General features: G+C 40.3%; 4 protein-coding genes across 4 annotated transcripts; all 4 read right to left on the bottom strand.

Moving 5' to 3' along the window:
- Positions 1-39,030: 39,030 nt before the first annotated feature.
- LOC109141423 (sterile alpha motif domain-containing protein 3) lies at positions 39,031-44,377 on the bottom strand. Its single transcript, XM_027288263.1, has 5 exons — positions 43,366-44,377; positions 42,204-43,147; positions 41,564-41,716; positions 41,179-41,268; positions 39,031-40,686 (listed from the first exon to the last, which is right to left on the bottom strand). The coding sequence occupies exons 2-5, from the start codon at positions 43,134-43,136 to the stop codon at positions 40,381-40,383; spliced, it is 1,482 nt and encodes a 493-aa protein (XP_027144064.1). The 5' UTR covers positions 43,137-43,147; positions 43,366-44,377; the 3' UTR covers positions 39,031-40,380.
- Positions 44,280-47,527, bottom strand: LOC113747730 (uncharacterized). The gene is made up of 3 exons (XM_027288566.1): positions 47,382-47,527; positions 44,613-46,479; positions 44,280-44,318 (listed from the first exon to the last, which is right to left on the bottom strand). The coding sequence occupies exons 2-3, from the start codon at positions 46,182-46,184 to the stop codon at positions 44,280-44,282; spliced, it is 1,611 nt and encodes a 536-aa protein (XP_027144367.1). The 5' UTR covers positions 46,185-46,479; positions 47,382-47,527.
- Positions 47,528-49,268: 1,741 nt separating this feature from the next.
- Positions 49,269-50,615, bottom strand: LOC104939600 (C-X-C motif chemokine 9). The gene is made up of 4 exons (XM_010756155.3): positions 50,453-50,615; positions 49,867-49,996; positions 49,692-49,772; positions 49,269-49,557 (listed from the first exon to the last, which is right to left on the bottom strand). The coding sequence occupies exons 1-4, from the start codon at positions 50,505-50,507 to the stop codon at positions 49,455-49,457; spliced, it is 369 nt and encodes a 122-aa protein (XP_010754457.1). The 5' UTR covers positions 50,508-50,615; the 3' UTR covers positions 49,269-49,454.
- Positions 50,616-62,026: 11,411 nt separating this feature from the next.
- LOC113747690 (C-X-C motif chemokine 9-like) lies at positions 62,027-63,363 on the bottom strand. Its single transcript, XM_027288297.1, has 4 exons — positions 63,209-63,363; positions 62,623-62,752; positions 62,448-62,528; positions 62,027-62,313 (listed from the first exon to the last, which is right to left on the bottom strand). The coding sequence occupies exons 1-4, from the start codon at positions 63,261-63,263 to the stop codon at positions 62,211-62,213; spliced, it is 369 nt and encodes a 122-aa protein (XP_027144098.1). The 5' UTR covers positions 63,264-63,363; the 3' UTR covers positions 62,027-62,210.
- Between the last annotated feature and the right edge of the window lie 7,081 nt (positions 63,364-70,444).

The raw sequence follows: 70,444 nt of genomic DNA, 5'->3' as shown, positions 1-70,444 counted from the left end.
TTAGCAGCTAGCTGCTGCCGCGCAACGCAATTGACATTAGCGTGTATGACATATTACCAGTCTTCTTAACTTTTTATTGGCTAAGTGTTTAATTAATATGTTAGCATTTGCCATTCCTTTAGCATGGCCGCTAATGTTACCAGTTAGCATGTCTTTACCAGCACCGTAATCGAGCTAGCTGCTCTGCTGTCTTGAAGTGCTAGCAAATAACCTGTATTCTTACTGACGAACATGAGGGCTGCATTTACGTGTAGCAGTTAATCATTTAGCCTGCTCGCACTTAGCATTTTATCAATGAGCATGTTATTTTTAACTCTCTAGTTGGTTTACATAGTAATCAATAATGCCATTAGCAAGGTTATCAGAGATTCTTCCAGTTCGGTCTTCGCGCTCTACCTCTAGGTTCTCAGATTGGCTACCTTTATTGCCATGTTAACCTTAGCATGTTCACATTCGCATTTGAATTAATACTTACTGGCAATGTTAAACGTTAAACATGCTAGCTGCTCTGCTGTCATTGTCTGTCATTTTAGACAGGACAACGCGTATCCTTTATCATTCGCCAGGTTAGGCTTTAGGGCATGTTAACGATGAGCATGTACTTAATCTCCTAGTGGCTACTGTTTAAATTAACATAACATGTTAGCAAGGATCAAGTATTTAATTCTTTTGAGCTAATGCTCATGCTAGCGAGAGGCTAACCAATTCCCCTATTAAACATGGTATATATTACATTATTAATTCCTTTGTGGCTCGTGCTAATTAAACATTAGCCATGTTCGCCTTAGCATATTAGCAAGTAAGAATTTATTTGGTATTCGTGTCTAAGGGTAATTTGCTTACCGCTGCCGTGCTAGCACGTAGCTTAGCATGTTAGCAGTTGTCATGTAATAAATTCTTAGGGGTAATGCTAATTGCTATGTTGAGCGCCTAGCAATACCATTGCAGTAATTTTAGCTTTGGTTGCTAATGTAGACAGTTTGGTTGTTAGCATGTCTTTCACAGCTAGTGCAAACGCGCTAGCTGCTCTGCTGTCTTTGGCGGCACTACACAATTAATTACCATATAACTTAGCATGTATTCTTAGTGACTAAAAATTAGGGCTAAAGCACTGACGTGGCTAGCCAACTTAACATTACATGTCTTTGTAGTGACTGAAACGTGGGCTAGCACTAACGGTGGCTAGCAATTACCATTAGCAGTTAGCATTAACATTAGCATGATCATGTATTTGAATTCTTAGTGGCTAATGTTAATTAACTTTAGCAGGTTAACCATTCAACATGTTAGCAATGATCAGTATTTCATTCGGTAGTGGCCTAATGCGAATTAGCTGTTAGCTAGCGTTACATTACTGTATAACAATATCATGATTTAATTTTAGTGGCTAATGCTAATTAATAACATAGCATGTTAACAATTAACATGTTAGAAAATTGATCCATTATTTAATTCTTGTGGGAAATGCTAATGAACATTAGCATGTTACCAATAACATGTTCAGCAATGACCATGCTATAATTTCCTCGTGGCAATGTTATTAACTTAGCATGTTAACCTAAACAGTAGCCATGATCATGTCTTTAATTCTCCTGGTCTATGCTTCATTGCTAGCGCAGAGGCTAAACAAGTTAACATTAACAGTTAGAATTAGCATGTGTTTATTCATGTTATTTGGTGCGAGTGTAATTGAACTTTAGCAGGTTAGCATTAGCATATTAGCAAGTAGCATGTAGTTGGTTATTCGTGGCTAATGCTAATTGCTAGGTGCGCGCTAGCATTACCATTTGCGTAATTTTTAGCATTGGCCGACTAATGTTAACTAGTTAGCAGTGCATTTACAGCTAGTTGCCTAACGCGCTAGGCTCTCTGCTGTCTTGGCGCCACTAAACAATTAATATTACCATATTGACACATTCAGCATGTATTTTCTTTAGTGACTAAAAAATATGGGCTATGCATCTGACGTGCTAGCACTTAAACATAAGGCCATTGTTAACATGTCAGCATGTATTCTTTATGAATCTGAAATGAGTGGCTAGCACTAACGTGCTAGCCAATTTACTTAGAATGTGCATCAACTGTTCGCAATGATCAAGTATTTAATTCTTAGTGGCCTAATGTTTAATGTAACTTAGCAGGTTCACTTAACAGTTAGCCAATGAAAAAATCATGATGTTTCATTCTTAGTGGCGTAATGCTAATTAGCTTTACAGGTTAACATTAACATGTTAACAATGATTATGTATTAATTCTTACTGGCAAATGCTATTAACATTAGCATGTTAACAATAACATGTTAGCCAATGATCATGTACTTAATTCCTAGTGGCTAATTTTAATTACATTACACATGTTAACATTAACATGTTAGCAAAATCATGTATTTAATGTCTTTCGTGGCTAATGCTCATGCTAGCGCGGACGGCTAACAATTAACATTACATGGTGAGATATTAGATTTATTTAATTATTGTGGCTAGTGCTAAATTAACATGCAGTAGACAGTTAGCTATGAGCAAGGCATGTTTTGGTTCATCGCGGCAAGGCTCTAATGCTAGCGCTGCAGTGCTAGCAAGTAGCTTGCATGTTAGCCAGTTGTCATGTATAAATTCTTAGTGGCCTATGCTAATTGCTAGTGTTGACGCACTAGCAATTACCATTTGCAGTAATTTTAGCTTTGGCTGCATAATGTCAACGTTAGCTGTCTTTACAGCTAGTGCTAACGGCTAGCTGCCTCTGCTGTCTTTGGCGCACTAAACAATTAATATTACCATATTAACATTAGCATGTATTCTTAGTGACTAAAAATTATGGATTAGCATGTATTCTTTTATTTTTTTTTCAGTTTTTTGTATGTGATTAAATTGTTAGTGGATTTTTTTAGAATATATCTTGTGCTTAGCTTATTAACCTTAGCATGTTTGCATTAACATGTTAGCAATGATCATTGATTTCATTCTTAGTGGCTAATGTTAATTAACTTTAGCAGGTAAACATTAAATGTTAGCAATGATCCATGTATTTCATTCTTAGTGGCTATGCACTAGCTTTAGCAGGTTAACATTAACATGTTACACAATGATATGTATTTATATCTTAGTGGCTAATGCTAATTAACATTAGCATGTTAACCAATAACATGTTAGGCAATGTATGGTACTTAATTCCTAGTGCTAATGTTAATTAACATTCAGCACTGTTAACATTACATGTTAGTCAATGATCATGTATTTAATTCTTCCTGGCTAATGCTCATGCTAGCGCAGACGGCTACAATTAACATTAACATTTTAGAATTAGCATGTATTTAATCTTTGTGGCTCGTGCTAATTAACATTAGCATGTTAGCCATTAGCTATTAGCAAAGTAGCATGTATTTGGTTATTCGTGGGCTCATGTTAATGTAGTGTTGACGCGCCTGCAATTACCATTTGCAGTAATTTTGCTTTGGCCGCTAATGTTAGCAGTTAGCATGTCTTTACAGTAGTGCTAACGCGCTAGCTGCTCTGCTGTCTTTGGCGCGCTAACAATAATATTACCATATTAACATTAGCATGTATTCTTAGTGACTAAAAATTATGGGCTAGCACTGACGTGCTTAGACCAGCCCTCGAAGAGGAGGGCTCTATGGCCAAACCGTATTTCCAATCATTGAACCGACATAACTGGGGGCATCGCATGCCCTTCCTGATCGTTTTACATAGTTATTTTGTGTCGATAAATGAAGAAACGTGCCCTCAGCAGAAGAGAGAGAACGTTACTTCTGCCTTCCTTAAGAAAATTTCCCTCCTTTTTTAACATGGGAGTGAATTAGCTGAGGATGGGTACTCGATCAGTTGGCCTGTATGGAGCCAAAAACTATAAAAGAGACAGCTTCAACAGTGTATATCACTGCGCTCACCTCGAATTTTCTACATTTGAGGGGATAATCATGTCTGTAGTGGGGCATTTGAGGCCACGGTAGTCGAATCGTTTTATTTTTTCACTGATTTTCTCCCTGCTCCTCACTCAAGCTGATGATGTCTCCACTCTAGCTCAAACATTCCGCCACATACACACCCATTATAAACCCAGAAATTTGACTAAAAAACCTGCTCACTTTGAGCCTTGATAGTTTAAAAACGGTAACAGCTGTGATGAGTGTCGTGAATCCCTGAAGATAAGGGAAGCATACCTCCGTTTTAAAGTTCAAATGCAGTCTCTCGGTTAAAGTAGGCCAGAGCAGTTCATTGTTGAAAATGTCTGTTGAATGTACTTTTTTTCAGGCCTCCCCGTCATTCCCTATGGGAAATTTTTCGCAGTTTTTCCAGAATAAATTCGCCGAAAAACACGCGAATCTCTTAGAAAAGTAATAGCACTCGATTCGGGATCAAGACGCACGTTTGATATATAATTGTTGGGGTCCTCTCACCGCTGCGGGCCGCATTCATGTTCGAAAAAGGGCGGAAATGCTAATAATAATTTTAATGCCATGAAACACGCAGAAGAACAATAGTTGACGAGTGTCCGTAGGCACTCGTCACTAATAAGCGCGGTGGATACATATAGTGTGCGCTTGCCGCACACTCACATTATACATTAGCCACTAGAATTAAATACATGTTGATTGCTAACACAGTAATGCTAACATGCTATGCTAATTAACATTAGCCCCTAGGAATTAAACTCATGTTAATTCCTAACATGCTAATGCTAACATGTTAATGCTAACACTGTTAATGTTAATTACATTAGCCAGTAAGAATTAAATACATTAAATGCATCTAATATATTCATGGCTAATGTTAACATGCTAATTGAGTCTGCGTGCAAGCGACACTATATGTTATCCACCGCGCTTATTATTATTGAGTGTGCCTTGAAAGCGCCACATATATGTTATCCACCGCGCGTATTCTTGTATTATTATTATTGGTGTTGCGTGCAAGGCGCACTATATGTTATCACCGCCCGCTTATTGAGTGTGCGTGCAAGGCGCCCACTATATGTTATCCACCGCGCTTATTCTTCTATTGAGTGTGCCTGAAAGAGCCCACTCTTTAAAAACCTCTCGGGCTTATTGAGTGTGTGTGCAAGGCGCACACTATGTTATCCACCGCGCTTTTGAGTGTGCGTGCAAGGCGCACACTGATATGTTATCCACCGCGCTTATTGAGTGTGCCTGGAAGCGCACACTATATGTTATCCACCGCGCTTATTGAGTGTGCCTGAAACGCACACTATATGTTATCCACGCGCTTTTCTTCTTCATCTTATTTTCTTACGCCGTTTTTTTGTCACGCTACTCCTCCCCGATTTTTGTCGCACATACAACAAAACAGGTATCAAAACGACCGGCTCGGCCGGGAATCCTTGCTATGACTTAATAGTTTCGCATGTTTTCGCGAATTTATTGCGAATTTATTGCGAAAAATTTCCCATAAGGATGACTGGGGAGGCCCGAAAAAAAATACATTTCAACAGACATTTTCAACAATGAACTGCTCTGGCCTATTTCACGCGAGAACTTTGTTTGAACTTTAAAACGCAGGTATGCTTCCCTTATCTTCAGGGATTCACTACACTCATCGACAGCTTTTACCGTTTTTAAATATCAAGCTCAAAGTTGAGCAGGTTTTTAGTCAAATTTCGGGTTTATATGGGTGTGTATGTGCGGATGTTTGTGCTGAGTGGATGACATCATCAGCTAGAGTGAGGAGCAGGGAGAAAAATCATGAAAAAATAAACGGATTTTGACTACCGTGGCCTCAAATGGAGCCACTAAAGCACGATTTCTACATAGAAACGTAGCAAAATTTGTTGTATCACTCACATTCGCCTGCCAAAGCTGTCCGACATATAGTTTGGCTCCGTACGCGCTCTATGATCGACTACTCCCGCCAACAGCCTCATAGACTCCAATGTTATAAAAGGGGAGAAATTTCCTGGAGGAAGGCAGAAGTACGTTTCTCTTCTCTTGCTCCTGAGGGCACATTTCTCATTTATCGACACAAACGACTATGTAAAAAGATCAGGAGGTCTCATCGTGCCTCAGGTTAAGCCGGTTCAATGATTGGGAATACGGTTTGGTCCGCAGTCCTTTCCTTTTCGAGCGGAGTTCTCATCATTTCTCTCAGTCTCTAACTGACATTCTAACAGGTTCAAACTGCTCCCCTGATTACAGTTGGTCCTGTTGCTTGGCAACCTCAGGTGCTTGAAGGAAGCGAGGGGGAGGGACCAACAGAAGCCGAGCGGCAGCCCATTTTAGTAGTTTCTTGGCCACTTAATTTGGAACTTGTCTGTCTAAAATGGCAGACGCAAGACAGCAGAGCAGCTAGCTCGTTAACATGTTAATGATATTACCATTAGCCACTAGGAATTAAATACATGCTAATGTTAACATGGTAATGCCCAACATAGGTAATGTTAATGCTAGCCCATCAGCGCTAACTGCAAAGCCTAACCTGCTAATGCTAACATGCTGGTTGTAACCCAGATAAAAAAAAACATGTGCATTAAAAAGTATATTTCATTGTGCATTAAAAACAGACAGACAGAATTAAGCAAAAAAATGTGTTAAAAAAGTGTATTAATTTCATATCTAAAAAAAAAGAGAAATGTGAGTTAAAAGACTGTCAATTCATTAAAAAAGAGTATTTGCGGTTATTCATGTGGAAAAAACTAGGGGAACTTTAATTTGGACGACCACGACCTGCAGGAGTGCAGTTGGAGGATTCGCTCGGGTGAAGAATCGCAGCGGTGAGAGATCGTCCTGCTGTGCTAATGCTAAATGCTAAAACGCTAATGCTACAAGCTAAACGGCTAACTCCGTGAGCTAACCACTAGCCTCAATGCTAATATCGGAGCGCTAGCTCGGGGCTATCAGCACTGCTAGTCACACCCAAGTATTGTGAATAAGCTCTGAGAGTAACAATTTTGTCTAGCTTTTACTTGAGTTATGGTGTGTTATGTGTTTGTGACGTGACCTAATTTGTTTTATTTTAAGCACATTAAGTTATGGTTTTTTCTGTGAACATTACAAGAGTTTACATTTTGGATTTTTGTGATAATTATATGTTAATTGCTATGTAAATAGCATATATATATGTGTATGGTACTGTTAGAAAATAATCATTTGGTATCATAATATACTTATAATATTTACCTTTTGCTACTGAGAAATTGTGATCTTATTTTGCAATACAAGTTTAGTTAAAGCACTTATTCTCTACAGAATATAGAGACAATTTAAAGTGATTCATAGTTTAAGATCTGAGAAATTGAAGAAATATGTTCTGATCCTACTTATTAACATATAACAAGCTTATTAACATTAGCCACTAGGAATTAAATACATGTTAATTGCTAACAAGATAATGCTAACATGCTAATGCTAATTAACATTAGCCACTAGTAATTAAACACAAGTTAATTACTAAAATGCTAATGCTAACATGCTAATGCTAACATGCTAGCGCATCAGCGTTAACATGCTAATGCTAAAATGCCAATGTTAACATGGTAATGCTAACTGCTAGCTCGTCAGTGTTAACATGCTAATGTTAACATGCTAATGTTAACATGCTAATGTTAAATGCTAGCACATCCGCGTTAACATGCTAATGTTAACATGCTAATGTTAACATGCTAATGTTAATTGCTAGCATGTAAGCACTAGCTGCTCCTGTGTCTAAATAAACATGTTAATAATTACTATTTGAGGTGTGCTTTTTGGATACAGACCCCCAGCAACAGCCCACTCGTCACTCTCAAAAATTCTTTTCTAGTACTGAATTTGCTGAGCAGTGTCAGTAATAATGCATGGGGGCGACGGGGCCAGAGTCACGCACACTCAGAATTTCTTTAGAAAATTTTCTAGTTCTAACATGTTCCTGTGTCGAAATAAACATGTTAAAAATGTTTTTTTGAGGTGTGCTTTTTAAATACAGACCCCCAGCCACAGCCCACTCGTCACTCTAAAAATTTCTGCGGAATTTTCTAGTACTATTACTATTACTTTCTACAATTCTACCTTTTCATCTAAATTTCTACAATGTCACACAACATTGTATCACTTCATACTATTCTACTCTTTTCAACTAATTTTAACATTTTTAAGATATATCTTTTGTGGCCTTTTCAAGCTTTATAGTATAGAGACAGCTGAAGAAGAACAGGAATGTCGGGAGAGAGAGAGAGAATGAGAGAGACCGGGCAAAGACATGCAACAGAGGGCGGCAGGTCAGATTCAAACACTGGCCTGCTGGGGCTTCGTACATGGATCGGCGGCAGAGGGCACCCACACCGCACTTTCCGCAGGAAATGCAGTTTCCTAGTTATTATTTAGTGTGCCTGAAGGAGCACACTCTTTAAAACTTCTTGGGCTTATTCTTCTTCCGCTTATTCGTCTTCCGTTTCTTCCGTGTTTTTTTCAGTTCGCTTCTCCTCCCAGAGTTTTTGTCGCACATGCACAAAATGGGTATCAAAACGTGCGGCTCGGCCGGGAATCAATGGCTATGACTTTTTTTTTTTTTTATGAGTTTCGGCAAACTGTTTTGCCAAAAATCACCAAAAACCATGCCAATAAATGAATGGGTGTGTATTGCGAGAACTTTGGAGAGCTAGAGTGAGTGAGTTGCTAGAGTGGAGAGGGAGAGAAAAAGTCATCGAAAAATGCGACTGTGGCTGCAAATGAGAAGCTACAGAAATCATTTATAGCTAGAAACGTAGGAAAATCCGAGACGGTCGCAGTGATGCGGCAGCAACTCCCATCATCAGCCTCATATACTCCCATGTTAAAAAGGCGGGAAATTTTCTGGAGGAAAGCAGAAGTAACGTTTCTCTGAATTGCTCCTAAGGGCACATTTCTTCATTTATCGACACAAAATGACTATGTAGACGATCAGGAAGGGCTCATCCCGCTCTCAGTTATGTCAGTTTAATAATTGGAAATACGGTTTGGCCAGAAATCCTTCCTCTTCGAGGGAAGGTCTCAGCATTTTCTCTCAGTCTCTGTCAGGATTTCTAACTGACATTCTAACAGGTGCAGATTAGCTGCTGCTGATTAGGTCCTGGTTGCTTGGCAACCTCAGCCTGCTTGAAGGAGGAGAGGGGGGAGGGGCCAGCAGGCAGAAGCCTAGCGGCGGCCATTTTAGTAGTTCTTGGCACTTAATTTGAACTTGTCTGTCTAAAATGGCAGACAGAGACAGCGGAGCTGTGAAGACATGCTATTTTCTAACTTTAGCGACCAATGCTTAAATTAGTGCTAATTAACATTAGCCACTAGGAATTAAATACATGTTAATTGCTAACATGATAATGTTAACATGTTAATGCTAATGTTAATTAGCATTAGCCACTAGGAATTAAATACATGCTAATGTTAACATGCTAATGCTAACATGCTAATGTTAATTGCTAGCGCGTAAGTGCTAGCTGCTCCTGTGTCTAAATAAACATGATAAAAATGACTATTTGAAGTGTCCTTTTTGAATACAGACCCCTTGAAAACAGCCCACTTGTCAGCCTCAAAATTTCTGCGGGAATTTTCTAGTACTGAATTTACTAAGCAGTGTCAGTAATAATGTATGGGGGCGACGGGGCCAGAGTCAGGCACACTCAAAATTTCTCTAGAAATTTTTCTAGTTACAAAACAAGTCCGAGCTGAGCATTAATGTAATGCATAGAGTTGTGGATGCAATGTCAATGTGACATGTAGAGGCAGAGGTGGAGTGTGAAGAGAGAAAGAGTGTCTGGGGGGTCTCTGGGCCTTGTTGATAAGAAGGGAGACGGGAACAGCAGATGGCAAGAAACTGTTCTTGTGTCGTGAAGTTCTGGTCCTGATGGAACACAGCCTCCTGCCAGAGGGGAGTGTCTCAAAGAGTTTGTGACTGGGGTGGGAGGGATCAGCCACAATCTTTCCTGCACTCCTCAGAGTCCTGGAGGCGAACAGGTCCTGGAGAGATGGAAGATTGCAGCCAATCACCTTCTCTGCGACCGATAGACACACTGCAGTCTGTCCTTGTCGGTGGCAGCAGCGTACCAGATGGTGATGGAGGATGTGAGGATGGACTCAGTGATGGAGGTGTAGAACTGCACCATCATTGTCTTTGGCAGGTTGAATTTCTTCAGCTGCCGGAGGAAGTACATCCTCTGCTGTGATTTCTTGATGAGGGAGCTGAACATCAGCACTAGAGGTCCTGGGAGATGATAGTTCCCGGGAAGCCGAAAGACTCCACAGTATCAATTGTGGAGTCACAGAGGATGATGGGGGCAGGTGAGGCTGGGTTTTTCCTCCATGGGTTCTCTCCATTTGCAGTCAAAAACTGAATAGATAAACAGATAAAGTAATGGAGGGACAGGAAGAAAAAGATGGGGAAAGGCAGAGGTAGTGGACCAGTCAGGGCCAGGTGAGTGAGGAGAGCGGCTGGGTTGGCAACAATAACAGGTGCAGGAACAGGAGGAGAACAGGAACAGGAGGAGGAGGAGCATTAACCAAGGTATGTATCTATAAACTTATTGTAATTGTCATTATATTCTGACCTGGTCTGCACGATATGACCATTACAATAGAGCACAGAGAGGTATTTACATACAGTTAGTCTGTTGTTTGATGTGTTATCATGGTGTAAAGTATCATTGCCTGGGAAATGTCAGCGATGTTACTGAATGATTATATCAATATCATGCAGTGATATTTTTTACTTTTTTGATGAGCAAACGCTGGTCAGCCTACAAACCCTAATCTGTAGTATAGTATTGCCAACATAATATCAAGCAACTTATAAAGCCTAATATTTTTCCTGTATTTTTTTTCTTCAGAGACTTCTTGAAGAGACAAGCCTGGAGGGGCACAGGGAGCTCATGACGCAGCTGCTGAACAGGCAGCCAGAGCCTCTGATGGTGCATCAGAGCATGGTGCACCTTTTTCCAGGGTGTCATGTGCTAGTGCCAGGAATACCATAGTTTACTTGTGGCAGCTGTAGAGACATGCCTACAGACTGGGAGAGGAAATACTGTGGCCACTACCCTGCTAACTGCGTGAGCCTCTTACCACACTTTTCCCAGTACTGTCTCGATGAAGGTGTCATACACATTTACAGGCAATACTGAGAGAAGATTATGGTGGCAGGAAAATGGACAAGTCATCCCCAGCTTCTGTGTTTGAAGGATCAGGAACAAGTTCCCTGACGCCCAAGGACTGGTTTCACCTGGCGTCTTAGTTTCCTTCCAGAACTTCTGACATGCTCATATAGTACCACAAGTAATCACACACCTGCCTATGGATAGTCAAGGCATCAAATTTTTCATTTAGATTTTTTTTTTACATTTTATTTATTATTCTATAATACACTTAATAGTCATGAATAAAAGATGATCAACAGATATACATGCTGTATTTATTTTTATGATATGCATATAAACATGCACTTTTACAGAACTTTTAGCATGACACAGAGTACTACTTATATCCAATAATTCAGGCTGTAGGCAAACATTGGTGCTGTGCCCAGAGCAATAACTAAGGTATGTATTTATAAACTTATTGTAACATTATTATGTTCTGACCCGGTCTGTGTGATGTGACCAACATCAATACAACACAGTACAAGAGCAGTATTTACGTAGCAGCTCTGTGCTTTCATGTAACAATGTTACGTTAATCTTAGTCTGTAGTTTGATGTGTTGTCGTGCTGTAAAGTGTCAATGCTTGGGAAACATTAGCAGTGTTACTGAATGATTATATACATATCAGACATCATGCAGCAACAGTTTACCTTTTTTTTGGCATGTTGATCAAATGTTCTAACTGACAAACACTAATCAACAATAATGTGTGTGCACAATAGATAAAGCCATGAAAATAAATGCATGCAGATGTTTGTGTGAATTGAAAAAGCAAACAATATTGTTACTTGATGGGCACTGGTAATGGTTTACATTTCATCATTTAGTTAAACTAAATAATCATCAGTCAATGAGTCAACTCTGTGTCTGACTGTATCACTTTATACTTTGATTGAGATAATTTTCAGCAGATCAGCTGATCTCTGTAACATAGTATAATTTCTGTTCTAAGAACAAAGTTAAATTCTTCTAAGTTTTTAATGCAGAATGTTACATGAATCCTACCACAGTTACATCAACACTGACGCAGAAAAGCATTGCTTGTGTTATCAAACAACACTTTCCATTTACATTTGTGACAATGGACTGAATTGCCTATCCAGAAGAAAACAGGAAACTTCTGCATCACTTTGAAAACATTAGTCCCTCATCATATCCTCGTTTTCTGATGTATTCTGTCCTGTTTTGTTTTGCTTCTCCATGTTTTCACTTCTTTGATCAATCAAATATTCCGGCTCTCTTGGCTTTTCTTCTGCTAAATATATGCATAATATGTAGATAAAAAGGCTAATTCTAGGGTAATAAAAACATACAGATTTGTTTAATACCACTGAACACACTTCTGCCAATAAATCACCTTAAACTTTACACACTGAACCTGTTTAAACAGAATCCATTAAATTAGTTATAGAGCCTGTTTGGTAACATTGTCTTCATCTTTGAAGATGGCTGTGACTACACAGCAAAACACAATGAGCTAAATAATTATAATGTATTGTTGTCTGAGCTTCATTACATGATATACTCAGGTGAAGGTGGCAGCAACAAACTAATATGTCTGAATTCATTCATGTCTTGTTTTCTGATCAGGGGGAGACAGGAGGATTGAGTATCGGAAGTGGTACAGACCACTAGTGTGGTTCTGGATCCTGGGTGGTCTGGCCTACTTTGCTGCAGTGCTGAATATGATTGGTGACTGGCTGAGGGTGCTGTCCAAAAAGACAAAAGAAGAGGTAAGAGGTCTCATAAGGTATTATTAATTCTGATATCATGATGTAGATGTTAATACATAAATTATAGACAGTGTACTAATTATTTTGTTTAATTGATTATCCATCCTCTGTCAGAATCTATGACAAGCTATTCTATTTTAATAATAATAATAATACTAATAATAATAATAATTATTATTATTATTATTATTATTATTATTATTATTATTGTTATTATTATAATAATACATTTTATTTAAAAGTGCTTTTCAGGGTACTCAAAGACACTTTACAGAGAAGAACATTAAATCATCAAAACAATAAGATGGTACCACTAAAACACATTAGACATTAAACATTAAAAGCAATTTTAAAAACGTGTGTTTTTGTTAGTGATTTGAAGGTGGGCAGGTCAGTACAGTCACGGATGTGTTTGGGGAGAGAGTTCCAGAGGGATGGGGCAGCTGCAGAGAAGGCTCTGTCACCCCAGGTTCGGTGCTTGGTCCTAGATAGAGGAGTCAGGAGGTTTGCATCCGATGAACGGAGGCTGCGGGATGGATTGTGGCGATGGAGCAAGTCAGTGAGGTAGGAAGGGGCCTGGTTATGGAGAGCTTTGTGTGTGAGGAGGAGGATTTTGAACTGAATACGCTGTGGAACTGGGAGCCAGTGGAGTTTCTGGAGGACTGGAGTGATGTGATCACGGGTGCGGGTGTGGGTGAGCAGACGAGCAGCAGAGTTTTGGATGTACTGTAGTTTTTTTAAAGTTTTGGATGGTGTGCCATAGAGGATGCTGTTGCAGTAGTCAATTCTGGAAGTGATGAAGGCGTGAATGAGGGTTTCAGCAGCGGGGAAGGACAGTGATGGGCGAAGTCGGGCTATGTTCTTGAGATGGAAGAAGGCAGTTCTGGTGATTTGGTTTATGTGATGTTCAAAGGAGAGGTTAGGAGTGGTCAAAGATGACTCCGAGGTTGCGACTGTGGGGGGATGGAGACAGGATGGAGTTGTCGATGTTGAGGTGGAAGCAGTCTGCGGTTTTGGTGAGGGATTTGGGGCCGATGATGATCATGTCTGATTTGTCACAGTTTAGTTTGAGAAAGTTGGTTTGCATCCAGGATTTGATGTCGGCGAGGCAGTTGGAGAGAGTGGAATGAGTGGCGTCGCCGGGGGTGATGGAGTTGGTGGAGATATAAAGCTGGACGTCATCGGCATAACAGTGGAAATGAAGACCATGGTGGCGAATGATGTTGCCAAGAGGGAGTAGGTAGAGTATGAAGAGGAGAGGACCAAGCACCGAACCCTGGGGAACGCCTTGGGACAGAGGAACAGTGGAGGAGGTGCAGTTGTTGATGTGAATGAATTGTTGTCGGTCTGTGAGGTATGATTTGAGCCAGGAAAGTGCAGTGCCAGCGATGCCGAAGGAGGACTCGAGGCGGGAGAGGAGAATGGTGTGGTTTATGGTGTCGAAAGCTGCAGTGAGGTCCAGGAGGATGAGGATGGTGAGGCGGCCGGAGTCTGCGGAGAGGAGGATGTCATTGGTGACTTTGAGGAGGGCTGTTTCGGTGATGTGTTGAGAACGGAAACCAGATTGAAATGGTTCGAGCAGGTCATTTTAATACTTTCCTATAATCTTAAATTAATACACTCACATTTTTGATTGGTGGATTAGTCTGGAAATACTTTTGTGATTAAGATGGAATTAAAAAGATACAGATGAGCCAATTATCTGCAAAATAGAAAAAAAAAATGTTAACCTCACTTTAGGAGACTCTTGAAGGGGAAGCTTGTAATGTGCAAGAATGAAATCACATGACTAAGCACTACTGTTAGCAAGCATTTCGACATTCTCAAGTAATGTTGGTCTACTTTGCAAGGCTGCCAGTAGCCAGTAGATGTTTTTTTAGCTGTCACTATCACAGATGCTCATTGTGCAGATGCATAACACGTTTCACTTTTCGCGGACTCGCTGTTTTGCTGATTTTTTTAGTGTAATTTTGCATGCTTTTTATACAACGTACTGTACAGTATGAACGCGCATTGGGTTCTGCATCCTAAATTGGCTATGGGAGAACCGCACGTGTGTTCTGCGTCCTAATTTACTAAGGGAGTCCTGTACAAAATGCGTGTAAAAAGGTGTATAAAAGTGTGTGGTTAGGGGTTTTACGGCCTTAAAACATGTATAATAATTGTTAAACTTATTTCGTTTATTGCGGGTTATTTTTAGAACGTATCCCCCGCGATAAACGAGGGACCACTGTATTGCTTAAATATGCAGTATGGTTTGAAACGTTATGTTTGGAGGGTGACTTAAAAAGCTTAATTAAAAAGGCTTAATTAGTCAGAACCAACAGTCAAGTGCTTTAACTGTATGTTGCACCCTTAAAATGAACTGCAAAAAACCATGTCCATCTTCGTTTTAGCAACTTTTAATAAAAGAAAAAACTGTCCACGGTTCAACACAAGCACACCGTTTCTGCATATACAACAACGTACTCTCCTTGTCCTCTTAAAGAGACAGTATTATTTCTAAAGGATAAGTACAACCATTTCCAATATCCAAAATATGTTGACATTCAGGTAAATAATATTTTAACCTTGAAATAATAATATGAATTAACTGTAACACATATAAAGTAAATTATTTCCACTGGACACTGATATTCTAGAATTAACAAATATGAAATTATGACATTACTGTTCCAGTGTGCCACATCCTCCCCCACTAAAAAGAATAAAATGTTAGCACTTTAGGTGGACTGTTTCAACATTTGTTTAACCTTCAGGTTGCAATTCCCAACACTATTATGTAAACACTAAACAGTATACAGTTACGCCACTACAACAACATCAGTAACTATACTTCTGGTGACTACATCAGCATGACTACAGGATAGATAGCAACTGTTTATTTTCCTGCTTTTGTTGTGTTGTCCTAATTCATCGGTACATTGGTAGGCCTCCCAAGTCCATTAAGTCACATATGGCAATAGCTACCATTCCAACATACTTAATTTAACTTAACATTATGCATGCTTTGATGTGTAGTCTAATCAATTACAGAATACCTCTTATGTCACACTGTTACATTGCAACACACTTATTTCTGTAAATACTCCTTTATCGGTCTACTTATATGTAGTTTCTCATGTCCTCTTAGACTCAAGAAATGAATTTCTGAAAATGACTAATGAATTACTATAACTGTATTATTAAACACATTAATTTAAAAAAATGACCTTTCCAATTAACATTTTACATTAGCTGCATTACTGATGATGAATTCTAGCTGTTGCCGTATCTCTACTTTCTTAATGATGTAATACTAGGTTTTCCTAATTCATCATATGTAAGGATACATCTTGGTTGACGTGTTCTTGTAGAATGTCTTGCTCTTTCAGCATCATGGTCGTCTTCTGAAGATACTGCATCATCTTGACACACTTGGAGTTCTGGTTCAGGGACTTCCGACTCTGAACGAGTCTGAACTCATCTGTTCCTGAATATCCTCCATGTGTTGTAAGTCCTCTGTTTGACCATAATCAAATCAAATCAAATCAAATCAATTTTATTTGTATAGCCCAAGGTCACAAAGTACATTTGCCTCAGAGGACTTTACAATCTCTACAGGGAGTGACACCCTCTGTCCTTAGACCCTCGGTTCGAGTGAGGAAAAACTTGCCCACAAAAAACCTTTAACAAATTAACACAAACATATTGTACAATTACAATAACTGACAAAATGACAATGAATCACAATAAATGATAAAAATGATTACAGTAACAGATATGGTAGCAATAATGACAGTAATAATGCGTAGTGGACGTCGTGCAGGATTACAGCAGCAGCCACGATCCATGAGCTGGAGGCCAGGGTGATCCCATTTAAAGTAACTAAGTCTCTAGAAAGAGAGTTTCTGAGGTGTTTGGGTCCAATTACAAGAACTTCAGTTTTGTCTGAATTTAACATAAAAAAATTGTAGGTCATCCAACTTTTTATATCCTTAAGGCATGCTTGGAGTTTAGTTAACTGATTGGTTTCATCAGGCTTGATCGATAAATATAATTGGGTGTCGTCAGCATAACAATGAAAATTGATAGAGTGATTCCTAATAATGTTCCCTAAAGGAAGCATATATAAACTGAATAGAAGTGGTCCAAGTACAGAACCTTGTGGGACTCCATGACAAACTTTGGTCTGCATGGAGGATTCATCATTGACGTGAACAAACTGAGATCGATCTAAGAAATACGACTTAAACCAGCTTAGGGCGGTTCCTTTGATGCCAATTCGATGTTCCAGTCTCTGTAAAAGAATTTGATGGTCAATGGTGTCAAATGCAGCACTAAGATCTAACAGGACAAGTACAGAGATGAGTCCTTTGTCTGATGCCATTAGGAGGTCATTTGTAACTTTGACTAATGCGGTCTCTGTGCTATGATGCACTCTAAATCCTGACTGAAAATCCTCAAATAGACTATTGTTATGGAGAAAGTCACACAGCTGATTAGCTACAGCTTTCTCAAGTATCTTAGACAGAAAGGGAAGGTTTGATATCAGTCTGTAGTTGGCTAAGACCTCTGGGTCTAGAGTGGGCTTTTTAAGAAGAGGTTTAATTACAGCTACCTTAAAGGACTGTGGTACATATCCTGATAATAAAGACAGATTAATCATATCCAATAACGAATTACTAACTACAGGTAAAACATCCTTGAGCAACCTGGTTGGGATGGAGTCTAAGAGACAGGTTGACGGCTTAGCTGCAGAAATGATTAAAGTTATTTGATGAAGGTCGATGGGAGAAAAACAGTCTAAATACATAACAGGTTTTACAGCTGTTTCAAAACTTGCTGTATCAGAATGCAGATCAATGCCTGTTGAGGGCAAGAGGTGATGGATTTTGTCTCTAATAGTTATCATGTGTGATACTGTTTCCATCTTGCGGCTGGCTCCTTTCTTCATGAATGAGTTTCTCAGCCTGGTTTCCTCTCCTGGAGTGTGGTCCTTCTGTGGGCTTGAATACAGGGGCATGTGGGTTAAGGTGCGTGTTTTGTCTAGGCATCCACATCGTGTATCCCTCCTCACTTGATCTCTCAGAATCTTGAACCTGAGCCTTTGCTTTTGGCTTTTGTGTGATTTTCCTTTCTCTCTTTCTGTCCTCATTTCGGTGCTTGGTACTCTGTACATCAACAAGGTAATAGAAGATTCCGGTGTAGAGTTCTCTCTCTACCTTCTCCATCCAGAGGTTTCACAACGTACACTGGACCGTTTGTTCCTCTTCTTTCTTTGACTACATGTACTTTGTTTTCCCAGTAAGCATGTATCTTCCCTGGTCCTCCTCTTTCAGATAGGTTCTGAATCAGTACATGGTCTCCAGGTTCAAGAACAGAACTCCATGCTCTCTGGTTGTAGTGTTTTTGTCCTCTCTCACCAGCTTTTCTCATGTTTTCCTGTGCAATGTTATACGCTGCATTGACTCTTGCCATTTCTCAGCGTTCTTTGGGAAACATCACATCAATGGGTAGAGTAGGCTCTCTTCCAAACAGCAGGAAAAAAGGGGAAAACCCTGTTGATTCATGAACAGTGGAGTTGTATGCATGAACCACTTTGTTCAGATAGTCCTTCCAGTTAGGTTTTTGTGTCTCCTCCAGTGTCCGGAGCATACTTAACAGCGTTCTGTTAAAGCGTTCTGCTGGGTTAGACTGGGGATGATAAGGTGTCGTCCTCGAATGCTGTATCCCACTGTAGTTCTGTAGCTTCTTGATCAACTCATTTTCGAACTCCCTTCCCTGGTCGTGATGAATTTTGGCAGGGAAACCGAATCTCAGAATGAAGTTGTCAAAGATCTTACATGCTGCTGTCTTACCAGACTTGTTTGATGTAGCGTAAGCTTGAGCAAACTTTGTAAAGTGGTCTACTATTACCAGAATGTATTCCACTCCACCCTTGCTTCTCTCCAGGTGCAAATAGTCAATCGATATCATTTCAAAAGGTGCTGATGTCGTTATGCTTTGCAGAGGTGTTCTTGTTTTTCTGTTTGGTTTCTTTTGTTTCAAGCAACGGCACACCTTTGTCACATAGTGTTCGATTTCCTCTCTCATTTTTGGCCAAAAGAATCTCTCTCTGACTAGAGATATCATCCTATCAGCTCCCAAATGTCCCATTTCGTCATGGAGTTGTTGATAAATCAGTGACTTGAATGTTTCAGGAACCACAAGTTGGGATCGTGAGGTTGTCTTTCACTGCAGGATTCCATCCTTATCCAAGTAAAGACGTGGCCACTCCCTCAACAGGCATTTCACGGCTGCTGATTCTTTGATCTTTTCTTTGTATCTCAGTCGTTCATTTTGTTGTTTTAGAGTGATAACTCTGCTGATTACTTCATCTTCTCTTTGACCTGCCTGAATACTTTCCACTGGTATTGCTTGAACTGTAGTTTTACATGCAGCACTTAGTTCAGATAGCACATCCACATTACATGTAATGGCCGAGATCCAGTTGGAGTTACCTGTGTTTTGTGCTTGTAGTCCTTCTCCAACTGCTGCAATGTCATCTGGTTTATACTCCTCTGTGCATTCTTTCATCAGTTTGTCCTTTTCTGCTGGTTGGCGGGACAAAAAATCTGCGTCGCGGTTGACAGATCCTGGCCTGTATTTCAGAGTGAAGCGGAAGTCTGCTACCTCTGACACCCAACGATGTCCCACAGCGTTTAGTTTTGCAGTCTTCATTACATATGTCAGAGGTTATTATCGCTATACACTGTGAAGTGTGGGGCATAAAAAAGATGAAGCGGAATGAAGCCTGTAGTTCTTCTCTGCTGGAGTCAAATCAAAATCAAATCAATTTTATTTGTATAGCCCAAAGTCACAAAGTACATTTGCCTCAGAGGGCTTTACAATCTGTACAGGGAGTGACAACCTCTGTCCTTAGACCCTCGGTTCGAGTGAGGAAAAACTTGCCCACAAAAAACCTTTAACAGAGAAAAAAGAACAAACCTCAGGAAGAGCCACAGAGGAGGGATCCCTCTCCCAGGACGGACAGACCTGCAATGGATGTCACGTGTACAGGACAAATCAACACAAACATATTGTACAATTACAATAACTGACAAAATGACAATGAATCACAATCAATGATAAAAATGATTACAGTAACAGATATGGTAGTAATAATGACAGTAATAATATATGTAGTGGACGTCGTGCAGGATCACAGCAGCAGCCACGATCCACGAGAACCTGCTGGACGACAGAGCACAGAAACTCCGGGGAAGTTTGGTTAGTAACATGCATTAATGAGACATGTCCACAGATGGAGAGATGGAGAGAGATAGATAGAGAGAGAGAGAGGGTTTTCGGTAAGGGAGATGTGACTGCATCTTCAACCAATACCGTGCCTGGCTAGGCATAACCCTGGGTGGGGGGTGGAGTCCCCCGGCAGTCTAATCCTATGGCAGCATAACTAAGGGATGACCTGAGCTAGCCCTAACTATAGGCTTTATCAAAAAGGAAAGTCTTATTAGTGGAAAGTCTATTCTTAAAGGTGTTGACCATGTCTGCCTCCCGAACCCAGAAAGGTAGTTTGTTCCACAGGAGCCTGATAGCTGAAAGCTCTGGCTCCCAATCTACTTTTGGAAACTACAATTACAAGAACTTCAGTTTTGTCTGAATTTAACATAAAAAAATTGTAGGTCGTCCAACTTTTTATATCCTTAAGGCATGCTTGGAGTTTAGTTAACTGATTGGTTTCATCAGGCTTGATCGATAAATATAATTGGGTGTCGTCAGCATAACAATGAAAATTGATAGAGTGATTCCTAATGATGTTCCCTAAAGGAAGCATATATAAACTGAATAGAAGTGGTCCAAGTACAGAACCTTGTGGGACTCCATGACAAACTTTGGTCTGCATGGAGGATTCATCATTGACGTGAACAAACTGAGATCGATCTAAAAAGTACGATTTAAACCAGCTTAGGGCGGTTCCTTTGATGCCAATTCGATGTTCCAGTCTCTGTAAAAGAATTTGATGGTCAATGGTGTCAAATGCAGCACTAAGATCTAACAGGACAAGTACAGAGATGAGTCCTTTGTCTGATGCCATTAGGAGGTCATTTGTAACTTTGACTAATGCGGTCTCTGTGCTATGATGCACTCTAAATCCTGACTGAAAATCCTCAAATAGACTATTGTTATGGAGAAAGTCACACAGCTGATTAGCTACAGCTTTCTCAAGTATCTTAGACAGAAAGGGAAGGTTTGATATCGGTCTGTAGTTGGCTAAGACCTCTGGGTCTAGAGTGGGCTTTTTAAGAAGAGGTTTAATTACAGCTACCTTAAAGGACTGTGGTACATATCCTGATAATAAAGACAGATTAATCATATCCAATAACGAATTACTAACTACAGGTAAAACTTCCTTGAGCAACCTGGTTGGGATGGAGTCTAAGAGACAGGATGACGGCTTAGCTGCAGAAATGATTAAAGTTATTTGATGAAGGTCGATGGGGGAAAAACAGTCTAAATACATATCAGGTTTTACAGCTGTTTCAAAACTTGCTGTATCAGAATGCAGATCAATGCCTGTTGAGGGCAAGAGGTGATGGATTTTGTCTCTAATAGTTATAATCTTATCATTAAAGAAGCTCATGAAGTCATTGCTACTTAGACCTAAAGGAATAGATGGTTCAGTAGAGCTGTGATTCTCTGTTAGCCTGGCTACAGTGCTGAAGAGAAACCTGTGGTTGTTCTTATTCTCCTCAATTAAAGAAGAGTAATAGGCTGCTCTGGCATTACGGAGAGCCTTCCTGTATGTTTTGAGATTATCTTGCCAGGCTAGATGAAATTCTTCCAGTTTAGTGGCACGCCATTTGCGTTCAGATTTACGTGCCTCTTGCTTTAATTTACGAGTCTGCTGGCTATACCATGGTGCTAGCCTTCTTTGTTTAATTATCTTCTTTTTCAGAGGTGCAATAGAGTCTAGAGTTGTCCGTAATGAGCCTGTAATACTATCAACAAGATGGTCTATTTGTGGGTGGCTAAAGGAAGTAGACAAGTCCTCTGTTACAGTTAGACATGGCATTGAATTCAATGCTGAAGGAATCACTTCCTTAAATTTGGCTACAGCACTATCAGATAAACATCTGCTGTAGAAGCTTCTACACAAAGGCTTATAGTCCGGTAGTATGAACTCAAAGGTTATTAAAAAATGGTCAGACAGAAGAGGATTCTGTGGGAAGACTATTATATTATCAATTTCAATGCCATATGAAAGAACAAGATCAAGAGTGTGGTTCAGACAATGAGTCGGTTTATTTACACTTTGACAAAAGCCAATTGAGTCTAATAGAGAGATAAACGCAGTACTAAGACTATCATTGTGGTTGTCCACATGAATGTTAAAATCACCTACAATAATTACTTTATCTGTTTTAAGGATCAAGCCTGATGCAAATTCTGCAAATTCAGATAAAAATTCAGAATAAGGACCTGGAGCTCGATATACTGTAACAAATAAAATTGGCTGCAAAGTTTTCCAGGTTGGGTGAGTGAGGCTAAGAACAAGACTTTCAAATGAATTATAATTTAGTTTAGGTTTGGGATTTATTAATATTTTTTGACTTGAGTCAAATATGGCTCCAACTCCACCACCTCGACCAGTACTTCGAGGAACATGAGTATTATAATGACTCGGAGGAGTGGATTCATTTAAGCTAACATATTCATCCTCCTGCAGCCAGGTTTCAGTGAGACAGAACAAATCAATATCATAATCAGATATTAATTCATTGACTAAGACAGCTTTAGATGACAAAGACCTGATATTGGAGTGAGTGTCCTTGATCCATATCCTATCACTCTCAGTGCTCCACCTTGACGCTGATACAAGACAGCCCCAAGACCTTCCTCAGATGCATCAACATGTAGCACAAATGGCTTCTCAAGATCAGGATATGCCATTACCGGGGGGTCGGACAGAGTGTCAACTAGTCTTTCCAATACTTGCTGGTGCAGTGCTGTCCACTCCACTCCACTGGCTGAGATGGAGGCAACTGGGGGGAACGCCCCTTGATCCGTTTCTTTTCAGTCTTTGGGTGGGACAACAACTCATACAGAGGCTTAGCAATCCTTGAAAAGTCAGCAATGAATGATCTGTAGTAGCCTAGGAAGCTAACCAGGGATCTCACTTCTCTGACTGTTTTTGGTTTTGCTTTCTTCAATGACTGAACAGTCTCTGCCTCTTTTGGGTTCATCCGATATCCTTCCTCTGAAATTACACGACCAACATAACACACTTCTCTTTTAAAGAGGTTACATTTTTTTGGTCTGAGTTTGATTCCACAGGTCTTTTGTCTCTGTAGCACCTTCCTCACATTATCCACATGAAGGTCAAAGTCCTTACTGAACACCAAAATGTCATCAAGGTAAGGTACGCAAACCTCATCTCTCAGGTCTCCAAGGCATCCTTCCATGTACAGCAGCCGGAGCATTTGTCAATCCAAAAGGAATCCTGAGCCACTCATACAATCCCCAGGGTGTGATGAAGGCGGTGCATGCTTGGCTCTCTTCACTGACAAAGCCCTGATGGTATGCTTTACCTTGATCAAGCACAGTGAACCATGAATTTCCTCCAAGGTTCTCCAAGATTTCCTTAATTCTTGGGATGGGGTGTCGATCAGGGTATGTCTTTTCATTTAGCTGTCGATAATCTACACAGAGTCGGATGGAAAAGTCTTTCTTTCGCACAATCACTATCGGTGATGAGTAGGAAGAGGTTGACTTCTGGATCCATCCTCTACTAAGTAGATCTTGTATGTGTTTTTTCACTTCCTGATATAGATGATGGGGGATGGTGTTGTATGTCTTTGTAACTGGGATGTCATCCTTAAGACGTATCACCATCTGCAAATCAGGAATACATCCAGTGTCCCAATCATCCCTGACAAAAACATCACACTCTTCCCTCAGCATCTGTCTCACCTTGTCTTGCTGCTGTGATGTTACAGATGTAGCAACTTAAAAGTTCCCGTGTTTCCGTGACGGGACCATGACGGGGCCGTGACTGGTCCTTCATAGGTCCTTGAACGGTCCTTCGCTGGTCCGTGACCGAAATGTAATCCCCCACGATGACGTTGTCAGTGAGGCCCCGACTGGGAACGCCCCTAAGCAGTCTGTGTGAAAACCAGCTGCAATGCCTCATTTGTCCACGGGGAGGAGCAGTAATGTTCCACTCTCACCGTAGACTGTCTAAACTAAGACACATCTGAACAATTACGCTGGGGTGACCCAATCAGCTGATCAGCGGATCAGTTGATGGCAAAAAAGAAATTGCGATAAGATAACACTGAGGCAGCGCTGCAGCCGCTTGTATCTGCAACTCTATGTCACGCACAACAACAACATGCCAACATAAACGTGTTATTAAAGAAAACTCCGCTCATAACGTGGCATAAATGGAAAGAATTACGGGCGAATCAAGTATGAAATAAGTCAAGTATTTTTGGTTTTAATAAAGTTTGCAGTATAAGCTTATGAAACCATCAAACATATATTTAGGCATTCCATGAAAGACTTTATTCGCAAGGAGGCTAAGCCAGTTTTTATTGTTTTTTGGTGTTGGCTCCAGCCCACAGTAGCCTGTGTTCCAGATTAGGAATAAAGTCCAGCAAAACCAGTTGCTTCGTAGCTTCATTGTTCCGGGTCACTACGATATTCTTTCCATTTACGCCATTTAGCCTATGGAATGGACGAAAATGAAAAGGAGTCATTCATTTTCATGAGCACACTCAAATCACAAGGCTATAGTACAGTATACAGTAGTCAAACCAGCTGCATTTTCCACTCTGTGATTTGGGACACTGGGAGACCAAAAAGCCCATCAAGTGCAAACAATGAGAATGCTAATGAGGGGTTTGTATGGTTTACCTGGCTTAAAGCGTGCACTACAGTAAATACCTGCATAACAAAGGGCTTCCAAAACGCTCGTCTCTGCAGCTCTATGTCGCGCACAACAACACCAAGCCCTCCCCTCCAAATAAACGGTCTGACACAGGCCTGGCAGCCCCGTGATGTCCGAACCGTTTTTGTAACTTTTTTAAGGGTTAGTTTGTTGTTTACATGCAGATAAGCGAGAGAGAGTGCGCGAGCACAAGAGAAGAGACTAATGCCGGCCGGCATTAGCGCGATCAGCTGTTCCCCTGAGTAAACAAAAGGCAGCTGTCCAGGTGGAAGCGGCAGTTAAAAAACAACACCAAGAAAAACCACGAGACAAACACGACAAAAGCACAAAACTCTCTAAATTGCTAGAGAGATCAGGACTCCACGGAGTTACAGTGAAGAAAACAAAAACGAACAAAAGAGAAAAAAGTCAAAAAGTCAAAAAGCGACCTGAGAGGCTGGAGCAGCTTTGAGAATAGATTAATGGTGATATATTTTTTTTTTAGTCGCCCGATAAGAGTCTCACGTTAACGCAGCACGTTAACGCAGATAACGGCCCACCACTAGTAAAGGCAGAACAGCCTAGATGTTGTTGATTTGGTGAATGGTGACATGTTAGATATAAACACCTTAAATTTAATTTCAATTCATGAACACGCTCAAATCATACGGCTACTGTAGAGTATGCAGTAGTCAAACCTGCATTTTCCGCTCTGTGATCTGTGACACTGGGAGACCAAAAAGCCCATTACTGTAAGCGCAAAATCTTGTTGAGTTTTCCACAGATCACTCTTAACATCTTGCGTTTTGGAATGATAACATCATGTCTTCCCAGCATTGCTGTCTGACTCTCTGAACTGCTTTTCTGCTTTTTCAGTACTGAATATACTGCTCTTGCCTTTTTATGTCCAACATCCAGTGCTGATCCAAGGCTGTTCACAAATTTGCTTGCTACTGTTCTGTCAGTAGACATGTTGATCTGTGCTAACTCTTCCATAACATTGAATCCTATTATTGGTTTTGCAAGTGGGTGGGTGCTCACCAGTATAGGTACCAACAGTTCACTGTCCTTATTTGATGGCAAGCTGAACTTCACACCCATCCAGCCCTCATAAGGCATCTCCCATTCACAGCAGAAAGATCCAATATTCCCTCATCAAGGAGCTCTTTCACTGATCGAATCTCAGCATCTGGTAAGTGTGTTTTTTTCCAGTCCATATCAACAATAGACATTGGGGATCCGGTATCCCATAGCACAGTAGTTGGGACCCCTCCAAGGTTACACTGGACAAGACTTTTGCGTCCCACTAGCTTTGCTGTCTTTTCTTGTTTTCGTGACAATGGGGTCTGACTTGTTAACACAGCAGCGTTGTTTAACTGATCACTGGAGATTTCAATTTTAGATGTGCTGGCAGTGCAATCTTTTCTTTTGCGACAGCCAATAGCCCAGTGTTCACTGCTTCCACATTTGTAACAGTGCGTACATCTTCCCTCCGGGTTTGACTTTTCACACTCACAACACTTTCTTGGTTTTTGTTTAGCACTAACAGAGTCTTTCTGCTTAGTCTTAGGTGGATTATCATCTTCTTTACTTGTCCTTACTTGGCTGAGGCTAGCAACACGTGTGGTGAGGTTCTGAAGGGCTTCGCAGATGACTTTATTACCAGCATCAAGTTTCTCAAGTATAGGGTTGGGCTTAGCTGTGTAGCTTTTATTTCTCTTTACACCACTAACTTGCTCAACTTCAGTGGTCTCTTCTTCTTGTATCATTGTCACTTTTACTCCTCTTTGCCTGGTTACAGATGAAAGCTTACTTCTCCTCTCCAGTTCCACACTGTAGGCGGCACTCATTTTCTCGAATAACACTTCATCCTGTACAGAAGGGTCCTGCAGGTAAGGCTTGATATCTACACGTACAGCATCATCTTGTAAACCTGTCAACAATGTTTGCAAGAACTGGGTCTGTATGAGTTCAGAGTTATACTTCAGCCCTACCTTGGCTCTCTCAGATGCAAACAATACTTTCTGTCTGAGGTCCATGGTGCGGATCAAAAACTGAACTGGGGCTTGGCTCCTGGACAGCACAAGTAAGTGAATGATATAGCTCTGTTGCATCTTTCTCTATGAAGTGAGTCCTGAGAACTTGCCTTAAAGAGCTTAGTGATAGTTCTTGTCTGCTCTCCAAGTAACTTCTTAATTTCACTTCTGGTGCAATGGACTGTATTACTGCTTCCACAATCTCACCTTCATTGTAGCCACGTTCAATTTGGTGAAATTCAGTTTGTCCTTTTGTCCCACTTCACCAATTTGACCAATGATCCTGAAATCTTTCCAGTACATGGGATGCAGATTCATCTGGCTTCTTGCTTGCACTGACTCTCTTTCTGAGCACAGTAAGCTGCTTGGTCTCTGAGGGGATGAATTCGGTGGAGGCGTAGTACCACCTTTTGCCAGCAGGGGGTCCTTCACGCCTGTCTCTGGCTGCACACTCATCTCCTCTTGACATGCAGATTCATTAGCATCATCAGCGCCGGTCCCCCCCCCCCCCCGAGGCGAACATTTTCTCGTGCGCCCTAACGGCAGCCCGTGTGCCCCTGGATGCGGCGTGCGGCCCTGGATGCGTGTGCCCCCATCGGTCTGTCCGACGCCCCCCTCTGCCTTGTCAACACCCGGCCCGCTCCGCTAACTTAATGAGCGGTATCGAAAATTGCCGAGGTTTTTTGCTTTTTCGGGCGTTCGTGCGCCCCCCACGGAGAATGCGCGCCGGGCGGCCGCCCACATTGCCCATAGCTAGGACCGGCCCTGAGCATCATCATTCTCTTTTCTCAAGGTGTCGATAAAATCACATGTTGCCAACAGCACTGATAGTCCTGAATCCTCTAAACCTGTCACTTCTTCACTTTCCAGGTGACATAGGATTAGTCTCCTCAGTAAACGGCATGATGATTTCACCTCCTCACTTGGCTGAAGTCTTAGCTCCTCACTTACTGCACTGAGATCAGTGAGTGATAAAGTTATAAGTTTCTTCTCAACATCAGCCAGTAATGATTCCCACTCACTGTCCATTTTCACCTCGCTCTTGTGTTACTCACAGCTTGAAGAAGCAACATACATTTTATTTACGTTTCTTCCATGCGGATTATTCGGATCATTAACAAGCTTGGTTGCTGCGGTTAGCTTGACGAGCTAGCTTAGCTTCCCTCGTTGTGCACAGCCTGCAGTCCTCTTTTTTCAAAACACCAAAATTTATGCTGCACCCTTAAAATGAACTGCTAAAAACCACGTCCATCTTCGTTTTAGGAACTTTTAATAAAAGAAAAAACTGTCCACGGTTCAACACAAGCACACCGTTTCAGTTTGCATATACAACAACGTACTCTTCTTGTCCTCTTAAAGAGACAGTATTATTCCTAAAGGATAAGTACAACCATTTCCAATTTCCAAAATATGTTGACATTCAGGTAAATAATATTTTAACCTTGAAATAATAATATGAATTAACTATAACACATATAAAGTTAATTATTTCCACTGGACACTGAATTAACAAATATGAAATTATGACATTACTGTTCCAGTGTGCCACATGTAGTTAGTTAATACTGCAAGTTTTATTTACATAGTACCAAATCATCTCATATCTGTAAACAACTAAATAGACTGTCTGCTTGGTATTCATTCATTCTGATGGTGCCTTTGCTGCCTTACTTGGGTTGCAGCTAGCAGGTGAGTCCTTAGATTTGTTGTCCTAGAGCAGGGGTGCCCACATTTTTTTAGCCTGAGAGCTACTTATGAAATGACCAAGTCAAAATGATCTACCACCTACTATAAAAATGCAAAATCTAAATGTATTCATAAATATATTGAGAATTATCTTTATATGTACAATATATGCTGGTCAATCTTGCATTACTGCATAAATCCACATTGCACAATACATTTTTTGTCATTACCTTACTCTGATGACTTCCACTGAATGGAATCAACCAGGGAGTCTGGACAATAACTGCTGATAGCCAGCCTCGAGCAGACTTCCAGATGATCATCAGTCATGGTGGAACGGTATTTGGACTTAATCATCTTCATGTGGGAAAAGGCTGACTCACATAAATAAGTAGAGCCAAATAATGCAGTCAAAGAGGTAGCACATTTCCTGATGTTGGGGTACTTGTCCTCTATCAGTAAGTTCCAGAATTGTCCATGAGCTTTGGACTTTAGCTGAATGTCAGCTTGAAGTGTCAAAATCCCATCCTCCACTCCAGAAGGGTTCAGGTGAAACAGTGTTGCAATTTTTGATGCAAGTGAAACAACCTCAGCATCTTCCTGAAAAGGGTAGCACATGAATGTGGTGACTGGCTCGAGTAAAGCAAAGTCTTGAAAGCGTTTGTCAAACTCTAACAGACAATCATCAATTTGCTTTATGAAGTGTGCACTGTCAGTATAGTGGCGTTCCTTCTGGACGTCAAAAAAGCCACTTCCCGAGCTGTAGGCACAGTAACTTCAGTCTGACGCGAATGACAGGAGATGTAATCCAGTTCAAACATTTAATAAAAAAATAGAAAAACAAATTACAGTCCGTCACACGGTAGAAAAACTTTATGCTCCTGTGCCTGCCGCAGCTCTAAACATCAGTCACTGCGCACATGACTACCAAAATAAAAGTCCAATATTCAGTTTTATCAGGGAGGGAGCATGAATGATAATAACTAACATGTGTTTGCTTTTTAAATGTTTTAACACTGTTTCCCTGGTATGCACATGAACTAAGATGAAATTATAAATTATGCATCATATTTAAATTGACTCAAATTCACATCTTATGGCTCTTACATTTCCGGCCCCTAATGATTAAGCAGGATGATTAAGCCATTACCAACTAAACTACTAAGAGCCATCAAACTCAAGCACTCAACAAATTAACACAAATAATAAGAGTTATAAGCAATTAACTATATTAAACTCTTATTTATCAGTCCCTTTTAGGTTGTTCATCGTGCAATCTTTGTGATCACACTGCTTCCTGTAGCAGACATAGTTTATTTACAGGCCTCTCCAGGACGTTGGTTCTGGTCTGCAGCTTCACTCGCCGTACCATTCCACTGGAGTCAGGTAAGGTTTGGATTATTCTTCCCATCGTCCATGTATTTCGTGGAGAAGAACTGTCGACTATGAGCACCACATCTCCAGACTTGAAGTTTCTTTGTGGTCTTGCCCATTTTTGGCGCTCTTGAAGGAGGGGCAAGTATTCTCGTGTCCATCTGGTCCAGAATAAATCCGCTAGATACTGAACTTGCCTCCAGCGCCTCCTTGCATACTGATCATCTTTATTGAAGGTTCCTGGTGGCATGTTGGGTTGTACTTTCATCAGCAACAAATGGTTCGGTGTTAAAGGTTCAATATCACATGGATCATCTGATGGACTTGTGATAGGTCTGTCGTTGATTATGCTTTCAACTTCACACATGAGTGTGTGAAGACCATCATCTGAGAGGGTCTGCTCTTTCACTAGGGCACCAAGTATCCTCCGTATAGTACGGATTTGACGCTCCCAAACTCCTCCGTGATGTGAAGCGGCTGGGCTGTTGAAAATCCAAGTTATGCCTTTTTTTTGCATAGCCTTTTCAACATCCGATTGGTTCAGGTTTCCGATGGCTTCTCGCAACTCCTTTTCTGCACCGACGAAATTTGTGCCGTTATCAGAGCGCATGATGGTGACCTGTCCTCTTCTGCTTATGAAACGGCGCAAGGCGTTGATGCAGGAACTGGTGTCAAGACTGTCTGCTATCTCTATGTGAACAGCTCTGATGGTGAGGCAGGTGAACAGTACCCCGTACCTTTTCACAGTTCCCCGGCCCCGTTTAACATCAAAGGGTCCAAAGAAATCGACACCTACATTAGTGAAAGGTGGTTTGTCTGGTAGGAGACGATCTTCTGGCAGATTTGCCATTTTCTGTTGACCAGCTCGGCCTCGTAGTCTTCTGCAGACTGTGCAGTCTGATACAAGCTTCCTGATGGCTGAGTTTGCTTGAGGAATCCAAAATTTTTGTCTTAATTGCGACAACATGTAGTTGCGCCCGCAGTGACCAACCTTTTCATGAATATCATGCAAGATAAGAGTAGCAGCTCTGGAATGTTTCGAAAGGATTGCTGGATGTTTTGCATCCTGTGGCATGGCAGATTTTTCCAGTCGTCCACCAACTCTCAATATGCCATCTTGCAAACTGGGGTCAAGCTTGTACAACTGACTATGTTTCTTGATAGCCAGATTGCAGCGGAGAGCCTTCACGTCATCAGGAAACCATTGACCTTGACTGTGTTGGATGATCTCTCTCTCTGCTGCCATCAACTGTTCCAAGGTAAGTGTTTTCTTTTGCACAGCAGATTTATACTTCTCCATGTGCTGTTGCACAAGCACCCTCTGTCTCGCTGGGTCTATTTCTGACTGACTGACGAAGCATTGGAACTCTTTTCTTTTGCCTTTCAGGTGGATCAATGTTTCCTTGACTTGCAAAATCCATGCAATAGCCCTCTTCAGTCTGTCCCAACTTGAGTAGTACTTAAGCAATTGGTTCATGGGGTCAGACTTTTCTTCAGCTATGATTCTGTTTGCTCTGATGATCTTGACTTCTGAGTCACTTTGTAGATCTTGAGTTGCATTATCTGGTCTCTGTGGCCATTCACTTGCTGGCTGCAATAGAAACTGTGGTCCGTTTATCCACGTGTCACCCTGTAACAAGCTCTCAACTTTCATGCCTCTAGTGGCCTGATCCGCGGGATTCTCTGATGATCTGACGTACCTCCATTGTTCTGACTTCGTGGCCTCTCGTATGAGGGCAATCCTGTTTGCCACAAAAGTTTTGAAGCGAGCAGTTTCACTGTCGATGTATTGGAGAACGGTCATACTGTCAGTCCAGTATATAGACTGCTGAAGTGGGAGTTGTATTTCTTCTTGCAGCATCTTGTCCACCTTAACTGCGACAACTGCTGCGGTTAACTCAAGTCTCGGAATAGTAACCTGTCTGAGTGGGGCCACTCTAGACTTGCCCATCACAAAGGAACAATGGGTTCTTTTTTGCTCGTCCACCAACACAAGATATGATGCTGTGCCATAAGCATTCTCACTTGCATCGGAGAAGTGATGCAAACGTGCCTCCACTGTGTCTCCAAACCCCTCGGGCTTAATGCATCTCCTTATGCTGAAGCTTGAGAGGTGAGTGAGTTCTTCCAGCCATTTGCGCCACTGATCAGCTTGCGTGCCACTGACTTCATCATCCCATCCTCGCTTTTCCTTGCACAGGTCCCTCAAAAGCAATTTGGCTGGAAGTATAACTGGCGCCAGGAAACCAAGAGGATCATAGATGGAGTTTACGACAGATAGGAGACCTCTTCTGGTCATTGGCTTGTCCTGCAGCCTGATACTGTATGCAAAAGTATCCTCTTCTGTGCACCACTGCACACCAAGAGCTCGTTCTGTAGGTAGGTCATCATGCGCGAGATCAAGATCTTTTAGCTCGCTGGCTCTGTGCTCTGCAGGGACGGATGATAGGACTTTCCTGCTGTTGCTCACCCACTTTGTGAGGTTAAAACCTCCTTCCATGCACAAGTCCCGAAGGTTTTTCACCAAAGCAACTGCTCCAGCTTCTGTAGGGACAGATGTTAAACAGTCATCTACATAAAAGTTATGCAGAACTGTTTCCACTGCTTCGGGAGCTGCAGTGTCCTTTCTGTCTTCTGCCGTTCTTCGCAAAGCATAAGAAGCAACACTAGGAGAAGACGTGGCTCCAAAAAGGTGCACTGCCATCCGGTACTCTTTTAGTGGTGCACTTAGGTTGCCATCTGGCCACCACAAAAAACGCAAAAGGTCAGCATCTGCATCAGGAACTCTCACCTGATAGAACATTGATTCAATGTCTGCCATCATTGCTACTGATTCTTCGCGGAACCTCAACAGAACACCGATGAGCGTGTTGGTGAGGTCAGGTCCCTGAAGTAACTGACCGTTGAGTGACACATTTTGAAATGTAGCTGTGCAGTCAAAGACCACACGGATTTTCTGCTTCTTCGGGTGGTACACCCCATGATGTGGCACATACCAAACCCTGTTGTCATTGCGGTCCAGTTGTTCTTGGGGGACTTCAACAGCGTAGCCTTTATCAAGTATACTTTTCATGAAGGCTTTGTAGTCTTCAAGGAATGCGTCATTCTTACTCAGCTTCCTTCTCAAACTAGAAGCTCGCTGCTCTGCCACACAGTAGTTGTTTGGCATCTCAACTGCTCCATTTCTCAGCGGCAGACCAACACAGTAATGTCCATCCTCAAATGTTGTCGTCTTTTGAACTGACAGCATGAACTGTTTGTCCTCCTGAGACATCTCTTCCTTGTCATCATAATGTCGTTCGGGAAAGTCTGTGTTGTACTGCTGGACCAGTAGTTGTTCGATTTCCATCACTGAGATCCGGTTGACGCTGTAGTGAGTTGTCTCATCCGTGGAACTTGTCATTTTGTCCTTCTTCACAGGTCCACACACCATCCAGCCAAGGATAGTCTTCACAGCGTAGGGCCCGTCGTTTTGACTATTAATTACGTGCCACGGTTCCATTACTTTTGGGTTGTTGGCTCCAATGAGAAGTCCCACCTCAGCATCAATATGAGGTAAGCTTATGTCGCTCAGATATGGCCACTGGTGGAGATGTTGTTGACTGGGGATGTTCTCTTTCTGGACAGGGATGTTGCTGTGTGTGAAGACCTTTGACAATTTAATGTACTCTGTTTCTTCCAATCCACACACTGCCAGGTCTGAGAGCACATAACTGCTTAACAGCGTCTGTCCACCAGGTTTATTTTGGCCCATTGTGCTTATCAAGATCTGAGTAGGTTTCCCTTTCACATTCAGTTTCTTTCGTAATGCCTCCGTACAGAATGTAGCCGTACTTCCAGGGTCCATAAAGGCATACGTCTCGATATATCTTCCACCTTTACCAGCTCTCACTTTCACTGGCAAAATAGCTAACATACACTCTGTCTCTCCGGCCCCAGTGCAGCCCACTATTTCTTGTGCAACAGACCATTGAGCACCGTCAACTTCTTCTGTTAGAGTACTGTCAGCTTTTGTTGACACAATTGTAGTCTTGGTTGCTTCTTTCTCCTCGTGCAGGATGTCGGGGTGTCTCTGTGAGCACTGTCTGCACACCATTCTCTTCTTGCAGGTCCTGCTTAGATGACCTCGCGTTAGACACCCAAAACATAGCCCCTTTGTCTTGAGGAACTCAACACGCTCTTGGTGTGCTAGTGCCTTAAACTTGAAACAAGACTCCAATGTGTGATTTTTCTGACAGAAAAGACAAGGTGTTTCAAAGGCATTAACTACTTTAACAGGGATAACTTGCTTTGCTGTTGTATCTGGCCTCTTTCTCTCCACTGATACGTTGGTTGCAAAGCTGCTTCCTTTTACTCCACTCTTGACTGGTTTTCCCTTTTCTTTGGTTTTCCCCACTGCAGGTGTGCGACTGTCTTGGAGGTCTCCAAAGATTGGATCCATAGCTATCTTTGATTGACGATCAATAAAGAGAACAAGGTCTGCAAATCTTGCTCTGTGTCCTCTCCTTTCCTTAATGTCAAATGCTGCATTGCGCCACTTTTCTTTCATTTTGTATGGCAACTTGGATACCACTATTCTCATGTTTGTAGGGTTATCCATTTCCTCCATAAAGTCCACATCTTCCATGGTGTTACGACAGCCAGTCAAAAATACAGCATACGTGCTTAGTGCTTTTCCGTCTTCAGACTTAATCTGTGGCCATGACAATGCCTTGTCAATGTAAGCACTAGCTATCATGAGCTCATCTCCATAATGCTTCTGAAGCAGTCGTTTTGCCTCTTTGAATCCTCTCTGAGGTGGCATGTGTTCACAGCTACACACAAGTTCATGCGGTTCTCCTGCAGTGTACTGCTGCAAATAATACAGCTTATCTTGATCACTATCAGCTCTTTGTTCTATAGCCTGTTCGAAAGCTCTAATGAAGGATCTGTAGGTAAGTGGATCACCCTTGAACACCGTAACATCCTTAACCGGTAGCTGAGCTTGTTTCTGTTGATTAACTAGCATCTCTGTAATCATATTTTGCTTTTGCATTACTTGAAGAATGCCATCACTGTTCTTGTCATGCTGTTGCCTGTCAGTGTTGTCAGTGTGTCTTTGTCTCACATCTTGTGGTTCAGTATGTGGCAACGGGCTGGATGGAATCACACTCCCAGATACAGGCATGTAATTAGGTGGAGAATGACTCTGTTCTTCTTCCTTCGCTCTAAACATACTTGTCTTGTGTGACCGAAGGTAGCTGTTCATGCCATCTTCAGATTTCTCGTACTCTTTCAGTACTCTCACTTCAGCTCTTTTTTCTGCAATAGCTGACTCCAAAGCCAGCCTTTCCAGTTTGGCTTTAATACGTGCTTCTTCTAGTTCAAGCTCCTGTTTTGCCTGTAAAGCTGCAGCACGTTCAATTAATCCAGCTAGCTTTGCTTCTTCGTTAGCACAAACTGATGATCTTGCAGACATGACAGACGAACGTCCAACAGCTGAACCCTTTGCTTGTGCAGATTTGCAATCACCAACTGACACCTGTGATGCACTATCATCAGGGCCAATACAGTCATCTTCATCCTTAATTTCTTCCTTTGTTTTGCGTTCATTCATAGCACTTATCCACTTTTCAGTTTCTTCTTCAAACTGTCTGATAACCAACATCTTGGGTTCAAACCAGTCATTTAGATCAACAACCTTTCTATATTCAGGCAGAAGATCTCCCACTTGCTTATGGAGATCTTTAAACTCAATGACAAGAAGGGGAAAATCATTGTGCATGAATTCTTGCACTTTTTTCAAGTTACTAGCATCATGCTTCAAGTCTTCAACTTCTCTTCTGTTAATGGTTATCCGAGCTAATACTCCTCTCCTAGCATCAATGAGCCTGTGCAGTTTATCCTCCAGTGCTCTCTCCGTTAGCTTCACAGATCGTTTATATTCCATGGCTGCAGCATCAATTCTTTCCTTTTCTTCAGCCATCATGTCAGCAAAACAATGCGTAAATTGCATGCAAATGTTTAAAAGGTATTTACACTTTTCTCATCATTTATTTGCAGCACAACTTCTGAAACACGCAGGGTCTTCAATGGCCTTTTACTAAAGCAAGCTATCGTTTCTGCATGCAGACCAATCCACAGATAAGCCAACGCTAGCACCTTCGGTCAGATTAGCCTCATCAATCTTCTCACTCTTCGCTCATTTCAAAGCATTTTGCGATCTATCTTCAGGGTTTGGACATGCCCAGGTCTTTCTTTACCTTTCCAGACGTTTTCCTGCAGTCAAGGACATAACATCACGCAGTTTTGCGGACTTCTCCGTACTGAAGCGTCGGACGATCCGTCAGAAAACAGCTGTTGCGTTGGCTAACATCCAGCTGTCCCTCCGAGCAGTTTTTCTACTAAATATAGTGGCGTTCCTTCTGGACGTCAAAAAAGCCACTTCCCGAGCTGTAGGCACAGTAACTTCAGTCTGACGCGAATGACAGGAGATGTAATCCAGTTCAAACGTTTAATAAAAAAATAGAAAAACAAATTACAGTCCGTCACACGGTAGAAAAACTTTATGCTCCTGTGCCTGCCGCAGCTCTAAACATCAGTCACTGCGCACATGACTACCAAAATAAAAGTCCAATATTCAGTTTTATCAGGGAGGGAGCATGAATGATAATAACTAACATGTGTTTGCTTTTTAAATGTTTTAACACTGTTTCCCTGGTATGCACATGAACTAAGATGAAATTATAAATTATGCATCATATTTAAATTGACTCAAATTCACATCTTATGGCTCTTACAGTCAGACTGACTGATTACTGATGATGCAAGGTTCTGGAAGTTTGCCAAATCATGGCACTGGAGCTTTGAAGAGAGATGTTTCATTTTTCGTTTGAAAGCATTACCTGAGCTGATCATATTGATCACAGTTTTTTCTTTTCCTTGCAGCTCTAGATTAAGGTAATTCAACATGTTGGTCAGATCTGTTAAAAATGCCAAGTCCAGCAGCCACTGACGGTCATTTAGTTGGTTATATTCTGCATGTTCAGCATCACGGAAAAAATGTAATTAATTAATTTCCGGTAAGAGATCTCGAAATCTTTGCAGGAATTTGCCTCGACTTAGCCATCTCTGTGTGCAGCAACAAGTCAGAGTCGTCGCAGTCAACCTTCTCCAAATGCACACGGAAGAGCCATCTTTAGAGAGATCTGGCACGAATGGAACAGGCGACCTTTGTTGCTACATGCATTATCTCTTTCATGTTGAGCATTTTTTGCGGGCATGCCGTCTGTGGTGATGGACACCAATTTGCATACTGGGAGCTGGGTTTTCTCTGTAAAGTTTTTGAAAGACTGAAATAGGTCCTCTCCTCTCGTGTGTTCTTTCATAGGCAGTAATGTTAATAGTTCCTCTTTTGCAGTCATGTCATTAAACACCATCCAAATAAAAATGCACAATTGGGCTGTGTCACTCACGTCTGTAGACTCATCGAACTGCAGTGAGAAACACTCACAATCTGCGATGTCCTTCCAAAGTTGCTGGGTTAAATCCTCAGCCATGGCTTCACTGCGCTTTGTTACTGTATTTCTTGATAGCTGGAGAGCTTCGATCGAAGATAGTATTTCTGGTTTGTTTTTAAAGTCTCGGAACAACAATCCAGCTGCTTCAACAAACGCCTCTTTTACCATCTCTCCATCTTGGAAGGATTTCTTGTTTTTAACGATTAAGTGACTCACCCGGAACGATGCTTCAGTGGCTGCCCTCTCTTTTGAAGTTAGCTGTGAGAAACATGACTGCTGTCCGAACAGCTGGGATTTTAGTTCCTTCACCTTTCTCCTTCTCAGCTCGCTTTTCGGAGGGAACTTGGTGTCGTAGTTTTTATGAAAATGCCGCTCCACATTTCCCTTCTTTGGTATAGCAATGGTACACTGATGGACAGAGGAGGCAAACGCACTTCAAAAATGACATAATGAAAAAAAACGTCCTCCTCCCACTCCGTATGGTAGTGGTAGGTCTTTGGCTTCTTACTTGGTCCAGCTCTTTCGCTCATTTTTATACCCTTTCTTACTCGCTAGCTTGCTAGAGTTTAGTAGCGTTTTGCACCACTGTATGTGCATGCAGTGCGTGTCAGCCAGCCATCTGATAGGGTGACACGCACATGTGACACTGCTGACGCTGATGATAGGCTGACGTTTACTTTTTTAATATCATGCGATCTACCCACACTACTTTGATTGCGATTGCAATCGACGTAATGGACACCCCTGTGCTAAAGTAAGGCAGCTGCTTTTTTTTTGCCTATACAATTCTATTAAACTTATAAACAATCACATAAACAAATAATGAAACACAACACAATGACAACGAGTGGAATGGAACAAGGTAATAAATAAAATAAACCAACAAATGGAAAAAAGTGAAAAATAAATGAATAAAAAATAAATTAAACTGATACATAAATAAGTAACGGCCTGGTATTAACTTAGGATCCTGGGACATTGTACTTATAGTAGGAAAAATAATTATAGCTGATCAACTGGAAGTCTTTCTAAAATTTTTAGATATGTAATAATTACTTGCTACCTGACAAAAAAAAATTATCTGCGGAGCCTTTTAATGTGAATTTGATTTTCTCAAGTTTAAGAAAAACATCAAGTCCTCCAAGCAGGAGGAAGGGCCAGAAGATTTCCATGACATTAGTATCCTCCTGCATGCCAAGAGGGAAGAGAAAGCTATAATGTCTGCTTCCTCCACATGCAGGTCTGGAAAAACTTGACTGGGATAGATAGAGATAGCAATAAAGGGACAATATTAGAAATCTATTTTTAAGATGTCAGATAATGTTCTAAAAAAATGCCCCAGAATTCTTTTAGTTTTGAGCAGAAATAAAACCTGTGGCTTAAGTCAGCAGGGGCGTGGCTACACCAGTCACAACTGTTTGATATATTTGGGCATATTTGTGCAAGTCACATATGAAGTGGAGCTTACCTTTTTGATTGCCTTATCCCACAGGTCGTCTGAAAACATTCAATTCTTTTTCCTAGGCAGATTTAGCTTTTACAGTGGATTTAACATTAAGTGACAAAAAGTGGAAATAAATCTGTGATATTAATGATTTCTGGGTGGGCCTTAATATTCATAATTTTTTCAAGGTCAGCAAAGTAGGCAATGATGCACTGTAAATTGTAACATGTCGTTTCAACTTAAAAATATGAGTGAAAGGGCTGCCTTAAAAATCTAAGTCAAGTGAAAAAGAATTATTTGTCATCTTCAATAAATATTCCTTGTTGTGTAAACATCTGCATTAGTTTCGTTGATTTAGATTTCGGAATTGACTTAACTCCTTCAGGTAGTTGTTTGAACCTGCAAATCTATCTCAGTTCACTTAAAATGGTCAGTTGTGTAAACCTTTTGTTTCGGTTAAGTTGAATTGGATTTGTTAGTTGGTTGAACTACTTAAGGTAGTTGTCTGAACTTGTAAATGTATTTCAGCTTAATTAAAGTATTACGTTGAGTAAACTTTTTTTTTTCAGTTAAGTTGACTTGGACTTAATTGACTGAACTGTTTAGGGTTGTTATTCTAATTTGCAAATCTATTTTTATCTTAATCAAAAGTGACAGGTCATTTAAATTAAATTAATCTATTTAACATATCCAAGATTTCTTGGAACTTACATGTCCATTTCAACATAACTAATGTTGCCTGTTGGAAAAACTTTTTAGTACAATAGATGTCATTGACTTAAGAGAAATATGACAAACAACAATTAACATGCAACAAGATGAGCATTTATTGGTGCATTGCATGACATTGCCAACCCAAGAACAGGCATTATGGATAAACGAGAAGTGAACACTTATAATCAAGTGTGTTCGTCCAATCCCCTGCCCCCCTCTGCCTTGACATCAAGGGCAGGGAACGGATGTGGATGATACATTTCAAGACAACAAAGTGTGAAGTGACAATACACAGCTGGAGAACTGGGCATTTACTCAGAGGGGCAGTAAATGAGGAAGCAAAGGACTTCGGATTTTCACCTTTCTCCCACGCTCCTCCCGAAAAACCTCGGGACACAGAAACAATAATACTCTTGAAAACACCACTCTTCATACAACAGGTTGTGGGAAAGGATGCAACAGTTGAACCTGGTCATCTTAATTAAATGTTGGAGGTCCAACAGTTTCAGAACAGATCTGAAATGTGGAATTTTCTTTTTCTGTTCATCTGTCCCCATTGTAACCTCATATTCCGCACTGGTAAATGGAACAGCATGCCATTAAAGTGTCCTCTGCGGCCTGACAAGGTCTAAATAGTAAACATGTCTAAACGGAACATCTGCGACATGGAAGAAATGTCTGAGTGTGTGGACGGAGTACAGGTAAACAAAAGGAGAGTCTCCTTTGAGCGCTAAATAATTACAATTACTACAATGCGAATTTAAGTGAAAAATTGAAAAATGTGCATTAGCAAAACCTATGATAGACAAAATAAGAACTTGACATGAAAAACTAAGTTTTAACACTCAGGCATGAGATGAGTTCTGATACCATCTCAGATGGTTTTCCGCAGCAGCCTGTTACGTAACCCATGTACAAGTGAGGAACACTGTCCCCCACCTATGTTCATCAGGACCTTTTGAATCACTTCGAACGTGTACTTTAGTTCTTTTGGATAGTCTATGTTCAGAGAAAAAAGAAGACCCATCAGCAAGGCAATGGCACGTGGGAGGTCATGCTGATTGGTCATGATCACTGCTTCGTCAAGGACCACTGCTGTGTCAATGATGTCTTCTCCATTCTTCACCATGACCACACCAACTTTCATCCCCCGTGTGAACGTCTCCTCATCATCTGTGGCCTACACAAGATTTCAAAGAAGGCAGAAAATTACCATCTTTACTTGTTCTGTTAGCAATGTATACATGTTGATATCTACAAAAAACAAACAAGGTTACCATTTGAGACATGTTAATAACAATCATCACCCAACTAAAAAGGGCCACTGAACAAAATGTTCCATTTGCTGATTTAGGACAAACTTGGTGAATAAACTTGAATTTGACGATCTAAGCTGGACAGATCTTTTTTAGGCATTTTTGTAAAGGAATGGAGTGTGGTGTTTGCCACTGATTTTCAGGAAAATTCATTTAAATTTCTCATTGGCTCAGGAGTCAGGAGTCAGTGTTTTTCTTTTTGCTTTTTTAAAAGCAAAGCATGCTTATTTTTGTCTAACACCTACAGAAAGCACATGTTTATTACAAATATTTTAGTAGGTATCACTATGCAGGCACAACACATTTTAACTCAACTTATCCTTTACCACTGCAGTAAAGAAATTAAACATGCTTACCTCGACAGTCTTGAAAAAACTGGAGGCATCCTCCTTGAGAAAGTGAGGAAGGCCCAGCAGAAGAACTGTGCTCTTGTGGTGTATGGAGCTCTGTTCAAAAAGAAAACTGTACTCCTCAACAACTGCTATTTGTATCTGCTTGTAAACCGTTATTGAAGACCTCACAAGTAAAAACAAGACATCAATACATTTTATGGCCTCACATTTTTAAAATCAAATTTATTACTGTAAGACTTTAATGATCCACTGTGCATATTAGTGTTTGCTTCATTCTTTGACATCTGGGGCCTGCACTACAAAGCAGGTTCAACACACCCAGGGTATCTTTCAGTTAGAAAGTTTCACAAATATGATGTGGAAGATGCTAACAAGTGTGAACACTTACCTTATCATCGAGACATCTCATCAGCCTGGCTAGGTCCACTATTCCACTCTTTCCTTTGTACAGCTCCAGGAACCTTGTCATATACTGGTCCAGCCCAGCAAAGAGGGAGCCCTTCAGGTCAACTAATGTAAGACGAGCAAATTCTGCTTCAATCTGTGGATGTGAATAAAAACATAAAAAATTAAAAATTAAAAAACACAGTCAAAGTATGCTTTTAATTAGTTCTCAATCTAGACACTTTAAGTTTAAACTCTTTCAGGACCTTTGACGAGTAACTCGTCACAGAGTACCCAACGTTTAGGACCGTTACGAGTTAACTTGTCAAAACTGTTTTTTTTCCTCCAGATTACAATAATAGAGACTATCAAGTACCTTCTTCTGTGTGAATGTGAGGTCCTGAAAGGAGTTCAAAAGTAACACCATTAAAAAAAAAACACACACACACTTCTCCTTGCCACCAGACGGCCTTTTCTGATGGGCAAACACACAAGTCACACAAAGGTAAAGTGGCTTCTGATACCAGCACAGTACTGTATGCAACACAGTGACTATGGATACATATTTCATACAACCACACTTCAAATAATCCATCTATCCCTTTAAGAGCAAAAATTGAGAAAACCACTCAAAAACACTTTACCTGCCGTTCAGAGAACAAGGCTGGCCACCTGTCTTTGACTTGTGCCACTAGAGGTTCATCTTCAACAATCTCCTTCCTTCGTAGAGCGAATGTGTCACTCATCATTTCACCAATTTGCTTCCAGTCAACCTTTCTTTTCTTCATCTCACTGACCATGGCCAATCTCTCTTTGTCGAAGACACTTTGGGTTTTCCCTTCTGGAAAATCTGGCAGGAAGTTCACTTCCGACTTTCTGGCCCTCTTCAGTCTTTTTGCACTTCCTGAGGCACGAGCATTGACTCTGAGCTCTGAGGATCCCGCCACTCGCATCTTCTGCCGGAAGTTGCCCATTTTGAACTTTAAACTGAACTTCCAGCAATACCACCCACTGACAGACCCTGGTTCCTTCAAACAAGGATGTTTTTGGATGAGAGCTTGAGCCACATAATCATACTCATCACGTGATGGATAGGGATTGTGAGCATATATGGCTTCTGCCAACTTGTCCAAGATGTCTGATTTCATGTCTTTTGAAATGTCAAGAAGGGTCCCATCTCTGTGGAAGGCTTCATTTCCTTGCCTCAGTTTCAACTCAACATCAAATGAAAAGGCAGGAATGACAAATGGTTGAGGCAGCTGACGAGTTTGGGTACCACTGGGGGAGTCCTCAAGGGAAGATGACAGGCTTGCTGTGTCCAGCGTTGAATCTGTGTGGTATGATTCAGAAGACTTGGTGTGCACTTTCAAAGTTGCTTTATCTTTAGGAAGCTCTGACATGCTACTTAAATTACACAGTTCATTATCAAAATCGGGGTCTTTATACTGAATCACAAGGTCCCCCTCCAGTCCCAATTTCATCTTCAGGATTGAGCAGAAGTCATCAATAGTCTCGGGCAAGTTGTCGATGGTAAGCTTCCTAATGTCATTTTCACACAGGATGATACGCAGCAGCATGATGAAACTGTCTGAAAATGAAAAGAAAAAAAATCCATGAGCAAGACTGTTTAGTCTGTCAAATAAAATATAATATAAATGTGGTCGTTTTGGGTAAACTCTGGGACTATATCGCTTCAGGACACCTGGGTCAGTATGGACAGCCATCTGGAGGTATTGTGTTTTGGTGTGTGCCCCAGGTGTATGTCATTCCATGAATGTCAATTACTGAACTGTAACAAACTCATACTTTTATCGTTAAAGATGAGACGCTGTAAGATGATGCTCCGGCTCCAAAACTGATGCTCCAAACCCGATGCTCAAAACTCCAACTGTGAAAAAAATAGAAATTACATTTTTAACAAACTAAAAACTTTGGTGCACAAGTGGCAAATGTGGTGCAAAAATACCTTAATGAATAAGAAACGCCTCTGGTGACACCACAACTCGGCCCTGGACAGTGTACGCTGACAATGGAATGTAGTGGTTCAGGTCTTCAGGTTCGGCTACCATCAGTTGAGCAGAGTCTCTCTTAACAACTTCGTAACATCTCAGGTGTTCCAAATACCAGGCTGAGAAAGGTTCAAGAACAAAGAATAGCTTGTTGCATACAAGCAACACATGGACAAAAATCAGGAAGTCCACTTGTGCTGCCCACTGACACGAACATTCCCTTGGTGTATCTTGTCCCATGTATGTATGCAGTTGTGGCCAGAGATACACTGCTCAGAGTTCTACATTTCTTCTCAATCACTTGCTTGACAGAGGCAGCCGAAATGTCAAAGGAAACATCTGAGGTTCCCTCTACTTCCACTGTTGGTTTGAAAAGGTTGGGCATGTCCAAGTAGTATGCCAACATAAGCTCATGTCTGAGGGACAGAGTCAATAGAATGTTTTTGAAATTGTTGACATCACGAACCACTTTCTTGAAAAAGCTATGTTTAGCTTCAAAACGGAATGTCCAAAACTCAACCACTGGTCCAAAGCAGCGGATTAAATGTGCATAGTGTTCCAGAAAGTGGTGCTTTGGTTTCAGTTTCAGCCCCGGAAACACAGTCAGTAACAGTTTTCTGTGCTCACTTATTTTGGCATCAAGGTAACACAAACTTTCATCCGTAAAACTGGAAGATGACAAAATTTCCACAATGTCTTTAAGTTCGAGAATTACAGACCATGCGTCATCATCTTCAGGAACAACATCACCTATGAGCAGAGGCAAAAACCTCAAAAGAGTCCAATTCTCATGGCCGTTGCCTCCTATAGTTTCACTCACAAGTGCTTTTTCTGGAATTCTCTGTGGACGGTTAACTCTGTCAGAAAATTTATAGGGGAAGCACTGTATGGCAGTGTTCAAATAATCCAATGTAAAGTACTTTTGTCCAATTAATTTTTTCAAACACAAACAGATTTCAAAGGAACAATGCCTTCCAGGAGGTCATGTAAAAAGTCAGGCGGAAATCCTGTTATACAATGAAAGTAAGATAATTTGTTCAATACACAGTCTCGTTTCACTCCTTCAACACTTTTCAAGTGCTCATTCTCCCTCAGCCTGGAAAGATTCTCATTGAAGGACTCTTTGGTTCTCAATAAAAATGAATTTCTTTGCACTGAACAACTCTGAATGTCGCTACGACTGGCTGAACAAAAACGACAAAACTTATCAACATTAAAGGACTCTTGAAAACCAGAAAACGCATGTGCTCCCAAATTATCAGATGATACATACAACACTGTACCTCTAATACTGGTTCCTAACCTGCTAATGTAGATCCCTTCGTTTTCCAGCAGTTGAAGATCCCTCAAAAGTGGTTCTACAAGCCTGTCAAATCCAAATGTTTTAGTGTCAACACTTTTACACAAAAGAGCAAGATATATACTAGACAAGGATGATCTGTATTTAACAGGTAAATTTGCTATTACCCAGTATATTGCGCACAACTTGTGTTTTTTTCTCGAGGTGCCTAAAGGGTTACAGACCTCGAAATCGTCAATATACAGACCTAAAGAAATTGTCTGATCTTCCCCAGTCAGTAATGGGTTCTCTTTGAAATATGATCCATCAAATGTTGTCTTGTAATGACCAGGTAGTGATTCTGTATCTTCTAAAACTTTATCAATGACATCACCCCGATTTAACAATTTTTGCAGTGTTTTAAGAACTGGGACATAAACAAAGGTTTTCTTTAATGGCGAGTCTAAAACATACTCAACTGGGTCTATGACACCAAATTTTTCTCTGAAATAGGACAACCTTTTTTGATCTGATCCTAGACACCCACTCTGGGAAATGGAGCTGAGTGGATTGATGCTGTGGAAAGCTTCTGTTACCAAAGTTACAGTGTTTTCATCAATGTTACAACTGTGCTGCCTTAAGACCTTTTTTACTGTATACTCATTTAATTCACAAATCAAAACACCAATGTCATGAAATTCACTGACTATTTCTTGAGTGGCAAATTTGGAAACATGAAGGACTGCTTGCATTCGCAGAAGTAACGATGCAAGCCTTTCCTGAATTTTGTCAGTGGTGTCATGGTACTCTGGTTCATTATCAGAATTATCGTCAAACGGTACATGAAAATCGTTTTCAGTGCCATGTGACTCTGATTTAGCTGTTTCACTTTCTGACAATTCACATTCTTGTACAGTGATCTCCTTCTTAAAGTCTTTTAAAGTACAATGCGGGTGACAACGAGATTTATGTGATGTAAAACTAGAGAAAACGTTTGATTTGAAAAGACAGTGATTAAAAGGACAGGTGACAGTCTCCCTATTCCTCAGGTGCTTCCCAAGATGAGCAATATATTGTTTTAGGCTGACAGCATCTTCAAAGTCACACAACAAGCATTTTACTTTAAAGCCAACTAGTCCACTACTCCGTTCTATGAGCCCATGATCTCTCAAGTGGACCTGCAAGGATTTTTTAGATCTGAAATACTGTGCACAGTCTTTGTATATGCAGGGTAATGGACAGTTTCTTCTGTAATGTCTGTGGCTACTTTGGTAATGTTCAATGATTCTCTTACGATTTCCACAAAAAAAAGTACAAAGTTTACAAGTCCACTTCATTCAACATAAAAAAAAGGGTAGAAGAAAAAAGGCACAGTTGTCATCATTGTAGACCTACGGAAAAAAGATTATACAAAAAAAAGAAAAAAAAAGCCAGTTATGAATTCCATTAGAATACTAAGCCCACCCCTGCCAAAATGTCCAGTTATTACTACTCATTATTACTCCTCAAAGAGAATTCAGATTGTCTGAAATGTGGTTGGATCAGTGTATTACCTTACATAGATGGCATGCAGCAGAGCTCGTTATGGAGAAGCAGCAGGAAAACTGGTACAGGAAGCTCCACAATGTACTGCTGTGGACAGTGTGCAACAAAATTTATTTAAAATCTAAAGAAATTAAGTTTTATGTAAATAAGAAAAATAAGCAAAATAAATATAGATACAATTCAACATGTTAACAGTAAAATATTAACAACTTCATACCTATGAAATATTCCTCACCACTTTTTTCTTTTCCTTTTTTTCCATTAGTGCATCCAAAGCACAGGCATGTAAACTTTATGTAGCAAGAAAAGAGGGCTGCTGACGCTATAGCATGCTAACCTTAGCCACACTCTGCAAAACACACAGTTTAAAACGACTTTTAAAAACACACAGCATTTTTTCCCCCGGCGGGCGCATTTCCTCGGATTGGAAAGACTCGGAGGCGAAGGTGGCTCACGGCTCCTGCCGCGAGATTTACTGCGCCCGCCTGCCCGGACCTCGCCGCTTCCCGGGGCCGTGGACTTAGTGTCGCTGCGCCCGCAACAAAAATGTAAAAAGCACCGCAACTTTCACCGCAATTTTTTTTGAAAACCTCATGCAACATCAGGCATTTTAGGCCACAACTATTTCAAAAAAGGCCCGCGAAATCCTGGTGGGACTGGTTAGCTTGTATGAGCTTAATATGCTGCTGGACGCTATTTATTTTATGACGTGTCGGTAGAGCCCAAATTGGGCTCCACTCGGGTTTAAGAAAAAAAAAAAAAAATCATACTTTAAGAAAAGTCTATTTTGAACAAACTCAGTGAGTTACAGAATATTATCACATGCGACTTGCCAACTTGCTAACATTGCCTATACAGTTTTAGTAGCAGCAAGCTAATTTAATTGCAGTGGCACGCGGTCATTGAACGGCTAACGTTTATCTAACGCCATTATAGCCTACCTTTAGCATGATATTAAAAAATACATACCATTAAAATATCAAACTTACCGTTCAAAGCCAAGGTCAACAGGCAGGCATAACCGCTTCCAAAATACACACGACGACGTCCATGGACTGAGTAGCACATGACCTCCTCCCGCGGCTACCCATAATGCATTTCACTCAAACGTGATGATGCAAGCGTTTTATCCCGACAGTGCCTCTAAAGTCAGGTTGACATACATTATTCATTTAACTGGACTTGAATTTTTAATTTAGCATTTATTTTGTAGTTGAAACATTTTCAACTAGTAATTTCATATTATTATAACAACCTCGGAAATCATTTGTTCTACTGACTTAGGATAATATGTTGAAATAACAAACATGCAAAAACACAATTTACAGTGCATAAATGAGGAGTTCTATCTCTGACTGAAACCTGACCAAGAGAATTAATCTGAAAATAATACCATATTTAGAAAACAAAATCATATAAATTGTGAGTTTATTGAAGGATTTGAGTAAAATGTTTTTTGAACAAGTAACATTTTATCGAAGACCTGAGAAAAAAGCCCAAATGAATGCTTGGACTAATCTTCCAGATTATTTCATTGTGTTACTGTGCAGCACTACAAAAAGTCAGCTACTTTCTGAATATGAAATCTGAAAATCCCAAGATATGAGAGGGTGATGGATGAGGTTGTAATATTTCCTATACAATGCTGTTGGTCCACAAAATGTAAACACACACACAAATTTTAGCGAAATTGGCTGACAAGAACAGAGGCCTGATCTCAGCCCAATCCAACTAACTGTGAGCCAGACCTGATCACCCAACATCAGTGTTGGACCTCTCTGATGCTGGTGGTTCAAACACATCAGCTGATTAATGGGCAGCGTAATGCCCATATGTTTTTAACGACAAAATGTTCAATGCAATGTTCAAGTTAAATAGAGTTAAGATGCATGAGGTGAAAGAAAAGACAAAGTCAAAAGTATTTAAAATATATACAGATGATTTTTTTGATATGTACACATAAAGACAATATTGTTATGGAATTTTCTATCCTTAGGTTACACAAGGTCATGTGTGGGCCTTGAGGTCCTCAGCAGTATTAGTTGTTTGGCTTTGGTTGAGAACAGTAGGTGGCAGTCTATCTCAACACTTTAGTGGCCAGGGTCGAAGAGACCTGTTGCTGCCTTAAACATCTGTGTCTCCAGACTAGAATATGTTGACAATAACACCTCCATAAGTAAAGACATTCTCCTTGACTAATTCTGGCCATATAGTATTTGTGGTGTTATCTTGGGGTTTAAAGTCTATCCACCAGGATGAGTTGGGCAGAATGTGAGACAGACTCAGGCACTTCTGATGTACTTTAAAAGTGTCTCTAATTCTCCTTAGCCAAGTGTCAATAAATAATACAGCATAAGACATCAGAGGCTCCTGAACACTTTCTTCCTTCCTGACCTCACCATTGACCTTTGACTTGAGCAATTTCTCCACAACAAATATAAGACGACAAACAGATACAGGCAGAAGAGGTCATCTGTCATGAGTCAGTTGCGTAGTGGTGGTTATTGACTGATTGATTGACAGCAGAGTTTTGTTTTGTGGGACAACTGAAGTGGATGCTGGAGAGGAAAGTTTATAAGAACCTAAATGACAATATTTCAAATATGTATTGAAACTCATTTCTACTACTTTTAGATGCTCGCTGAACAAGATCCTAAATTATATAGTTATTAGACAATTTAAAGAAAATAACCATTCAAATATTGTCAGCTGCTTGAACTTCTCACTGTTTATAAAGCCGACTATTACCCAGTACCCAGAGCCCTGACCTCAACCCAGCTGACAACTTTAGCGTGATGTGATCATTCAACACCAGTGTTGGACCTTTGTATTCTGTTAACATGCATGAGGTGAAAGAAAAGACAGAAAGTCAAAAGTATTTAAGAAGTATATACAGATGATTTATTTTTATGTACACATGAAGACAATATAAGTTAATTGGACAAACAGACACTTTGATCACTTCTACCCACTTATTGTCTTTACTTGACAAAGGCAGTGATGGTGAACAACAACAATAAAAACAGTGTTTCAGCTCCATCCTCTTCAGTGCAGTGACAGTCCTACAGCCTGGATGTTGTGTGGAGTCTCGTTGAGCTTGAAGCCGTTGTTTTGTCCGTTGAGCTCGAAGCTGCTGTCGTGTTCACAGTTGCATTCTTCTGGTACCTGAATCAACAGATGACACTGTTAGTAAAAGCATCAGAGATGTGAAACATTCACAGGCATATTTCTTATTAGAGACCCTGAGCATGAGCACTGTGTTATGTTGTCTGAATTTAGTGCAGTCCAGCCCATCTTACTTGTTTTTGTTTTTCAGGATGAGTTTTCCAAGTGGTGAGTGTGGGTTCACGCATTTCTCTTTATTTTCTGTTGTTGTAATACTGAGAGGGAAGAAAGAGCTTGTTAGAGAGAAGCTGAACAATGCAAAAGAATGACGTATCAGGAAATGTGCTTTAATTCTGCTCATTTACTCACATAATCTCTGTACGTGGACAGAAGATACTTGGCTCATGTGTGACTGGCCCTGCCTTGATGTCTTGTGGTTTGATTTTGCCCACATAACCGTTTAAACACTTACACTTACTAGATCTGTTGGCTGGTTGTCCTGTGGGTGAAAAGAGAAAGAGACAAGCTTATTATCTCTGAAATCAGGCAGCAGTCTTCAGAAAGTTTTTCTTAGTGAGAGGGCAGCCCACTGAAAACAATGAGACAGAAATGCAATAAAGTCTGGCATGCTTGCTAATAACTAAAATGACTTTTTTTATTATTACTCCCATGTGCCTTGAATCTAATATCTAGTATATCTAGTATTGTTGAAAATTATTGACAAGAGCAGCTTTAAAGTTTGATTCCAAGTAAACTGTAAAGACATTACAAGCATCTTGAACCAAACAGCATGTTGTTCTTAAAATCCAAATCCGTGTCAGACTGGTGTGGGTCTCTGGACAGTCCTAATTATGCAAGATGATCCATGTTAACATACGTTAAGTGGAAAGGTGAGGATATTAAGATGGAGAAGGAAAAACAAGATCGTCACAGGACAGTAACATTTTCACAATACCTTGTGCATAGAAGACAAGCAGGCAGGTGAGAAAGGCAACAGCAGCTGAATTCATAGTTGTTGCTGTAGGTTTTGGATCACAGTGCACTCAGTCTTTCTTCAGTCTGGACTATCAGTAGTGTACTGCTCCAGGGATTACTCTATTTTATACACTGGGGCACATTGTCAACAGAATGGAGGACAACCCACATATGACTACTGTGCAGCACAAATACTTTCACTTTCTCTGACTCTTCCTTTTTCTTCCAATCAACCTGCTTCCCAGAAACAGAAGCATTTCTTCTCCACAGGTTTTGGCTCAAAGAATCATTTTAGTCTACAGAATGGCTTCTTTGTGATATTGTAGAAATGACTGAATAAATTAAATATGAAGACACGTAGACAAAACAAAGACAAACTAAGGAAACATCAGTCTAACATTGTAATGGATGGCATTCACACACAGCCGCAAGCACTTTGCCTGCTTCAAACAGCATCAAGGATGTAACATCTGCATAATGTTTTAATTCCCTTTTTAATTTGATTAAATTTGCAAATGAAATAAAGAAAAATGTTCATGTGATTTTATACATCTGTACTGTGAAATAAATGAATGCATTATAATCATAAAACCAGGATCTTTCTACCATAATCATACCATCAAAATCGATAATCATTGAATCCATACTACAGAGACTCCATCCATCCATTATGGGTAGTGTTCTGTCTACCTTCATTAAGGTGAAAATGACAGCAGGCAGTGTAACCATAGAGACCACTGCACACAGCATCATGCTCTGTCTTTAACAAAAGCCATGTCTCTTACAAACAGCATAATTATTGTTAAAATAACATTACTCAGATTTAATCATATGTTTATTTATAGTTCTATTATTTTTATTATAGTAACTGACACCCCATCAATCTCATTTAGACATTTTCAGAGGTAAAATTGTCTGTTTGCTCTTGTTATCATGGAGTGTGATTACAGCAGAAATAAAAATAGACATTGATTTGGTCCATCTGTTCATATTCTATGTATGTAATACAATAGTATATGTAATGCACAGATATGAACCAAAATAAAATCTGTGGTTTAATCTCCCACACAGAACAAGCACATGTAAGACTCACCTCCTGTTACTGCGATGCTTTTGCACCCTCATAAAACCAGACCTGGTAATGACCCTGCAACACTCAGATCAGGACACAAGGTGGGCAATACATTTAATATATAGGAAAACAGCATGAGATCATAAAGACATCATTACATATGTAGTATTCCAACAAATAGGAACATAAAAGCATATTCTGATGAATACTTTTGAATGGTCAAACATGGAGCTCACTCAGATCACAAAGCTTTGCAGTGATCATGTTATGGATGGCTGTGTCCATCATTTAGTGGAGTGTACTTTTGTTTTGCAGAAAAGCATGTAACATCGCTTTTATTTAAAGTTCTTTTATTGGAAACACTGTCCTTTTCAAAGAAATGTGCAGTCAAGACTTTAAGGAGTATTTTTATCTTTACTGTGAGTCAGCAGCCAGCTTATCGTCAGCAGTCTGAAGGATATAACTGATTCTTCTGTCATGCAATGTCAGCATATGTTCCCTTTTTTATATTTTCACTAAAGCACTTAAGAATTAGAAAGAAATTAGATGTGAAACTGACACAAACAGGCTAAGGGAATGTCCCTGTTCCAATATCAACCCTCAACCAGGCGTGCAAACGGCTCAGTAGTGAAAAAGGTGATGAGGCCACATGAGCAGAAAAAAAGACCCGGAAGGGTCTAAAGGTTCATTTGTGGTCACAAGCTAACAGAATTATGAGGCTGAGCAAAATTAAGTTATCTTGCATCAAAATTAATATTTTTCTGATCAGGATAATGTAATCTGTAGAAAGTGTACATGTCAGTCCTATAGAAGATGCTTTGCATTATCTCTGCACACAGAAAGTTTGAGTAGGCATGCTCTCAAGCCCAATAATAAGAAAATTATGAACTATTTTGCAAATGTAGGGGTATGATTCAAAAGGCTTTATGAGAATGAGCACACTGTGAATTAGATGTTACCTAGGTAGAGGCAACTCTGTAGCCCATGAAATGACAGAAAAATGTCATATCACTGTCATATGGTGTTTAGTGCTTATTTTAGAAATATAAAAACTGCCTACTTATAAGTAATGTGTGGCATGGTGGTGCAGTGGTTAGTACTGTCACTTTCCGTTTTCCTTAGAGCCTAGCTTCATGAATAAATTATCAACACCACTTTGAAAACAAGAGAGGAGAAAGACACATGTTCACTGAAATGTTCAACTGAAACTGTTTTATATTGAATTTAGGCACACAAAGCAGCCAAAGAGTTTGTTCATTTCTTTAGTCTATGGGTCTTGTAAATGAAGCCTTCATTTTCCTTGGAAATATTGTGTGCAGTTGAAGGTAAAACTGTAAAGTTAAATTGAGGCTTATTAGAGAAACAACATTGTTTATAATGTAATAAATCAATAAAAGCATGTATTTGTAAACGAACCCAGGATTCTAGGATGTTGGCTAAAAAATTAAGTTTAGATATTTGACAGTAGTTGTTGAAATCATACACATAGACATCGCCATTCTTTTTTAACAGTGCGACTAAGGCACTTGTCCATGAGCTAATGTTAGCTGGGCAGTGCATCTCTTGGTCAGCTGGTTGGAAAGATAACCGTGTTGCATGTGAAAATGCATTGACATGTATGTGCACAAAATGGAGTCCAGACAATATATGGACATGATGGAAATCATTCTAGGTGCACATCATTTTAAACAAGACAATGCTTATCTTGTCTTTCAGTCAAGGTTTAGTTACAGCTCTGGTCATCATCAGCAACATGGAAAGCAGCAATGGATTGACATTGGCTGTTATTAAATATTATATATTTAGTTTAAATCTTTAGATTTAGATCAAATATTTAAATTAAAGATTATCTGGGCATGCTGGGCAATATTCATTCATTTATTTAATGGGACCATGTACAGTATTAAACATAAACGATTACATTTGATGTACTGCACCAGAGTTAGCTTACAGCTACTTTTCATCTGCACTCCCTTCGGCAGACACAAATAAAACATATTACAGCACAATGACAAACAGTACAAAGCAAAAAACACACAGGACACATAATACAAAATACAAAGTTACACACAATAGCACATAACATACACCCACAATGTCAGTGTCTACAGAGCTGAGTATCCTTTAGCAGACTTTTTCATTTGGTTTTAAATGTACTGATGGAACTGCAGCTCTTTATATCGTCAGGTAGGGCATTCCACTGAGTTGTGGCTTTCACAGAGAAGGCTGATTGCCCAAATGCAGAGCAACGAAATGGTATGGTACAGTCTCGTACAGAGGATATTCTGGAGGATCTAATAGAGCTGACTGAGCAAGTATACACAAAGGCATGTAGTGGAGGAGGCCAAACCATTTAAAATTTTATAAACAAGGCACAAATTTAAAAATAATCTAAAATTCTCAAAGCTCAGTAAATTGTATTTTCCAGTACCCTACAGTGATGGAAATGCATTGGCTTTTTGTCTAGAGTTTTCAGAGTTGGTTTGTATATGGATTCAAGAGGTCTTGTTTCCCCAGCCTGCCCCCAACATGTAATACAATAAGACATATGGGAAAGAATCATAGCATGCATAAATATCTTGGTTCCGTCCAAAGAGAGACAGTTTCTAATATGTCTAAAATTTGCTAAGTTGTACTTTATGGTTTTTTATTTTTTTTAACATGTTTCTTAAAGTTCAAATTTGGATCCAGTGTTACACCAAGATATTTAAAATCAGTGACTATGTCAATCCTCTCACCTTTGATGAGGATATCAGTGTTAGGAGGTTGTACCATGGTTTTACAGAAAAACATACCCTTTGTTTTGTTTACATTTAGACTCAGACATGATTGATCAAGCCACTGTGTGATTCTTTCCAACGCAATTGGCAAATTGCTCTGCGTGCTTTACGGTAACGTATTGTGTCACTTCCGGTATCTGTGTTGTTGCCACGGTGCTCTCTGCTCTGCTCACCTGAACAGATTTCCGTATATTTCTCACATCAGCGACTATCTACTTATCTCTGCACTACTCTCTGACTTGTTCTGTCTGTGCATAAACAGCTCTCTGAACTCTAGTAACTACAATCTGATAGTTTCTCCAGTTTCTGTTAGCCACACTAACTAGCCTAGCTATAGCAATGGCGTCCCTCTCCTCTCCTCTCTCCTCTCCTGCTCTCTCCTGTCCTGTGTGCCACATGTTCAGTTACTCCTCGTCCTCCTTTAGTGATAACGGTACTTGTAATAAATGTAGTTTATTTGTAGCTTTGGAGGCGAGGGTCAGTGAGTTAGAGGCACGGTACCGCACCACCGAACAGTCAGTAGCTCAGATAGTTAGCCAGTCCCCTGTAGCCGGTGCGGTACAGCCACAGGTAGCTTCAGTTAGCCGTCCCCCGGTAGTTCCCGAGCAGCCGGGAGGCTGGGTGACTGTTCGAAGGAGGCATAGCCCCAAACTGAAGCCCGCGGTACACCACCAACCGCTCCACGTTTCAAACAGATTTTCCCCGCTCAGCGACACACCCGCTGAGAGGCCAACTCTGGTCATTGGCAGCTCCATAGTCCGAAACGTGAAGTTAGCGACACCGGGGGCCATAGTTAAATGCATCCCGGGGGCCAGAGCGGGCGACATCGAGTCTTTTTTGAAACTGCTGGCTAAGGATAAGCGTAAATACAGTAAGATTGTTATTCACGTCGGCGGTAATGACACCCGGTTACGCCAATCGGAGGTCACTAAAATTAATGTTTCATCGGTGTGTGAATACGCCAAAACGATGTCGGACTCCGTAGTTTTCTCTGGTCCCCTCCCCAATGTGACCAGTGATGACATGTTTAGCCGCATGTCGTCATTTCACCGCTGGCTGTCGAGGTGGTGTCCAGCAAACGATGTGGGCTTCATAGATAATTGGACACCTTTCTGGGGAAAACCTGGTCTGATTGGGAGAGACGGCATCCATCCCACTTTGGATGGAGCAGCTCTCATATCTAGAAATATGGCCAAGTTTATTAGCTGACCAAAATCATGTCGACAACCCAGAGTTGAGACCAGGAAGCAGAGCTGCAGTCTTACACGCTTCTCTGCGCCTCCATTAGAGCAGTTGCCCACCCAGTCCTTTAGTATAGAGACTGTGTCTGTCCCCCGTCCACCTACATTATTTAAAGATAAAACAGACAGAAGAGGAGTTCATCATAAAAACTTAATACAAATTAAATCAACATCTCCAACAGTCCAAAATAAGAGAATTAAATGTGGACTATTGAATATCAGGTCTTTGTCATCTAAAGCTGTCTTAGTCAATGAATTAATATCTGACTATGATATTGATTTGTTTTGCCTCACTGAAACCTGGCTGCAGGAGGATGAATATGTTAGCTTAAATGAATCCACTCCTCCGAGTCATTATAATACTCATGTTCCTCGAAGTACTGGTCGAGGTGGTGGAGTTGGAGCCATATTTGACTCAAGTCTATTAATAAATCCCAACCTAAAACAAATTATAATTCATTTGAAAGTCTTGTCCTTAGCCTCACCCACCAACCTGAAAAACTTTACAGCCAATTTTATTTGTTACAGTATATCGAGCTCCAGGTCCTATCTGATTTCTGAATTTTTATCTGAATTTGCAGAATTTGCATCAGGCTGATCCTTAAACAGATAAAGTAATTATTGTAGGTGACTTTAACATTCATGTGGACAACCACATGATAGTCTTAGTACTGCGTTTATCTCTCTATTAGACTCAATTGGCTTTTGTGTCAAATGTAATAAACCGACTCATTGTCTGAACCACACTCTTGATCTTGTTCTTTCATTGGCATTGAAATTGATAATATAATAGTCTTCCCACAGATCCTCTTCTGTCTGACCATTTTTTTAATAACCTTTGAGTTCATACTACCGACTATAAGCCTTTGTGTAGAAGCTTCTACAGCAGATGTTTATCTGATAGTGCTGTAGCCAAATTTAAGGAAGTGATTCCTTCAGCATTGATCAAATGCCATGTCCTCAATGTAACCAGAGGACTTGTCTACTTCCTTTAGCCACCCCAAATAGACCATCTTGTTGATTAGTATTACGCTATTACGGGACAACTCTAGACTCTATGCCACCTCTGAAAAACAAGATAATTTAAACAAAGAAGGCTAGCACCATGGTATAGCCCAGCAGACTCGCTTAAATTAAAGCAAAGGCACGTAACATGAACGCAATATGGCGTGCCACCAAGCTGGAAGAATTTCATCTAGCTGGCAAGATATCTCAAAACATACAGGAAGGCTTCTCCGTAATGCCAGAGCACCTATTACTCTTCTTTAATTGGGAGAATAAGAACCAACCACAGGTTTCTCTTCAGCACTGTAGCCAGGCTAACAGAGCATCACAGCTCAACTGTAACCATCTCTTCCTTTTAGGTCTAAGTAGACAATGACTTCATGACTTCTTTAATGAAAGATTATTAAACTATTAGAACAAAATCCATCAATCTTGACCTCACAGAGCATGATCTGCATTCTGATAACGCAAGTTTTTGAAACAGCTGTTAACAACCTGATATGATTTAGCCTGTTTTTCCCCCATCGACCTTCATAAATAAATTTAATTCCTTTCTGCAGCTAAGCCGTCATCCTGTCTCTTGACTCCATCCCAAACCAGGTTGCTCAAGGAAGTTTTACCTTAAGTTAATAATTCGTTATTGATATGATTATCTGTCTTTATATCAGATATGTACCACAGTCCTTTAAGGTAGCGTAATTAAAACCTCTTCTTAAAAAGCCCCTCTAGAGACCCGAGGTCTAGCCCACTACAACCATGATACAAACCTTCCCTTTCTGGCTAAGATACATGAGAAACTAGCGTAGCTAATCAGCTTGTAGCTTTTCTCCATAACAAAGTCTATTTGAGGGATTTCAGTCAGGATTTTCGATGCATCATAGCCACAGAGACCGCATTAGTCAAAAGTTTACAAATGACCTCCTAATGGCAATCATGGCCAATCGGACTCATCTTGCTACTTGTCCTGTTTAGTGTTAGATCTAGTGCTGCATTGACACCATTGACCATCAAATCTTTTTTACAGCTGGACTGGAACATCGATAATGGCCTCAAATGAACCTGCCTAAGCTGGTTTTTAAATGTATTTTAGATGATCTCCGTTTGTTCACTTCATGATGAATCCTCCATGCCAGACTAAAGTTGTCATGGAAGTCCCACAAGGTTTGTACTGGACACTTCTATTCCGTTTCTATCTGCTTCCTTTAGGGAACATCTTAGGAATCATCTATCAATTTTCGTTATGCTGACGCCACCCAATATATTTATCGATCAAGCCTGATGCAAACCAATCGTTACTAAACTCCAAGCATGCCTTAAGGATATAAAAAGTTGGATGACCTACAATTTTTTGATGTCAAATTCAGAGACCACCTGGAACGTTCGTTTGTAATTGGACCAAAACACCTCAGAAACTCTCTTCTAGAGACTTAGTTTACTTTAGATGGGATCACCCTGGCCTCCAGCTCCACTGTAAAGACTCTTGGAGTTGTTTTGATCAGATTGTCCTTAACGTCCACCTAAAAACAAATTTCGGCGGGACTGCATTCTTCCACTTACGTTAACATCGTAAAATCAGACGCATTGGTCTCTCAGGCGGATGCAGAAAACAAAACTAGTCCACGCATTTGTTACTTCAAGGCTGGACTATTGTAAACTCTTTGTTATTCAGGGCTGCTCCAATAAGTCTCTTAGAACTTTGCAGTTAATTCAGAATGCTGCTGCACGTGTTCTGACAGGAACCAAGATCAGAGATCACATCTCTCCCATTTTGGCTTCCTTGCATTGGCTACCTATTAAATCTAGAATAGAATTTAAAATTCTTCTCCTTACTTACAAAGCTCTTCATGGTCAGGCACCATCTTATCTAAAAGAGCTCATAATACCTTATTACCCCTCTAGAACACTGCGCTCTCAGGACGCTGGGTTCCTTGTGGTTCCTATAGTTTCCAAAAGTAGATTGGGAGCCAGAGCTTTCAGCTATCAGGCTCCTCTTCTGGGGAACAAACTACCTTTCTGGGTTCGGGAGGCAGACACGGTCAACACCTTTAAGAATAGACTTAAGACTTTCCTTTTTGATAAAGCCTATAGTTAGGGCTGGCTCAGGTCATCCCTTAGTTATGCTGCCATAGGATTACACTGCCGGGGGACCCCACCGAGGGTTATGCCTAGCCAGGCGCGGTATTGGTTGAAGATGCACACATCTCCCTTACCGAAAACTCTCTCTCTCTCTCTCTCTCTCTCTCTCTCTCTCTCTCTCTCTCTATCTCTCTATATCTTTCTCCCTCTCTCTCTCTCTCTCTCTCTCTCTCTATATATATATATATATATCCATCTCTCTCTATATATCTCTCTCTATATTTCTCTATATCTCACTCTCTCTATATATATATATCTATATCTCTATATCTCTCCATATCTCTCCATATCTCTCCATCTGTGGACATGTCTCATTAATGCATGTTACTAACCAAACTTCCCCGGAGTTTCTGTGCTCTGTCGTCCAGCAGGTTCTCGTGGATCGTGGCTGCTGCTGTGATCCTGCATGACGCCCACTACATATATATTACTGTCATTATTACTACCATATCTGTTACTGTAATCATTTTTATCATTCATTATAATTCATTGTCATTTTATCAGTCATTGTACATTATGTTTGTGTTGATTTGTCCTGTACACGTGACATCCATTGCACGTCTGTCCGTCCTGGGAGAGGGATCCCTCCTCTGTGGCTCTTCCTGAGGTTTCTTCCACATTTTTCCCTGTTAAAAGGGTTTTTGTGGGCAAGTTTTTCCTCACTCGAACCGAGGGTCTAAGGACAGAGGGTGTCACTCCCTGTACAGATTGTAAAGCCCTCTGAGGCAAATGTACTTTGTGACTTTGGGCTATACAAATAAAATTGATTTGATTTGAATTGTTAGCTTAGCAGCTGCTAACTCAGCTGTTTTTGCATGTGTGTACACGACAGTGTCATCTGCATACATTTGCAGTTCTACATCATGACACTGTTGAGGAAGATCATTAATATATAGGCTAAATAAAAGGTGACCTAACACTAACCCTTGTGGAACACCCATTGTGCCCTTCATGTTTCTGGACAGTGTGTTACACACTTTAACACATTGTATCCTATTAGATAAATATGAAGACATCCATGCCAGTGCTCTAGATGAGAAGTTAAATTTAGAAAGTTTGGATATTAAAACATCATGATTTGTTGTGTTGAATGCTTTACGCAGATCTAAAAATACAGCACCAACTACTCCTCCTTTATAAAGCCTTGATTTAATTTGCTCTATTAAATGCAAAGTAGCAGTTTCGGTGGAATGATTTGCTCTAAAGCCAAATTGCATACGATGTAGACCAAAATTGCTTGTATTAAGAAATGTTGTCAGTAGTTCAGTGACAACTTTCTCAGAAACCTTTGAGAGTACTGGTAGTATGCTTATTGGTTTATAGTTACTGGCTTCAAGGCGGTCTCCAGATTTAAAAATAGGTGTGACAATAGCACATTTCCAGTCATCAGGAAAGGAATTGTGTTTAAAAGACAAGTTAAATAAATGAGCAATGGGTTGAGTTAAAATATCTTTGTATGATTTAACAAAGATGGTGTCAAATTGGAAAGCATTTCTACTTTTGGAGTTTTTTAAGGAGCTAATGATTTTGTTTACTTGTAATTCATTAGTCTCTATCAGCTCGAAAACCTTGCCTGTAGCATCTATAGGAACAATATCCAGTTTTCTTTTTGTAAATTCTTTTCCTAGCTCATATACAGACTCAAGAAAAAAAATATTTAAGACAGAAGCAACAGTAAGATGATCTTCAATTAAATTTCCCTGTACTTTGAGTTTGAAACCTTGTGAGATTATTGATGTTTTTCCAGATCAATTTACTGTTGCCTTTTGCCTCATTAAATATATTGAGATAAAAACAAGATTAAGCTTCTATTAGCTCTTGGATAACTTTGTTCCTTAAACCTTTATAAATCAGCTTGTCAGTGTCTCTTCTAGTTTTAATTGCCTTCCTTAGTGCAGTATCTCTGGATTTCATTAATTTTCACACATTTTCATTAAACCACGGTAAAAAAATTTTTTAGATTTTATCTGTGTCCTCACATTAAATCCTTCCTTCACAGAATTGATTCTGTGACTGAAAGTATCACATCCATAGTCCAGATCATCAGAGGAGAGTACATCATCCCAGTTCAAGCTGTCAATTTCACTGACAAATTCTTCTTGTTTAGCTCTGGGTATGCATTGGAGGATCCTTGTCTTAGTTGCCGAGGTCCTAAATCTATTTTTGGTCAGTTTTCTTGTACATAGGGTTAGGTTATGATCTGACAAGCCAGTGATTAAATTATAACTTTTAGTTATTCTTTCTGGTTTGTTAGTAAATATCAGATCAATTTGTGTACTGGAACATTTTGCAATCCTGGGCCTTTTACTAGTTGTTCTAGGGGGAATTTCTCCATTTCTTTGTTGAGATTGCACTCTTTCAAGACTTCTGTGAGTTAATCATAGAAAGTGTCAGATGCACATCTCTCAGTAAATAATAGCCATCAAGTATTGAGCCATGCCGTAGTATAAATCATTTTTACATATGAAATGTATGAAATAAATTCTAGTCATCATCATTCACAGTTTACTGAAGTGAAGGCTTCAGAGGTATACTCCTTTCTCAATCTAAATGTACACTCTTACAGAACTGCAGACTTTTAGACTTCATAAACACATCCTGGGTGTTACACAATATTCTGTGACCACTGTAATGTGTGACTGCAGAGGGTGCTGATGCATGGGAATGTGCCTTGAGTGTATGAGCTGAAACCTGCATGCACGTACATTGTACAGTCCAAAACAACGTGATATCTGTCTGTCATTGTGAAGTCTGTTTTATTATATTTCACTTGTCAACATGTATCAATAAAATGAAAACTATAAATGCAAAATATTGTTTATATGTTTCTTTGTGACTGTCGTAGCAGCAAACACAGCTGCAATAATATGGCCATGGATGCATCTACAGACAGACACACAGGCAGAAGAGGTCATCTGTCATGAGTCAGTTGCGTAGTGGTGGTTATTGACTGATTGATTGACAGCAGAGTTTTGTTTTGTGGGACAACTGAAGTGGATGCTGGAGAGGAAAGTTTATAAGAACCTAAATGACAATATTTCAAATATGTATTGAAACTCATTTCTACTACTTTTAGATGCTCGCTGAACAAGATCCTAAATTATATAGTTATTAGACAATTTAAAGAAAATAACCATTCAAATATTGTCAGCTGCTTGAACTTCTCACTGTTTATAAAGCCGACTATTACCCAGTACCCAGAGCCCTGACCTCAACCCAGCTGACAACTTTAGCGTGATGTGATCATTCAACACCAGTGTTGGACCTTTGTATTCTGTTAACATGCATGAGGTGAAAGAAAAGACAGAAAGTCAAAAGTATTTAAGAAGTATATACAGATGATTTATTTTTATGTACACATGAAGACAATATAAGTTAATTGGACAAACAGACACTTTGATCACTTCTACCCACTTATTGTCTTTACTTGACAAAGGCAGTGATGGTGAACAACAACAATAAAAACAGTGTTTCAGCTCCATCCTCTTCAGTGCAGTGACAGTCCTACAGCCTGGATGTTGTGTGGAGTCTCGTTGAGCTTGAAGCCGTTGTTTTGTCCGTTGAGCTCGAAGCTGCTGTCGTGTTCACAGTTGCATTCTTCTGGTACCTGAATCAACAGATGACACTGTTAGTAAAAGCATCAGAGATGTGAAACATTCACAGGCATATTTCTTATTAGAGACCCTGAGCATGAGCACTGTGTTATGTTGTCTGAATTTAGTGCAGTCCAGCCCATCTTACTTGTTTTTGTTTTTCAGGATGAGTTTTCCAAGTGGTGAGTGTGGGTTCACGCATTTCTCTTTATTTTCTGTTGTTGTAATACTGAGAGGGAAGAAAGAGCTTGTTAGAGAGAAGCTGAACAATGCAAAAGAATGACGTATCAGGAAATGTGCTTTAATTCTGCTCATTTACTCACATAATCTCTGTACGTGGACAGAAGATACTTGGCTCATGTGTGACTGGCCCTGCCTTGATGTCTTGTGGTTTGATTTTGCCCACATAACCGTTTAAACACTTACACTTACTAGATCTGTTGGCTGGTTGTCCTGTGGGTGAAAAGAGAAAGAGACAAGCTTATTATCTCTGAAATCAGGCAGCAGTCTTCAGAAAGTTTTTCTTAGTGAGAGGGCAGCCCACTGAAAACAATGAGACAGAAATGCAATAAAGTCTGGCATGCTTGCTAATAACTAAAATGACTTTTTTTATTATTACTCCCATGTGCCTTGAATCTAATATCTAGTATATCTAGTATTGTTGAAAATTATTGACAAGAGCAGCTTTAAAGTTTGATTCCAAGTAAACTGTAAAGACATTACAAGCATCTTGAACCAAACAGCATGTTGTTCTTAAAATCCAAATCCGTGTCAGACTGGTGTGGGTCTCTGGACAGTCCTAATTATGCAAGATGATCCATGTTAACATACGTTAAGTGGAAAGGTGAGGATATTAAGATGGAGAAGGAAAAACAAGATCGTCACAGGACAGTAACATTTTCACAATACCTTGTGCATAGAAGACAAGCAGGCAGGTGAGAAAGGCAACAGCAGCTGAATTCATAGTTGTTGCTGTAGGTTTTGGATCACAGTGCACTCAGTCTTTCTTCAGTCTGGACTATCAGTAGTGTACTGCTCCAGGGATTACTCTATTTTATACACTGGGGGACATTGTCAACAGAATGGAGGACAACCCACATATGACTACTGTGCAGCACAAATACTTTCACTTTCTCTGACTCTTCCTTTTTCTTCCAATCAACCTGCTTCCCAGAAACAGAAGCATTTCTTCTCCACAGGTTTTGGCTCAAAGAATCATTTTAGTCTACAGAATTGCTTCTTTGTGATATTGTAGAAATGACTGAATAAATTAAATATGAAGACACGTAGACAAAACAAAGACAAACTAAGGAAACATCAGTCTAACATTGTAATGGATGGCATTCACACACAGCCGCAAGCACTTTGCCTGCTTCAAACAGCATCAAGGATGTAACATCTGCATAATGTTTTAATTCCCTTTTTAATTTGATTAAATTTGCAAATGAAATAAAGAAAAATGTTCATGTGATTTTATACATCTGTACTGTGAAATAAATAAATGCATTATAATCATAAAACCAGGATCTTTATACCATAATCATACCATCAAAATCTATATAGAACAACCCACATATGACTACTATGCAGCACAAATACTTTCACTTTCTCTGACTCTTCCTTTTTCTTCCAATCAACCTGCTTCCCAGAAACAGAAGCATTTCTTCTCCACAAGTTTTGTCTCAAAGAGACAAGCTTAAGAGTTTACGATAAATATATGAACCAAGCTTTGAAATGATTGACAGCTTGGCTAAAACAAAAGTTAAAGTGACTCTTTAAATCAAATGTCTGCTTGTGTCATTGGTCTTCTATGTCTACTAGTCACACCACATATCAATTGTTTTTAGAAGTCTTCCTTATGTGTGTCACTCATCTGTCTCATGGAACAGATCTTTCCATCTGATGTATCAATCCATGCTGACTCTGAGACACACATAGGTTTAAATCACACAAAGCATGGCTGTGAGATTTCTTTCCACTATTAGCAGATTCCTCTGCCTGCTGGGATGGATTGGGAAATAAAATTAATGAATCAATAAAAACATTAAAGCTGATTTCTCTCTGTGGATGTATTTATGTTCAATAAGTGTCAGTCAGCCTGGCAAGTTTTGGACAGGTGGTTCTGAGAGATTGGAGTTGGTGTGGTTTGAACAGAGCTCTGCCACTATTACTTTGTAATTGCTTTGTAGATGCCGGTTTGGCATCTTCAAACCTTTATTGTTCTTTATTATTATTCTTGCACTTTGTTTATTTGGCACCTAACTACTCCTACATAATAATCTGTCCTACAGAACCATTCAAATATCACAACGTTCATTTAGGACATGATGATGTGTATTTTACTCAGTCATACCTTTCATACTTTAGCTACAGACTTCATTCAAACTTTAAACTTTATTACACTGTTCTACTTGTTTCAACATTTTACACTTTATTACACTATTCTACTGTTTTTCTGCTTATTTCACATTTTTGCATCAGACATTTCAGCAGAAGGCATTCACACCACATTTTCCACAGGAAGTGCAGTTTTCTACTTGTTTCTGTCTCTTGTCTTCTGTGTGGAATATCCTTTTTCTCTCTCTGGTTGCTGGTGGATTTGAAACTGAGTCTACTGATACTGACAGAAAATGACTAAATTTGTATTTATCTCACTAATTGGCTGCACTGTTTTCCATGTGGCTTTGCCTCTTGCATGGTCTGCTCCACATTCTGACAAAAGGGGTCACCTGGGTTTGTTGTTGGAGAAACACCTTACCTTCCTGGTAGGCACAGTGTTCTCTGTATAGAAGCTGATGTAGTCTGTGATAAAGCTGGTCAAACAGTCACTGTCCTCTCCGTCCCAGTCAGTGGTGGTGAAGAACTGTGTACTGTACTGTAATGTTTTATTGTTGCAGGTGCCGCAAATATACTGGGTGAAGATGGGCAGAGTGGAGGACAGAGAAGAATGGTTAAAGAGGGACTGTGAGTGGAAAGCCCCTGAAACATCAGTGGAGGGTAGAACACAAACAGCTAACCCAGTGATATGTGAGAACTCCCTCAGGAGATAATCTCACTGAATGCCAATGGTTCACAACTCAGTGTCTCTTGTGCAGAGTTGACCCTTAACATAAATTTTATTCACAAACATTGCTAATCCTATGCCCTTCCTCTCACTGCTCTCCTTTGCTCTCCTGTCTGCTCTCACAAAGTTACCAGCGAGTCCCAAATGAGTTTATTCAGCCATGTCTCTGTGAGGAACATAATGCTACACTCTTGATAAGCAGTGGCGCCCCCCAGGGGCGTGTCTCTCTCCACTGCTTTTCTCCCTTAACGGCACCTCAGGAGACCATCTGTTAAACTACTGACATACAGACAACGGCTGGCCTGCTGGTGCGGTCAGAACAACTTAGAGGTGAACACACTCAGAACTGTGGAGATGCAGGGGACTTTAGAAGGAGCCACCCATCACCATCTCCAACAAAACTGTTGTACACTGCTGTTGAAACCTTCAGGTTTCTGGTATTCACAATTTCCCAGGACCTGAAGTGGGAGTCCAACGCAGAAGGCCCAGCAGAGGTTGTACTTCCTGCACCAGCTCAGGAAGCTCAACCTGCCCAAGGAGCTGTTGCCATTATTCAGTCTGCTCTCTGCTTTTACATCACTGTTTGGTTTGGATAAGCTTTCTGATTTCATACAGGACAAGAACAGACTCCAACAGACAGGTAGGACTGCAGAGAAAATGATCGGTGCCAGCCTGCCCTCCATTCAGGACTTATACCTAGCAAACAGGCAGGAAACATCACTGTAGAGCCATTACAGCCCACACAACCTGTTTCAACTTCTCCCCTCTGGGAGGCGCTACAGATCTCTGTACGCCAAAACAAGCAGACAGAAGAACAGTTTATTCTCACAGGACATCATGAACAGTTAACAGCAGACATACAGTACAGTGTCAGGCACTAACTGTTTCATTTTATTTAATTTATTCTCACTGTTTACATTCTTTTTGTTCTAAATATCATTACTCACAAACAATCGACTCCTTCTGCGCATGCTGTATATACTGTAATATGTATTACCTCATGTACATACAGACAACCTGCTGTGTAAACCATATTTATTCAGCATCCTTTGCACACCACCTAATGTTTATCCTGATGACAGATGTTACTGTTCCCCATAATAACAGATGTTTGCATGGTCTGGCACATAGGCTGAAAGTATGCTAGTACAAACTGCTGCTAACAGTTGTTCTTCAGTGTAAACAATAGGGATATTTTGGCTTTTTTTAAAATGGGTCACCCGAAGTATCATAAAGTATAAATAAATAGTTGTATTGATGAAAATCATATTTCAAAGAAATCAAGTATAACTCAACTTAACTAAACACAGTGTGAACAGTCTTGAATTCAAAGTTTTCAGGCTTATGCTACTTTTGAGATGAATAGAGTGTTTCAGAGATGTACAGCATCATACCTAAAGGTTGCTTCACAAAGTTTAGCCCTGGTACCAAACACTAAGAGGTCTGTGTTATATTTGGTCTGCTGGCCAGTCTACACTTGGGAAACATATGCAACTTTTAAAACCTCATCTTTGTTTCTCCTATGTTTTTTTCTGCAGAGACCTCTCAAAGAGAGCCTGGAGGAGCACAAGGAGCTCACCCCCCAGCTGCTGCAGAGGCAGCCAGCAGTGTTTCAGAAACTTGTGATCTGGATCAGAATAATCCAGATAATGAAATCCTCCTTTTCTCAGTCATGGATCAAGGTGATCCTGCTGACTTCATCTGAGTATTTCAAAACACTGGCAGGGTGGATCACTGTGATCCCGACCTGGCCGTTTACGGATTTCCAAATCCCGTGTCTCCGCCTCCGGATCGAATGACGGAACCTCAGAAAAGGAGCAGCTGGGAGCACGACTTCACGTCAAAAGTGTACGTTTACCGCCGTCTAATGTGTAGCGGTTTAAAGACCATATGAACGCCAACCAACATATCATGCAAGCCAACTTCTTGAATTGTTACCTAATTCAAATTCAGTTACACGGTACGAGTATTAAGTATACGGTTCATTCAGAAGTGTCATGATGCTACAGTAATGCTGGTGATGATGTCATGTTTTTGTGTACATAAACAAAGATATACTCATACAGCTTCTCTGTCTTCTGCTTTCAGAGTCCACTCACAGCCATGGACCGCTCAGCTATTAAGGACAACCGTATGAGTGCTGGAAATCCTTTGAAACGCTTTCATTGTATTGTATTGTACATTTAAGGTTTTCAAGTTATTGGATTTTGAATAAAGTGCTTGAAACTGCTGGAAATTGTAACTGCATTACTTTCATGGTATATAGCTTGGTCAGTGGCACTATTAGAAACATTTTTCCATCCTAATTTGTCTCCCTTATTTAGAAGGCTCTCACTGAACATAATTATGGTCTGATTTGATGAAGTAAAATAATCAGTTGTACACAAACACTGAAATACACTGATGCATGTTTCACAATCACATTCAAGCTATTTCCAAACATTTTTAAATTGCATTTTTAAGCTTCTGACTGAAGTCAAACGTGTCTTCATTTAATCAGAAGGATGTAAATATACCTTAAATGCTTGTAAAGTGCTTCAATATGCAGCATAATATAAACACACTGAAAAAATGCAAGTGCACACATCTCATAGGTCTGTAATTGTTACTCGTATTTACAGCAGTTTCAGGTTTGTTCAAAAATATTTTACTATGCTTTAAATTTCTTACAATGAAGCTACTTTTATTATTTGTTAATAGTAAAACACTAACACTTAATAGATTATTAGATTAAGTGTAATGAACATATTGAGTAACAATATCCAGGAGAAGTGGAGCTGAGACTTTGTCAAGTGAAATCCACCTCTGAGGTGGGATCCAAATGATCCTGAAATTTTGGTATCAAGTTGATCCAGATATCTGCTTTAACTTTTGAAATACCCAAATCCAGCATTTTATCTAGATTCAAGAGAGGATTGGATTACCAGAGCAGAATCCTGATCTTCAGGATTCTCTGGATCTGTGTTTTCAGATCTAGATTTAATCCAATCCGACCAGGATAATCCTGTTAGATCACTTTTGAAATACTGGACCCTGATAATTCATCAGCATAGGCATAGTGCTCCACCTTTTTCTGGAGTGGCAGATATACCATGTGACAACTGTAGGGAAAGGCCTACACCAGGGAGAGGAAATGCTTTGGCCAGTACTGTGCGAACCGTGTGAGCCTCTTACCGCACTTCTCCCAGTACTGCCTTGGTGAAGGTGTCATACACATTACTGTGTATGATTACTGTGTTATTATGGCCTACAGACATTTGGCAACATGGGTCTTTAGGGCAGGAAAATGGACATGTTATCTCCAGCTGCTGTGGTTTCAGTTTCCTTCCAGACCCTCTGGCATCAGAATCAAAATCTGAAATACTTTATTAATCCCTGCAGGGAAATAGTGTTCGTTACAGCAGCTCCCAAATGGTAAGTTAGGTAATAGTAATAGCAGGAAAAACATTTGATCACTATGGAGGTTGGATAGTAAAATCCCAAGAAAAAAATTTCACACTATACACTTATAAGATATCCATTTTAACACTATATACACAGGCATAAATAACAGTTAAATAAAATGGTAATAAATCAAATCAAATCAATTTTATTTGTATAGCCCAAAGTCACATACACACATAAATACATTTGCCTCAGAGGGCTTTACAATCTGTACAGGGAGTGACACCCTCTGTCCTTAGACCCTCGGTTCGAGTGAGGAAAAAACACAAAAAAACCTTTAAGAGGGAAAAAAGGTGGAAGAAACCTCAGGAAGAGCCACAGAGGAGGAATCCCTCTTCCAGGACGGACAGACGTGCAATAGATGTCACGTGTACAGAACAAATCAACACAAACATATTGTACAATTACAATGACTGATAAAATGACAATGAATTACAATGAATGATAAAATGACCACAGTAGCAGATATGGTAGCAATAATGACAGTAATAATATGTGTAGTGGACGTCGTGCAGAATCACAGCAGCAGTCACGATCCACGAAAACCTGCTGGACGACAGAGCACAGAAACTCCGGGGAAGTTTGGTTACTAACATGCATTAATGAGACATGTCCACAGATACAGAGAGAGAGAGAGAGAGAGAGAGAGAGAGAGAGAGAGAGAGAGAGAGAGAGAGAAAGAGAAAGAGAAAGAGAAAGAAAGAAAGAAGGAGAGAGTGAAAGTGAAAGAGAGGGTTTTCGGTAAGGGAGATGTGACTGCATCTTCAACCAATACCGTGCCTGGCTAGGCATAACCCTGGGGGGAGGGGGAGTCCCCTGGCAGTCTAATCCTATGGCAGCATAACTAAGGGATGACCTGAGCCAGCCCTAACTATAGGCTTTATCAAAAAGGAAAGTCTTAAGTCTACTCTTAAAAGTGTTGACCGTGTCTGCCTCCCGAACCCAGAATGGTAGTTTGTTCCACAGAAGAGGAGCCTGATAGCTGAAAGCTCTGGCTCCCAATCTACTTTTGGAAACTATAGGAACCACAAGGAACCCAGCGTCCTGAGAGCGCAGTGTTCTAGAGGGGTAATAAGGTATTATGAGCTCTTTTAGATAAGATGGTGCCTGACCATGAAGAGCTTTGTAAGTAAGGAGAAGAATTTTAAATTCTATTCTAGATTTAATAGGTAGCCAATGCAAGGAAGCCAAAATGGGAGAGATGTGATCTCTGATCTTGGTTCCTGTCAGAACACGTGCAGCAGCATTCTGAATTAACTGCAAAGTCCTAAGAGACTTATTAGAGCAGCCTGATAACAAAGAGTTACAATAGTCCAGCCTTGAAGTAACAAATGCGTGGACTAGTTTTTCTGCATCCGCCTGAGAGACAATGCGTCTGATTTTAGCGATGTTACGTAAGTGGAAGAATGCAGTCCTCGAAATTTGTTTTATGTGGACGTTAAAGGACAAATCCTGATCAAAAACAACTCCAAGATTCTTTACAGTGGAGCTGGAGGCCAGGGTGATCCCATCTAAAGTAACTAAGTCTCTAGAAAGAGAGTTTCTGAGGTGTTTGGGTCCAATTACAAGAACTTCAGTTTTGTCTGAATTTAACATCAAAAAATTGTAGGTCATCCAACTTTTTATATCCTTAAGGC

Source organism: Larimichthys crocea, chromosome XV (genome assembly GCF_000972845.2).
Source record: "Larimichthys crocea isolate SSNF chromosome XV, L_crocea_2.0, whole genome shotgun sequence".
Taxonomy (NCBI): domain Eukaryota; kingdom Metazoa; phylum Chordata; class Actinopteri; family Sciaenidae; genus Larimichthys; species Larimichthys crocea.
This window is presented reverse-complemented; position numbering and strand designations above follow the sequence as displayed.

Bases quoted from the DNA above. Each gene is read 5' to 3' on its own strand.
- LOC109141423 (XM_027288263.1), bottom strand. From the start codon at position 43,136: ATGCTGCTGCGTATCATCCTGTGTGAAAATGACATTAGGAAGCTTACC. The intron at 41,717-42,203 runs GTAAAGTGTTTT...TCACATCCACAG, and splicing joins CCTTGTTCTCTGAACGGCAG to ATTGAAGCAGAATTTGCTCG. The intron at 40,687-41,178 runs GTAAGCATGTTT...AATCTTGTGTAG, and splicing joins GTTTTTTCAAGACTGTCGAG to GCCACAGATGATGAGGAGAC.
- LOC113747730 (XM_027288566.1), bottom strand. From the start codon at position 46,184: ATGAAGTGGACTTGTAAACTTTGTACTTTTTTTTGTGGAAATCGTAAG. The intron at 44,319-44,612 runs GTATTGAACAAA...CTCTGCTCATAG, and splicing joins AAGGAGTGAAACGAGACTGT to GTGATGTTGTTCCTGAAGAT.
- LOC104939600 (XM_010756155.3), bottom strand. From the start codon at position 50,507: ATGAATTCAGCTGCTGTTGCCTTTCTCACCTGCCTGCTTGTCTTCTAT. The intron at 49,997-50,452 runs GTATTGTGAAAA...TTTCACCCACAG, and splicing joins GCTTGTCTTCTATGCACAAG to GACAACCAGCCAACAGATCT. The intron at 49,773-49,866 runs GTGAGTAAATGA...CTTCCCTCTCAG, and splicing joins TGTCCACGTACAGAGATTAT to TATTACAACAACAGAAAATA.
- LOC113747690 (XM_027288297.1), bottom strand. From the start codon at position 63,263: ATGAATTCAGCTGCTGTTGCCTTTCTCACCTGCCTGCTTGTCTTCTAT. The intron at 62,753-63,208 runs GTATTGTGAAAA...TTTCACCCACAG, and splicing joins GCTTGTCTTCTATGCACAAG to GACAACCAGCCAACAGATCT. The intron at 62,529-62,622 runs GTGAGTAAATGA...CTTCCCTCTCAG, and splicing joins TGTCCACGTACAGAGATTAT to TATTACAACAACAGAAAATA.